Source organism: Chiloscyllium plagiosum, unplaced genomic scaffold (assembly GCF_037043375.1).
Source record: "Chiloscyllium plagiosum isolate Xiang-an unplaced genomic scaffold, Cpla_swu_hap1 HiC_scaffold_36, whole genome shotgun sequence".
NCBI classification, from domain to species: Eukaryota; Metazoa; Chordata; class Chondrichthyes; order Orectolobiformes; family Hemiscylliidae; genus Chiloscyllium; species Chiloscyllium plagiosum.
Genome location: NW_028270174.1, coordinates 16,876,058 through 16,935,995, shown reverse-complemented (window position 1 = coordinate 16,935,995; position 59,938 = coordinate 16,876,058). Strand labels below are relative to the sequence as shown.

The following is a 59,938-nucleotide window of genomic DNA, read 5'->3' as shown; positions in this document are numbered from 1 at the left end:
TTATTCTCAGTAGGTTTGTGGAGTACTTCTCTAGGGAATTTCGGGCATTCCGAGACATCAACATAGGTTCGGTTGATAGCTCATCTGTTCTCTGGGAAACTGCCAAAGCTTATGCCAGAAGGTTAGTTATATTCCACCAGTAGGAAGTGGCAGAAGGGTGAGCAACAACGTCTCCTTGAAGCATAGTTGAAGGCAGCCGAGAAGGCCTATTTTGACAGACCCTCGTTGGTCAAACTACAGAGGATTACGGCACTGCAATCTGCACTAAATTCCGTGCTCACGCAGACGGCAAAGAAGGAGCTGGCTTTTGCAAAGCAAAAGTTATACGAGCATGGTGACAAGCCAGGCAAATACTTAGCATAGCTTGCCAGAAAGAGGAGTGCCCCACAAACCATTACAGCGATTAGGGAGGGGTCTGGGAACCTAACATGTGATTCTAATGTGGCGTTCCAGAGATTCTGCTCTAAGTTATATCAATCTGAGAATTGTAAGGAGGGGCAGGCCAATATGGAATCCTTTTTTAGAGACCTGAAGCTCCCGGGTGTGACTCCGAACAACAGTCCTTTCTCAATGCCCCATTATCAGAGCAAGAAGTGCAGGAAGCTGTGAGGCAGCTTCAGAGTGGAAAGGCACCCGATCCTGATGGATTTCCCAGTGAATTCTATAAGGAATTTATATGTATACTGTCAGGCCCGATGCTGAATATGTATAATGATTCATACAATCATGATTATCGCCCATGTCTGAGAGAGGCTAATATTTCACATCCTTAAAAAAAGGAAGGATCTGGAAGACTATGCTTCATACAGGCCCATCTCGCTCTTAAATGTGGACTTTAAGATCCTCTCTAAGGCTCTCGCGTTAAGGCTGGAGACTGTATTACCCACTATTATTAAAGAGGATCAGATGGTCTTCATAAAGGGTCGCAGATCCTCCAATAATGTTAGGAGGCTGCTTAACATAATTCAAGCAGTCAATACAGGGATTGGTGATTTCTTTAGATGCAGAGAAGGCATTTGACCGAGTTGAGTGGCCATACCTTTTCTATACTCTAGATTGGTTGGGTCTGGGTGAAGTTTTCATAAGATGGGTCAAGGTTCTCTACAGTGTACCTCTCGCTGCGGACATTACCAACGAGGTACAATCAAGCAATTTTAATATTTCTAGGGGCAGCCGGCAGGGCTGTCCCCTTTCACCATTACTTTTTATGTTGGCGATTGAACCGTTGGCAGGGGCCATTCGTGGGGATCCCAATATATCAGCTCCAGAAATGGGGTCAAAATTACATAAAATCTCGTTGTATGCAGACGCCGTTCTAATTTTCTTGACAAATCCAGCAGTTTCAGTGCCTCGCCTGATACAATGCATTCACGCGTTTGGCACTTTTTCAGGGTATAAGATTAATTTTGCTAGATCAGAGGCTATGCCTATGGGTGGTCTTACGAAAGAGTTGGCTCTTGAGAGTGACTATAGATTCCCATTTAGGTGGTCACAGGGGGGTTTTGTGTATTTGGGCATATTCATTACTCCAGTTCTGGATTGGCTGTTCAAAGCCAATTTTACTCAATCATGTGGAAAAATTAACAAGATCTTCAAAGATGGGAAGCACTTCCAGTCTCGTGGTTGGGTCGGATAGCGCTTATTAAGATGAATATTCTCCATCGTTTGCTATACCCTATATGGATGCTCCCCCTGATTCTCAATAGACAGTCGAGATTGAACGGCTGTTCAGCTCCTTTATCTGGCACCGTAAACGGCCCCTCATTAAATTAGCCAAATTGCAGTTGCCTCACAGATTGGGGGGGTGGGAGTAGTAGACCTTCTGGCCATTAAAAATTACCAATTAAGCTCACTTTTGATTGGGTGAAAGAGGTGGGGACCCTCTTTCAATATGGCTAGATATCAAAGCCTCCCAGGCAAGGTGCCTTCTTATAAGTTTGCTGCTTTTGGACAAAGTGAGGACAGTTAGGGAATATTGCCATAACCCAATAGTCATCAATACTGTTAAAGCATGGAGGGCAATTCAGCAGAGGGAAGTTAATATTGGCAAAACATCTTTGTTTACACCTTTGTGCCACCTCAGAGGAGTCTGATCGACTCTGCAAGATGTGGGAAAGAGAGCTGGGTGTTGAAGTTTCTTCAGAGGCATGGGAGGATATTTGGGAGAATGCAAGGAAGATATCAATTTGCAATAGGACCCATGCTTTACAGTTGACAATTCTCCACAGGGTCCACTTGGCCCCAGACTATTTGTCAAAATTTAAACCAAGGGTATCTTCAGCATGTCCCAAGTGCAAGGTCTGCATGAGCACTCTTACCCATTGTCTTTGGTCTTGCGATAGGCTTCAAATATATTGGAGTGCTGTGGCAGGTGCAATGGAGAGGATTTTGGGCGTAGGGGTGGAGAAGGAGCCTATTTCTCTCCTTTTAGGCCCACCCATTGTATTTCCCGCAGACGCGCATAAGAAAAAAAACTTTTCAATATTCTTACGTTCTGTGCGAGGAAGAATATCTTGCTAGGTTGGATATCCGAAAACTCCCCAGGCCTGTCGGGTTGGCGGAAGATTGTTATAGAACATATTCCCCTGGATTTTCTCACAAATATGGTACACCACAAAATTGAGAATATTTACAAGACATGGCAACCCTTGTTGAAATACCACACAGATTTATCTGCCACACTAACAAGGGCTTTTATATAGCCGTAACGATTGTGTTTCATGAGTCGAATATCCAGGGAGGAGGAACTGTGAACGTATGAGTGTTTTGTTTGGCTGCGCTGAGTTATTACTATTTATTTGTTTGTTGTTATTTATTTAGTTAAATAGCTAGTTTAGGTTTTTTTAAATTTTATATTTCTCTATATATGTTTATACATTTGTACAGGAGGGTGGGTTGGGGAATTTTTTTATTATTTGGGTTTATTTTTGTACTATTCTTGTACTGTTTTGAATTGCATTGTTTTGTATTTGTAATATTTAAAAATCTATTTTTCTTAATAAAAATATATTTTAAAAAAAGATTAGTGCACAAAAAATTTCAAAAAACAAGTTTGTTTTTTTTGAAGAATATCTACAGCCTTGAAGTTAAGTGACCAGCACCCAGCTTAACCATCTGAAAGAACTAAATCTGTCAAGCAAGTTTTTATTCTGAGATTACCATCAGTTTGGAGCAGTTGAACCATGTTTTCCCCTAGTTTAAAGGAGAAAAAACAAATTCCAGAAACAGAACAAAGTTGTATTTGGCTCATTTATAAAACAAGTGTAGAAATAATCCATGGATTTTAATGGAAGCCATTTTATTACATGGTAGAAAAAAATATTCAGCACAGCTGTTTAAAATTCAATAAACTCTAGACTACATTAATTCCTACTATTCCAGTGGGAATGATGCTGTAATACCACATACGAGATTGCTATCAAAGCTTTATACATCCTCAGTAGAACTGAAATACATTAACTATGCAGACATGATGAGCATAGACAATTCAAAGTTTTAGCTTCTTTTTTCGGCCACGCCCATCCGGTGCTCCATCCGATTTACGTTTCTGTGCCTGAAACAAAGGCATTAAAACAGCTCTGAATATTCGAAGTTGTATGCTTAATTGTATGTATATAACACATTTAGTTTAAAATATTTAAGTGATAAACAATAGATATGAAAATAGGGACAAAAAAATCACGACCCTGTGTATTGGACACCCTAGGTTTCAGAAGGACATGGTATTGCAATCATATTACAGAAATTGGAGTACAGACACTTGTGCTAACACTCTAGGCACTCAAAGTTTAAAATCTTGACATACTTTGAGAATTTAAAAACAAAACATACAAATCAACCAATAATATAAAATTCTCGGAATGTGGTCAAAAGCATGACAGGCTTAATCTTAACGGAAGGAAACCTACCTCATTCTCACATCATTGTGGTCATGATGAGGCATCACTGCCATCACTGCTTTCTGTACTCAGGCAATTATATCAAAGAGTAAAGATGGACAAAAACCAAGCATATAGTTTTATTTTTATAATTTAAAAGTTGAGAATTTTCCTCAATTAAGGATGATACTCTTTACATGATATCAAAGTCACTCTTCTATTGCTAATTGGATATGGTAGTGCACCAACAGATCAATTAGGGCTGAATCAGGTCATACAAAGCCACGCTTAATAAAGCTAAGACAAAAACTGTCTTGCAGAACTACTGTCAACCAGTAACTTCATTTTATTCTTGCATTTAGACTAATCAGTCTAACCAGTCCAAGCCAGCATTTTCTCACCATACAGCCCTGTAAACAGGTTTACCAACACCTTTCCTACATCCCTTTTCAAAGCCTGTTCAATTTTACTAGCTGATTTTGGGAAAAAAAGAATTGAGTCAGATGTCATTTTAGCAACATAGTAGGCCATCAGCCCTTCAAGCCTACTCTACCATTCAATGAGATCAAGCCTGATCTGTTGCCCAACTCCATACACCTGCCTTTGGCCCATATCCCTTAAAAGAAAATCTCATTTAAACTTAACTGAGGCATCACTGCCATTTGTGGAATACTTCGAAACATCTTGCAGGTAGAAGTGCTTCCTGTTATCTCTCCTGAACAGCCCAAACCCTAATTCTCAGACTGCCTCTTATTTTTAGAATCTCCAACTGATGGGAAGAGTTTATCTTTATCCACCCTGTCTTTCCCAGTTAATATCTTGGAAGACTTTGATCAAAACATATCTTAACCTTCTAAATGCTAAAGAAAACAAGCCTAATTTGTACAATCTCTCCATATAACTCCTGACGTCCAAGTATAAATCTTCGAAACCTTCATTTTATTCTCTCCAAGGCCAATATATCCTTTGTAAGGTATGGTACCCAGAACTGCTCACAGTGGGATAACTAATGAGCTTTGTATAATTGCAGAATAGTTTTTGCGTCTTTGTACTATTGGGAGGCAATTATCACTAGACTTATCAATCGAGAAAACTCAGCCCACTTTCTGGGGACCAGAGTTCAAATCCTGCCATGGCAGAAGGAGGAATTTGAATTCAAATAAATGAAAGTAAAAATCTGGAATTAAGAATCTACTGATGACTAGGAAGCCATTGCCAATTGTTGGGAAAACTCCACATGGCTCATTAATGTTCCTTGGGAGTGGGGGTGTGTGGAATCTGCCACCTTCGCCTGGTTTGGCCTATATGTGACTCCAGATCCACAGCAATATGGTTGATTCTCAACTGCCCTCTGAAATAGCTTAGTAAAGCCACTCAATTCAAGGGCAGCTAGGGATGGGTAATATATGCTGGCCAGCCAGCAATGCCCACAAGTACATATATATTTTTTCAAAAGTCCTCTAGGTATAAAGGTCAGCATTGAATTCATTTTTTTGACTGAAGAGTCCCTACAGTATTGGAGCAGACCATTCAGCCCATCAAGTCCACACTGACACCCCCCCAAAAGACCATTCCATCCAGACCCATTCCCCTACATTCTTCCTGCAAGCCTGCATTTCCCATGGCTAATCCATCTAGCCTGCACAGCTTGATCTCTGGGAGGAAACTGGAGCGTCCAGAGGAACAACATGCAGAAATGAGGAGAATGTGCAAATTCCATACAGTCAGGCACTGCGCCAATCCTGTTCTGTTTCAGTTAATGACATTTTAAAGATCTATACACCTATATATGCACAAATATTCAACCTAATGTTGCCCCTTCTGAAGGAGAGTACGCAATACCACCAGAGCAAAGCAAAGCAATCTCTGCAAGATAGCCCTGCTGCAACTTCAGAGAGAGAGTGTGGGGGGAGAGAAAAAGTACAACTGAAGACTATATCTCATAGTATAAATGAAGAATATTACCGATGTAGTTTTTGGTCCACGCTTTTTCCTTTCTGCTTTCTCTTTTTCTTCAAGTTCCAAGTTTTCTCTTTCTATTAGAGTGATTAAAGTATTACATCGTCTTTGCAACTCCTAAAAGTAAAGCAACAAATGCAGGTAGTTCTTTTTAATGCGACAGAATGTTGATCGAATATTTAGATATAAACAAACTATGACTTTGACTAGAAGTTGGAGCAAATTTTTTAATAGGAAAATCTAGTTAGCCAAGTTGCAAGCTAGTTACCATAGCAGTTCTTGATTTAAGGAACCAGTCAAATCTGAATTGTGGAGAGTTTCGAATGCATTGTCTAAGCTCATCGTAAACATTTTCTTTGTCGAACCCCAGCTTGTGTAACATGCAGATCAGAAATCTGTCTTCTTCTTCTGTATAATTCTTCCCTTTATTTGTACCATATGCTATTCTCAGTTGGTGGAAAGGTGCTTTGTAACGTCCAATCTATTGAAGGACAGAGGAGTATTACTGTAGTAAAACAGCACAGCTACACAGCAAATGTGTGAAATTGTTAATATGCATAATGTTTGACTATTAATTCCATTAAGTGTACTTCTATTTCTATAAATGGAAACTGAAACATAACTGAACATTACCTTTGTGTCCAGTGCTTTCTTAATACTGATCCTCCTTTGGATTCTAGCTTCTCCCCTTTCTATTTGTGCCATAATCTTCTCAATGTCTTGGAGCTCATTGCATCTTTCCCAGAACACAGCTTAAAGAAACAGTAGTCAGTAAGTCAATCTATAGTAACAGGGCCATCCATAATAAAGTGGTGCAGGTGATAAGAACAACCAGAATAAAACAAATGGATACTTTGCAAAACAAGGTGATCAGAAAATGGCAGGCATAATCTTTCAATTGAAAGCTGAAAATCTTACCAGAATATTCAATCACTTCTTCAGGAACTTTCCCCTCTACTTCACGGGCAATATTTTCAATGTCATCACGACCCCACTTCTCATTTGCTTTGATGAACTGATTAAAGTCTCTTTTTGTCCAGCTGGTAAATCCCTGTCAAACATTACATTTGCTGTAAAATAGACAACTGCACAACACAGCAGCAACCAAAAGAAGATGGCAGAAAACTGTATATTCTACACAACTTAGTAAAAGAGCACACAGAGTTTGTTTCTTTTTAAAAATTAATCTTTTTTGTGATGGATATGAAAATTGCATTTCTGAAGCACTGGTATCCTCTAGTTATCCAAGAACAGCTTCAACAAATTTGAAAGAAATTATGTAGAATCTGTTTTACTGATGTTAACTAAAGAATAAATACTGGCAAGGTACCAGAAGAACTCCTCTTCTCCTTAAATATTGCCAAGGGATCACTGACTTCTGACAGGGTGGCATGGTGGCTCAGTGGTTAGCACTGCTGCCTCACAGCACCAGGGCCTCAAGCGACTGTCTGTGTGGAGTTTGTACATTCTCTCTATGTCTGCGTGGGTTCCGTCCAGGTGCTCCAGTTTCCTCCCACAGTCCAAAGATGTGCAGGTTTGGTGAACTGGCCATGCTAAATTGCCCATAGTGTTCAAGGATGTGTAGATTAGGTGCATTAATTAGGGGTAAATGTAGCGTAATAGGCTAGGGGAATGGGGTTCTGGGTGGTTACTCTGGGAGGGAGGGGCGTTGTGGTTTTGGGCCAAATAGCCTGTTTCGACACTGTAGGGATCTATGATTCTATGAGGAGTCTATTTAGCATCTTAACCACAAGATAGCACCTCCAATAAACTGGATTCTCTACTCAAGCAAAGTTAACTCAGGAGCAAAATACATCAAGGATACCCTCCTTCCATAATGAAAAAGTGTCAAATTCTTACTTTTACAATTAAACAGAATTGAAACGCAGAGATGAATATACATGCGAATATTGTCACAATGGGCATGTACTAAAACATTAATTTTTAAAAATATCCAGAGAAGTAATACATAATCACTGCTTTGGAGTTTCACCAAACAGGAAACCATTAACTTGAAATGGAGTGAAGCCTCACTTCCATAAAAACCAGGTAAAATTATCAGATACTAATGAATTCTAACAAAAGCCAAACTGACCTGAAATATTAAACTTATTTTTCTCACTGACACTGTCTGACCATCTGATGTGCTTCCCACATTCTCAATTTCTATTTCTGTATCTGATATATTTGATATGGTTAAAGCAAATGATCCCATATTTACCAAGATTTTGTTAATATCACATAGAATGTACAGCGCAAAATAGGTCATTCCAACCCTTCTCCACCAGCATTACAATCTGCTACAGAGGAACTTCGATTATCCGAATATCGGATTATCTGGCAAGATTGTAAGGTCCCGATACTTGGCTAAACAACGTTATCCGGCATTCGATTATCCGGAATTTAATTAACCAAACAAAGTACACCCAGTCTGTGCCCTTTGGACAATCAAGGTTCTTCTGTACTTCTTTCTTCCACATGGGTTTATCCAGCCTAAACACATTAGTACCAAAACTGCGCCTGTAGTACAGTGCCATGTAGTAACACAAAAATGCTTCTTCTGAACTTTCTACTGAAATTAACATCTCATAATTGTGGCCCCTCCCAAAGGTGGAATTCTAATCCATTTTATCAAATCCTCTCAGATTGTGAAAGGCCTCCAGCATTTTCAGTTTACTTTCATCAAAGAAGAAACAAGTTCTAAACCTGTTCAATCATACTTGATAAAATACAAGAACTGAGAACTCCTGTGGCTTCATAAACTTCTTATAGTAACACAGGCCATAACCATACAGTTGTATTGTTAGGCTTCATTTGCAAAGTTCTGCTGGAGATTGCACAACACTCAGAAATAGCAATGTTACCTGCGTTAACAGTTTCTCCTTTTCTTCAAGCTCATCATCATTCAGAGGTTCAGCCTCATCAATTTTGCACTGTTCTCCTTTCTGTACTTGAGCTGAGTTTGGTAGATCAGGATTACGTGGCACCTAGAGTGAAATTCATACTTTTTATTTGATGCACTGCTTCAATGTTGCCTCATCCTTAGCTAACAAGTCAATTCAATAACATTAAGACGACACTGTTGGATATTCACTAGATAAAGACCAAATAACTACCAGTGGTCAATGTTTCAACATCAAATTCATCTCGCCTCTTAAAATGTGCACTGTTGACTAGAAAATTCAGAAATGCAACACTGAAATAGGCCATGCAGCATTTACATTTTTGCAAACCGCTCCAAATGCATTCGCCCATCATGTTCTTATCCCTTATCTTAAATCTAGCTATCCAATCTAGCGTTCAATATTCACATTTCCTGTCTCAACCATTTACCCCAGAAGTAAATGTCATAGCTTCAAATCCTTCTTTCCCCCAAATCTCATGAAAACTATTACAGCTGAATATCTTTTATTATTGTTATTATATTCTTCACAAATAAACAATCAGCACACAAAGTGCTTGGGGGGGGGGGGGGGGGAAATTAGAGGAAACAATGTGGAAGAGGAGAGGGAGCCAAAAAGATCAGACACATCAGCTCAATATCATGCACCTCCCAGTGGCCCTTTATAGAAATGCAGTGGATATTATTGGTTCAAAAACACACATGCAAATAAAAACAGATAGTTTTTCAGTAGCTAGTGTCTTGGTGTTAGAGGTCAATGACTACTATCTTCACTCTTAAGTTTGGGTGTTATTATTAGTACAAAATCTGGAGACTTAGTTCTAGCTAGTTCACAAATACAGACTTTCAGACAACGAACACTTCACCTTGTAACCAATGGTTTTTCTGTAATACAGGATTTCTTTCTCTAGTAGTTCAAACAGCCGAGGGGGAAAGAATTGGAAGTCCTGAATATTGGGCTGTTTTGGTGGACGAGGAGCCTAGGAAAATATAAAGCACAAAGCTAAACATTTACAAGCAAGAAAATATCAGATCCACATGAGAACATAAAATATGCAATAGGTTTCTGTTCACCTTCATTCATGGCTCAGTGGCTAGCTCTGCTGCCTCACAGTGCCAGGGACCCAGTTTTGATTCTACCCTCGCGCAACTGTCTGTATGGATTTTGCGCACTCTCCCCATGTCTGTGGCGTTTCCTCCGGATGCTCTGGCTTCCCCCCGCAGACCAAAGACATGCAGGTTAGGTGCATTGGCAATGTTAAATTGCCCAGCGTCCAGGGATCTATTGGCTAGGTGGGTTAGCCATGGGAAATGCAGGGTACAGTGGAGAGGGCGGATCTGGGTAGGGTGCTCTTCAGGAGGGTTGACGTGGACTTTATGAGCTATATGGCCTGCTTACACACTAAGGATTCTATAATTCTTAATTTAACCAACCTGCATCTGAATTTGAAGAATGCTTTAGATGTTACTTCTTTCAAATAAAAACTTTAATAAGTCCAGTTGATTTTCCCTTAATGTTTTAAAGCTCAGAATCTGATTATAGAATATACAATATTCCCTCAGGTGGGGGTGATGGCCTAGTGGTATTATCACTAAACTATTAATCCAGTGACCCTGCTATTGATCAGGGGACCCAGGTTCAAATTCCACCATGGCAGCTGGATGAGTTTGGATTCAATTAAAAATCTGGAATTGAGATTCTAATGGTGATCATGAAACCAATGTCAATTGTCAGAAAACCTCACCTGGTTCACTAATGTTTTTCAGGGAAGGAAATCTACCATCATTAACTGTTCTGGACTACAGCAATGTGGTTGACTCTTAACTGCCCTCTGGGCATTTAGGGATTGCAGCAGGTGCTGGCCTAGCCAGCAATGACCATATCTCATGAATCATTTTTCTTTTAAAAATTCAGGTCAAGATTTTGAAAAGCCTGTGTACTTTGTTCAACAGCATGCTAGTATAAGATAGTGTACACACTGATTCTTCTGAATAACCTTCAACAATTGCCAAAATACAAGTATTGTAAAATTCTTTTAGTTGAGATGGTATTAAAGTCCCACCTGGTTACTAAATGTTGAGAGAATGAAAGCATCTCATTGGAAAGACTTGATCCAAAACTTACTTTAGGCGCTTTGGGCTCACTGACACGAAGAGCCTCTCGAAAATAGGCATCAACTGCGTAGTTTGCTTTACGTTCTCGTTTGGGGGGTTCAATCCATTCAGTTAGAGCCAACTGTGGATAAAGCAATAATTTAGTAATCTGGTTTTAGAAATTAGGAAGTATATGCATCAATGTAAATATCCAGCTGCAACCAAACTTACCTTTTGCTTCTCTCTATAGTCCTCGCCCTCAAAGTTGTACACACTGACCTCTGTCTCCATAGTGAAGTTTCTAAGTGAACCTTCACCCATATGTGAAAGCTTTTCAGTCAGCTCAGCTGTCTGTAGATAAAACAGAAAAACGTGGATGAGAATTTGAATGGTGACTGTTAATTGGTACAACTTCACAAGATATTGTCCTTGTACATTTCAGGGAGGGGGGGGGTGCTAATGAAAATCCAACATCCAGAAGAACTCATGCATTTAAAATTCATAAGTTTACAATGTTGGAACAATGAGCATTAATAGCTCCAGTGGGCGTACGAGTCGAGTCTCAGCTTGTGTTTCATACATGGCATTGAATCATAACCAACACGAAGGTGGGAATAGCATCATATTTAGATTGTCTAAATAATATAATTTTAATTTGGCTTTTAGCAGACTATTACATTGAAAGCTATTTCCAAGAAATGTGATTATAAAAACTACAAAATTATTTGCTGAGTAGAAAATACATTAATGTAAAAGGTCCATGATAACCATTTCAAACTATACATTTGTACTTTAGTAGCTGCCAGCTAAAAATTTTGCATTAGCGTAGAAAAACTGATGTAAAGCTCCCAACTTCACTGAGATTTGTGAATTAATTAGATTTACTTTGCAAAAAAAAAAAATTGTTTTTAAACAACTTACCACAAACGTAACAACTAAGACAATCACCTTGCTAAAACACATCAAACTTAAGGTGAATTTAAAAGTCTCTCCAAATGCTTAAACTCAAGTTCACCTCTGTTGACCCAACATCAATGGTACAAATGGTGAATAAGACTGCGCAAAACTGTCACACTACAATCCCTTCAATGTAATTAACTTTTGATACTAAGTTTGAAGAAATTTATCAAGTTCCAGATTAAGGGATACCTACTGTACTCATACCACCAGCTTTGTAACAGCAGTAGTGAACAAGTGACCAGGAAATAGCAGCACTGAATGAGCTAAACAAGGCGTTTTGCCCGCTCTGGTATTGTTATTTTTACCTTTCTTTCTCCCCTTTCTAATATAGCATCAATATCTTCATCTGTAATGTCGCTCTCTTTAGAAGCGAACACATGGGTAGCACCGTGACGAATCATCTGCAGCATTTCATCTTTCCCCAGTTTGTTGAGATTCTGATCGACCAACCTTCCTAAAAGAATTCAGTTCCACAATTAAAACAGATACAAGGATATAAAAATAAAGCAGAAACTACTGAATTCAGCTGTGGGATATATATGAATTGACCATTCATACTCTATTGCATAGTAAAGAAGTTTCATGCATATTTTTGTTTAGGAGATTGTGAAATTGAATTAAGACTATTTCACAAAAAAGTAGGAACTTGTGCCAGATGGCTACTTCAGTTTCCTTTGGGTGGTAGGTAGGTCAGTCATTATTTGTATAAAAAAAAGAACAAAATGGAGCGTAAATCTTCTCATAACGCAAGTTCGACTTTGAAATGTTTTGAACAGCAGTGACATAATATCCAATCACAAATTTTCTATCAGTGCTATACCTCTGAGAATCAGAGCGCGAGATGAAATTGCAGAGAGCAAGCCATGGTTGATTTGCATTTCATCTAAATGCAGTATCTCTAAGCATTGAAATATATAACTGGACAAGTGTTCGACCCTTCCCTGTTCAATTTTCGTCCCAAAATACTCACCTTGCTGAATTACAATAGAGTCCAGTCTAAGTTTCATTTCAGCACGTTCTACTATCCTTTCCTCTACAGTGTTGTCTGTTATAAATCTGAAGACTCTGACTACTTTTGTTTGACCAATTCTGTGGGCTCGATCCTTATAAAGAAAGGTTACATGTTAGCAGAGTCACAGAACCATTCAATAACTCTATTTCTATGTATACAGTTGTAAAAATATCAATGTACTTTATGGCAGACAGCCTCTTATTATAGAAACTAACAAAAACCCAACAATCTGAATAAACAAATTCTCTTAGTAGGGGTAGTAGATAAAACAAATTTTCCAGAATATTCCTTGATCGTTAAAAAAAAGTACATTTCCTACAATTTTTAATTCTCTCCATTTACCCAGTTATCATTAGGAATTGATTTGCAGAGGAAAGCCAGGTCAAAATTTTCACTTATTAAAGCATCTGATAGGTAGGTCTCAAGCCAAAAGGAGCATTTAGTAGTTTGTCAGATCATTTCAGACCGTAAGAAGAGTCAGCCACTATGCTTATGTAGTGTGAAAGGACATTGGTGAATCATTTGGACAACTGGCGGCCAAGTCCCCTTACTGTTGCTGCCAGCCAGGAATTTTTAATTAATTTAAACTTCATAATTTGAATGGGACTGAAATGCCCCAAACAGACTTTTTCCGCACAAGGAGAACCCAAAGCACTCAAATGAAATCTGTGGATTACTTGTTCTATGGAAAACAGAACACATATTATTGCAATTACATCAAGACAGTACCATAACCTAAAATGCTACTTTATTAGTATACTCAGATGTAAAATGGAAACATGTAAGTTACATACGATATCCAGATCAACAGCATGACTTTCAGTATATAAATTTTGCTCAGTAACCTACCATAGCTTGCAGGTCAACCTGAGGATTCCAGTCAGAATCATACAGAATTACTACATCTGCTGTAGCTAGATTTATACCAAGACCACCAGCACGTGTACTTAACATGAAGATAAACTTTGAGCTCCCAGGAGTATTAAAAGCAGAAATAGAATCCTGAAGGAAATAAAGACAAAGTTTAAAGCAGAAATGTACAAATGATCAAGACCAAATTGTTCTGCAAGCTGCTGTAAATTTCCATTTTCAAAAAAGCTAGATTCAAAGTGAAAACTCATGCTCCTTGTCTGAAAAGCTAGTCAGTTTTGAAATCCAAACATGGAATAATTACATTAGACAATGCAACTCTGATTAACAGACTCCATCCCCACCCACTCCAATTTAGAAGTGGGAACTTTCTGAACATCAAAATTGGTTCAATTTTAAAAGCACAGGGTAAGAAACATACTTGTCTCTCCTCATGTGGAGTTTGTCCATCTAGTCTACAATACTCATAGTTTCTCCACATACAATAATCTTCCAAGATATCCAGCACCCTGGTCATTTGGCTGAAAATCAACACACGAGAACCTATGAAATTGAAGATCATATGTCAGAGTAATATACTGATCAATAGTTAAGATGGCAATGCAGGTATGAAACGCTTCAAAATTGTACTTTTTCTAAAGTGCAAAATGAAAATCAAATCTCTTCAACAGTGAGAAAATGCACAGGTTAATTTAGTAAGTCAGTCACAAACAGGAATCAAATTAACACAGATATCAGTTTATAATTCACGCAACGTGAACTACCCATGATCTTTGACCTCAAATCAGAAGGGGTTTAAATTCTAGCTGGATTTTAGATGCTGCAGTTTGAGCATCAAAAACAAAGCCCAATTTAAGAAAAACACATAATTACTTTATTCACCAATATGTTAATCCCATATTTAATGGCATTAGATCAGTCAGCTTTTTAGGAAACCTCCAGGCCTCAATGACGCGCAACAGGACAATCATCCCAAGCTTACAAAATTTCCTAATTTCATTCTCTGGTTAAATGTTTACTTCTAAATTAAACAGATTGCTTACTTAAATCTCACCTACATTTTTCATCATTTTAAATCTGTTTTCTTCTTAAACCTCTGTTCCTCCAGCAAATAAAACCATGCCGCTACTCAAACCTTCTTGAACAGTTTCTTTTGAACTATTTTCAATGCATTTAAATTTGTTGCAAAAAAAGTGACTAAAACTGGATGCAATTCACAAAGTTTTTAAACCTGTACAAACACACAGTGGATGCTGGAAATCTGAAATAGAAATGAATACTGCAAATACTCAGCAAATCTAGCAACGTGGAGAGAGGTTTAAAGTCATACAGGTCTTTCTACTATAGCAACATTTTATTAACACGCATTCGCTGTAACATGGCTGATGAGTTGGGGACACTGTTTCTAAAGCGCAAACTTTTAAAATGTGTGTTGGCTGTAATGCTATTACATCTCAAACACTTTAAGCACTGTTTCTAAAGCACAATTTTTCTACAATGAGGTATTGCACAAAAACGCAACATTGCGTTATAGAAGAACTACCCGTTTCTTCTGTTTCTCTCTTCTACAAATATTGCAAGACCAACAGATTATTTCCAGCCCTGTTTTCACTTCATTACAATCTGTGGTGATTTTTAATCCAAAACATCAGTGTGCAATTTGCCACCACAGTAATCGTTCACAAATGATTTGCAGTCATTGCCTGCTTTTATCCTCTCAGACTAACAACAATAGGCCCCTTTTCATTTCTTGCAATTCATCCCAGAACGGTTCATTTTTGAACTTGCAGTCTGCATCACTGGTGTTCCGAAGCCTGACAAAAATGTTGTCATATAATTTGGAATACACAAAATGACCAGGGTAGACAGGTGATCCCAAGTAGTTTACACTACACTGGGTGTCTTGATAAATGGAGCTACTTTTTTCTCCTGACCTCAAGAGCCTAAATTAATTTGGTCTTTCATTCAAGTTTGGGTGATCCACATGCACTTCGAGTGATCAATTAAACTTGAATCCAATCACAAAGCCTTGCAAAATTGTCACCTTTAATGCCAATCCAATTCTCAAATCATTCAGATTTACACTCCATATCTTTATTACTACATTAACGTGAATTTTATTGAATACATTTTCAAAATTCAATTAACAGCTGAGGTATCCTTGCATTTTAGTTTAGCCAACTCAAGCAACCTTCTTTTCAGGTGCTATTGAGTCTAAAATCATCTTCAATAAATACCTGCATTGGTAATTAATTTGTAATCCTTTTCTGTTAATTTCTGTTCCATAATGCTTTGTCAATTGTAAATTTTTGCTTTATGCCTCTGGCATATTGGAACCGTATTTGTCACCTCCAGTCCCAAAACTCTATAGTACCTTAGCCTGAATGGCTCTTTGCTAGACAGTTTTACCACTGCAGAAAGATGGAAAGACAAAGGGAAACAGAAGCCTTGAACGGAGCTGCAGCTGACCTTGTTCCTTCACTTTTGGCAGCAGTTTGTCCAATACCACCATTTTTCCACTGTTAACTACTAAGTGAGTGTCAGTAGTGTAAGGTGGGCCAGGCTCAGCTCCATCAAACAGATAGGGGTGGTTGCAGCACTTGCGTAGTTGCATCAGTATATTCAATAAACGCATTTTGTCCATTTTCCCTGAGGAATTCAGGATGTCAATATCCTTCATTAATATCCTGGTGTACCTGTGAGCAAGCCAGAATTAAAACTTGTTAGACATACTTGGAGATAAACTACTTTGTGTAACTTAGCAGAAACCGTGATTATAATCAAACACTATTGCATTATTCTAAAGAAAAAAGCCTAGAAACATCACCTCACTGGCATTTAAAGAGGATGCGCCATCTGGACTCACAAGTAAACCCATATCCAGCGACTAATACCCATTCAATGCAAAAGGTCTTTGCTCTTTGACAGGAAGTACGATCCATTAACCACTGGTGATAGAGGAATCTGATGGCCAGGGTCTTACATGAGTAAGAAAATCTCTCTTTACATGCCAGGAAAGGTGCATTTTTTAGATTTTTTTTAGATTACTTACAGTGTGGAAACAGGCCCTTCAGCCCAACAAGTCCACACCGACCCGCCGAAGCGCAACCCACCCAGACCCATTCCCCAACATTTTACCCCTTCACCTAACACTACGGGCAATTTAGCATGGCCAATTCATCTAACCTGCATGTTTTTGGACTGTGGGAGGAAACCGGAGCACCCGGAGGAAACCCACGCAGATACGGGAATAATGTGCAAACTCCACACAGTCAGTCGCCAGAGGCGGGAATTGAACCCAGGTCTCTGGCACTGTGAGGCAGCAGTGCTAACCACTGTGTCGCCCACCATTTAAGAGATAGATACAGCAAAAAAAGCCAGTGTGAAATACCTTGAGACAAAGTAGCATAGAAACAAGCCCTCTGGATTAATAATTCAATGCCTGGGTATGACACACAATCATCCCTCCACCTTTACGTAACCCAAATTAACATATCCTTTTATTCCTCTCCCTTGTGTTTAAATGACCTTCCCTAAAATGCATCCATACTATCCATCTCAACTGCTCCCTGCAATATACAAATCACTTTCCCACTTTTTGAAGTTTTTTCTAAATTTCTATTAGTTTTTTGGCAGCTCTCTAGTGAGCCATGTAAACAGTCTATTTTTAAAGAGCATTACTGACTTCTTGATCTATTAGACAGATATTGTTAATATGAATTTTGAGCAAATACCCCAGTGGTATTTCATCAGGTTTCAGGAGATTTATACTCAGCCAAGAGGATATCCTTTCTTTCAAAAATAAAAAATTAGGTACAAAATAAAAGATGTGAAAAAAACCTAATGAGACTAACAAAGTTTTAAAGTACTGCAATAGCAACACATGAACAGCAACAGTCCAGTAGAGATTTGGTGAAAATCCAATTTTCTTTGAATTATATCAATACGCATTCAAGCGACTGAGACATGTTAGATTGTCAAGCACAAAGCCATACAGGTCAGAAGGAAGCAAGCATTCATGGCAGCAAGTCAACATTTGATAGCATAGTGCCTTGGGTAAATCAATTTTTTTTAAATTCTTCAAATGCTCTAACTGATGTTAGAGTGCAGTCCAAGTTCATTAAACTATTGCAAGATTACACCTCACTAAACAATGTGACATACTAATATTCACATATGGTATACTCACCACTCCCTCTGCATTTTGCTAAGGCCTACATACATTTTGACCTCCTTTTTTGGTGGTAGGCTCTTCTCTACCTCAGCTTTAATACGTCGGAGGAGGAAAGGCCGCAATACCTAAATCAGGTTAGAATACACGCTGCTTACACACTGGTGGTGCTCATGGAAGTTAAGCAAAAGAATGCAGCCATCAAAAGATATATTTTGTGGACTGAAGCAGAGGTTAAAAAATCCAAGTACTGAACATCTACAGAGACACAGCAAAATTCATATTAAACATACTAATACACAGGTTAGATATGATTACCATTCCTGTGAGATCACAGGATCTGAAGCAGAGCAAATCCATATTCTCTGATGCGCAGACTTGATGTCAATAACAGTTGGAATTAAATAAATCTTAAATTGTTAAGTCACAAAATCAGATTGTTAACAGCTTTATTTTGTTGCATAATTGACCTCAAATCCCACATCAAAAGAATCAAGTAAACTCAAATAGATATTCTTCATTCTTAAACAACTTGCATCTTTTAAAAGCAGCAAAATGTCTACAGGTTCAACACATGAGCTAACAAAACCTGGTGCCAAATACCCAAAGAGACAGTTGATCAACATCTTGATCAAAAGAGTTTTTATGCAGGTGTCTTAAAAGAGGGCAGAGGTAAAGTGATTGAAGAGAGATCCCCTTTCAAGGGTACAGAGATTAGAGAGTTATAAGGACTTAAGGATAAGGGAGGGTTAAGGTTACTGAAGGATTTGAAAAATGAGAATATTAATTAAGATATTACCAAGCAAAAAGGAGGTCAGTGAGCATGGGGCAGGCGGAGCTTGATGCACACTAACAGTTTTCAATGAGATCAAGCTTATCTGGTGCAAAATGGAAGTAGAGTTTTGTGACAAACAGTAATGGGTAAAAAGAAAGTAGTGGCTTTGGTAGACAAGAGAACATGATTTTGTAATTCCGCTCACAATCAATTAGGATGTGATGGTTAGAATCGGTCTGGTTAAGCCTCAAAGTGACCAGACCCGGGAGCAACTGAATGGTTAGAGAATAAAATTTGCAGTGTCAACAGAAAACAAGGCAAATGTAAGCAACTTTGAACCCCTTTCCCAAATCCCACATTTTGGCTACTGAAAGAGTAAATACAGCATGCAGAGAAGCATTCACAATAGTCACCAATCAAGTTATTTTATTTTCCTTGTATCTCCACAGAAGAGAAAATAAATCCTGACATCTGAAACTAGATATTTTCAAATCAACCTATTCAGAGATGTTGTTACACACCTTTGGAGCAGGTGAGTCTTGAAGCTGGGCCTCTGTCTCAGGAGTTAAGGACACTATTACTGACCATTTGAAACTAAGTACAGGTCATTCTGCTATAATGCACATTTTGTTAAACATTAATTTTGGTGTAACATGATTGATAAATTGGGATACTTTCTAAAATGCAAACTATTAAAATTTGTGTTGGCTGTAACATGATTACATCGCCAACATGAAGTGCTGCTTCAAAAGTTTGATTTTTCTACAATGTGGGTTGCACAAGAATGCAACCATTGAGTTATAGAAGAACTACCTGTATCCTTCCTGATTAGTAATCAATTCTGGAAATCTAACAATTAAAATGCACTTATTTGGGTAATTCTGTCAAGATCAGAAATCAAACTAGGCCATGGAGATGATAATGGGTCTCATTATGAAGTTTGGTTGAGGGGTTCAATAGATGGAGACTGAACAAAATAGATTGATCAGTAAATGAAATAATAAAAAAAAAATTTCCTTTACCACATTTAATCCTGAAGTGATTCAGATCTGGGTAGAATGTCTACTCCACCCTTAACATCCATAAAAACAGCATATATCAGCCAAAAAGCAATTATCTATTTGCACTTACACCAATTTTGAAATTGCCTATTATGACACTTTAAATGCCATTCTTATTTCGGGCACTGGTTAACGTGTACTGAACAAAAGAACAAGTATGTAACACCTTGCTAATGTTAGTGAGCTTCAAATCAGAATCATATAGAATAGAAATAGACCCTTCAATCGAACCATGACTTAAACACTTCTTATCCCCTCCAAGTAGTTGGACTGAAATGGGAAAGCATCAGGAAGAAGATCCAAGACTCAAAACCCATTCTTGCTGCTTTTTAATAAAGCCAATTCATTGTAACAATATACAGATTATGGATAAATTGCATTTGCATGATTGTGCTAGCAAGTTGCGTTGACTGTATTAATTTTATTCTTCTATTAAATTCATTAGGCAAATTAATTTGCATTCTGTACAATAATTCCATTTAACAATGCAAGGATCAGATATCACATTTTGTTGAATAAATTAATTCTAAAATCTTACTGTTACTTAAAAATAGCCTTATTCCCATTCATAGTACACTACATAAATTATAGAGTCGGAGACGTACAGCACGGAAACAGACCCTTTGGTCCAACCCGTCCAAGCTGACCAGATATCCTAAATTAATCTAGTCCCATTTGCAGCACTTGGCCCATATCACTCCAAACCCTTCCTATTCATATACCCATCCAGATGCCTTTTATATGTTGCAATTGTACCAGCCTCCACCACTTCTTCTGGCAGCTCATTCCATGCATGCACCACCCTCTGCGTGAATAAGTTGCCCCTTAAGTCCCTTTTAAATTTTTCCCCCTCACATTAAACCTATGCCCTCTAATTCTGGACTTCCCCAGGGAAAATACCTTGTCTATCCATGCCCCTCATGGATTTTATAAATCTCTATAAGGTCACCTGTCAGCCTCCGATGCCCATTAGAATAATTATTTTGAAAATAATGAAAATGGGGCTTAAATAATACTCACTCTTTAATATTCACCAGCAACAAACTGAAGGAATAGACTTACCATATGCAACCTTTCAACGAGCTTTTGATCTCCAAAACAATTATTTGTGTCAAACCAAGAATCAAAGTCCTGCAAAAAACAAAGAGCAAGCTTTGGTGCTTCTAATCTGTTAAACTTTATTATGCTTGTTGATTCAATTAATCTCAAAATGCAATAATCTCAAACATAAAATTGGTTATTATTAATACGAGAATAGCAACAAATAAAAGTAGCATCCAAATTAGGTTGTTCAACTTTTACAGTTCACTTAGTTCTGGTAGGCAGGCAAGTGTTCTGACAAGGAAAGCATTCAAACTTTATTCCTTAGATTGTCTGTTATCTCTGGATGCGACAATTCCGATGCTCTCAGTGTGTGTCTCCCAAGTTCCATAAACAAGCTAATTTAAAACTCTGCTACTCGTACCCTAACTTGCACCAAGACTGGTCTACCAACCACCCCTATGAGCACTGATCTAAATTGGCACCCATCTGGCAACACCCCAGGTTCAAAATTCTCAACTTGTTTTTCTAAATCTTTCACAGTCTCTTAGAGACTCTCCTCATGGCAAGCCTCCTCAATCCCTACAGCACTGCCTCCATTTGCCAAGATCTGTGCTACTCCAGTTTTGATCTCTTGAACTGATTTTAGTTGCTCCATTATTAATAGTGCATCTCCAAACTCAGAAATCCCTTCCTAAACTGCTCCGTGCTCAAATATCTATCACTGACCGAGCCTTTACTAAAGGATTTCAACAGTTCTACATAATTCAGAATCAAAATTTTGCACGATAACACCAGTAAAATGGTTTAGGACATTTTAGTAGAATAACAATGCTATATATTCTTGCAAAACGTAAGAGTGAATGGCAACACTGTGCTCCTGTGACAATGTGACTTTCCAGTGAACAATGGAGACATGGAGAGAAGGAAAGGAAGTAAAGAGGGCATTTTCCTAATACTGCTTATTCCTCAGGTCCTTGCAGAGCTGCAAGAAGAAAAGATCAAGGTAGATGAAATACTCTGAACAGCCACAGCAAGATTCAAACAAGTAAAATGGTCACTTAGGCATGGACTGAGGTTCAAATGTAACTTTATTACAATACCAATTTTACAATAAGGTTAATTATTTAAGACAGGAATAAGACAGGTAGCTGTTGAAAGGTTAATTAAACCTGGTTTTATTTAACCAACTTGCTCTTAATGTAATTTTTATTCATGACACAAGATGGCAGAGTAGTTCAAGTGGTCAACCGAGGAAACACAAAACAGATTCAACATGCTTCGATGTTGCTGAAATACGGACTGTTAAAAAATATAACAGCAGAGTCTGGCAAGGACCAGATACTACCAGTTTGACTTTATACCTATTTTTTTCTGTAGTGGTGAATATGATCCTCTGGGAATTTGGAACTGGTTATCTAGCTTTGTGCAATGCAAGGTATCCCATCTCTCAATACCTCTCAATTGAGACAGAGAGCTTAACCTTACATTAAAAGGGGAAAAAAAACTGTAGAATTCCTTGTACAAAATCGTTCCAGTTAGAGTCCTGACCCTTAAATTAATATAGCAGTCACTTAAATTTACTTTCCTTGTACTTACAGCAGATGAATTGAAGACATCTGGGAGAAGGAAATTAAGAAGAGCCCAAAGTTCATGTAGATTATTCTGAAGTGGTGTACCCGTGAGTAACAGTCTATTTGTTGTTTTGAATTCTCTCACTATCTCAGACAGCTGCAAATTTAGCATATTAAAAACATTACTGTAAAAGCTAACTACAAATTTAAATAATACCATCATGCTGATTCAAAATAAGTTCAAAATACCATTGAACTATTTGGATGAGTTCATGAACTAACATACTGAAAATCAAATGCCATGCCTTTGGAAGTTGAAATAAATTACAATTAGCTTTATTGTCACATGTACTCAAATGAGTACAGTGAAAAGTTTATATGCCGCTATTTAATGTGTCATCTTAGGTACAAAGGTACCTAGATACAATTTCTTTAGTTAGAAATTGAAATAGAAAATAGAAATAAAAATAAATCCAGTGATACTACAGCAATACTGCAAATGGTCATCGAAACCTTGAAAACAGAAAGCACAGTATAGGCATTTCTTAAGAAAAAAAATCAGTGGAGGATCTACTTCAAATCACAGTAACAATGAGCACGGAAATGAAAGGTGGTTAAAACATCTACAAAAAAAAGAAACGCCATGAACACAAGAAGAATGATGGTGCAGTGGTACTTTACATAACAACTAAACCAGAGGCCCAGGTTAATGATATGGGGTCAAGGGTTCAAACCTCAGGCTGGAAAATGATGCAATTTAAATACAATCAATAGATCTAGAAAGAAAGAAAGCCAGTCACAGTAATAGTGACATGAAACAATCAATGACTGTTGCAAAAATCTTACCATGAAAGAATCAAGAAAAATTAAAGTTTGAAAAAGCAGGACTAATCTTTGATTTGAAATTCAAAGATTGCCACTCCTCCCTTTACTCGTTTCATAGCTCAGGGAACACTCAGCAAATTTTGGAGTCCAACAATAATTCATTGAGCGATATTGTTCCCAGAAACCCAGGAGGAGGGACGAAAGATAAAAAGTGAGCAAGCACGTGAGAGCGCAAAAAAGCAACATTGATGGAGGAAAGATAAACTTACCTTAGACTTTTCATTTTTGATCCTGTGGGCTTCATCTATAACCAAATACCTCCAATTAAACTTTTTGAAAACAGATTTCTCCCGGATCAGCATTTCATAAGATGTCACACAAACATCCCATTCTCCAGGGAGGAGGACATCTCTGATGAAGGCAGCCTGATAATGTAAAAGTGAGTCAGGGTTCAACTGCCTGAACATCAGGTAGTTATTTTTCAGCAACACAAATACAGTGAAAACCACTCTTGTGGAAATTAATTAGCCAAATTTAATGGTAACAAAATATCACGTTATTAAAAAATAGTATTATAGTCCCTTAATATGACAGGGAGAATAAATTACAATGTATTTGGGCATATTTTCTCTCAAGATTGAGGCGAATTTATGATTTTATATATGCGAAAAAGCAGGTTACCATAGCTAGTCAGAACTGCGAGCGCTAACAATGGTAACAGATTAACTTTTGTTGGGCAAACACATTTTGAGGGACGCAAACACAAGTAAATGCAATACAGTATCAAAAAAACAAAAGATATAATCAATGTTGAAGAATAATATCCCTAAGCAAGATTTCAATGGAAGTTTTCAAATTTTGTATTAAAATTATGATCCAGATTTAAATGTCCTTCAGTTCTTGAAGTTTTATTACAGAGTGTTTGGTTAGACGTAACAAAAAAGTGTTTAGCTACTTATTTGGGGATTCAAGAAAAAATGTAAAGTATGCTGAAAATGGCCTGTATTGAATTTAAAAAAAAGACTGGAAAAATCTTTTCCCTGCTCAAATGTACTGACTTTCTTGCTATTGTCTGACAGATACTTCATAACTTTCAATTCCTTGCCCAAGTAGTTATCCTTTTCTGGTCTTCAAAGGTTCTAGCAGGCCATCTAATTTACATTCAACAAGTGTGGCAGGATAGGAGAATAGTAACCAGCTCTATGAATCCTGGGTATTTTTTTCTAATGTGGTGCTGGAAAAACACAGCAGGCGAGGCAGCATCTGAGGAGCAGGAGAATCGACGTTTCGGGCATAAACCCTTCTTCAGATTCCTGAAGGGCTTATGCCCAAAACGTCGATTCTCCTGCTCCTCTGATGTTGCCTAGCCTGCTGTGTTTTTCCAGCACTACATTTTTCAACTCTGGTACTCCAGCATCTGCAGTCCTCAGTTTCTCCTATTTTTTTCTAATGCAGGGCACCAAGGTATTTGCACATTAAGGTCTTCAAAAACACACCAGCTGATCCATCTGCCATTGCACAACATATTTCCACAATGGGCAATGCACTCAACAATTAAACTCCAGGCATTTGTTGTATTTTCCAGAATGTAAATCTCATTTCTTACCCTTTGATCCTTGTCACCTATTAGACAAATGGCACGAAGAGTCGGTATCCACCTCTTGAATTCAAGCATCCAGTTGTGCAGTGTAGATTTAGGGACTAGAACCATGTGAGGTCCAGGAATGTTTCTGTAATGTTTCATGTACCCAAGAAGAGCAATAGTTTGCAAAGTCTTCCCAAGACCCTGTTGAATGAAGTACAGAATTAAGCCTGTTGTAAGCCATCAGTGCTTTTCAATCAGAGTTGCCCTGAAGTGTTTCTGAACATCATACTGAAATTAAGCATTCGGCCCATCAAGCATATTGTGTCTTTTATAAGATCCTGATTAATCTTAACTTCTTTTCCTGGCCTTGGCTTTACATCTCTTAGCAATCAGATGCCCCCCTTAATCTCAAACACCTAAAATGACCAACTTATTTTCCTACAATCCAATATATACATACCATCTCATCTGCCAAGATTCCATTGATGCCATTCTCATATAGAGAAATCAACCAATTCAGGCCACGTATCTGGTAGTCTCTGAGCTTTCCTCCTTTAATATCTGTGGAAGAGATCCCAAACATTTAGAGCCTGAAACTAATGTAAAGGTTTGTAGAGAACATATCTTAAGTGGATATGAAGCCATTGCATGACCAAAAAGAAAAGTAGTTTGTATCTGGAACCATTTAACTAAAAGCACCGTGACAGTTTGAGACAACAAAAAACAAGCAGCTCAATCAAACTGGTTACAGGGTCTCAATGTTTGCATTCAGACACAGACTCCAAATCAAAGATGGCATATTCACAGACTACAAGTGCTCTACAGCAGCCAATTAAACAAGGCCAAATAATATAGAGACAAACAGTCAAACAAAGTACAAAACTTCATTTAGATAGGTAAATTTAGGATTGGGGGTTAATAACGGTGGCCAGGGAGGGGATGATGTTAAGGAAAATCTGTTTACTGAACTATGGGTAGTAGTAAACAATTATTTATTGTTACTGCAGGGATTTTTTTCGATAATTATGCTCGCCATTTCATAGGATAAAGGAAGTGATCATATCTGATGCTCACAGAAAGCAGTGCAAGTTAAAATGCCTGCAATCAGTATAATTATTTGATTTTCTTCATGAACACAATAGTGCATTTCAACATGGCCTGGACTTAGATAAAGACTTCATCCTTTTATTGGCTGTTAGGTCCCATGAAAAATAAATGGAAGCTGTTTCAACTTGGCTCCCTGTGAGCACTGGTTTAGAGCACAGAGCTATACAACATGTCAAAGGACAATGTAATGATGCAGCTATTTTATACCTGCATCAAGACAGTCTTTCAGCATACCTAGCATTTCAACTGTGCTGAACTTGACACCAAAATGCACAAAACTGACAACATCCAGTTGAGATTTAGAAGACATTAAAACATAAGTTAGGCTAAACTGAGACAGCGTACCCATTGTCATTCACACTGTTCTATTTTAGGCTATTAAGTACAGCAAATTAAGTTGGGAGATCAAGAGATGTTGTTTATAAAACCTAAATAACAGCAGTCCCAAATGATCGACAAGTATAGATTTGATTATTTTAATAAATTGAATACTGTAAATCAATGAATGGTGACTAAAAGTATGAAAGCAATTGGAAAAACGTAGTGAAAAGTCTGAACTACATTAACTCATGTATGAAATAATGAATAAAATGGCTTTACATACATGATGGGGATTCTTCAAACCTTGTGCAGACATTGGTTGTCTTGCTGTTTTCTGACAGTAATTCTTCATCCTCTTCCTGTTCTGTACGGCGATGCCGATAGCTAAGGATTAAAAGTGAATTGTTTTGTGCAATGAGCTACTATTATTTGCCAACATGATCTAAGTATTACGATAGCTAATTTCAAAACCAGTCAGAATAAACAACAGAGTTGTGCATTAACTCTGTAATTAGGTTTAGCACATGTGATGTGTTACAGAACTAAAACTCAAAACCTGCAATTGCAGGTGGCCAGTTTTAATTTAAAGCCAACCTCAAATCTCCGTTCTAAATCTATTATTCAAATACTTGTATCCTTCCAAGGCCATTATGTACAGGGTATATTAGCACTTCTATTTTTAAAATGTTAAATACAGTGGATCATTCAACTCGCACTTGTGACAAATTTAAGAAAGCGAAAGTGAGGACTGCAGATGCTGGAGATCAGAGTCAAGATTAGAGTGGCGCTGGAAAAACACAGCAGGTCAGACAGCATCAGAGGAGCAGGAAAATCGACATTTCGGGCAGGAGCCCTTCATCAGGAGGGCGCCTGCCCGAAACATCAATTTTCCTGCTCTTCCGATGCTGCCTGACTTGTTGCGCCTTTCCAGCACCACTCTAATCTTGAAAAATTTAAGAACCCTAGGTTTTCAATGCAAAGTTAGCAGAAACTCAATCAATGCTTAAAATTACATGATGTTATATATTAGTGACAATGATATTATTTCAATCCCACAGAGTATCTGGTACCTATTCAGACATTCAGTTAGATCATACTTAATCTAGACCACAACTCTCTTTATTTGCTATTGCTTCGCATCACTTGATACCATAGCCAAATACAACTATTGATCTCAGTTCAGAAAATTGAAGGGCTATGGTGGAATTCCATAATCCCATCCATAAAATGAAACCCCTCGGTCTGAATTCACCCAGAAGAAATTGTTCTCCATACTGAACATACTAAATTCCCCAGACATATTAAATGCCTCAAATAGGTCACCCTGCAACCCTTTAAATGCAAAGGGATGTAAAACAAATCTATGGAACCTGTTTCTACAGCTTAACACGAAGCCCAGGTAAAATCACGATGCATCTGTACAGTAACCCTTCACAAGGCCAATATAACTTTTTTTTTTAGTCTGGTGCACAGAAATAAACAGCATTCTATGGGGGCTTGACGAAGGCTCTTTTCAATTTCAAACCTTTTGAGGTAAGTTCAGCTTTCTTTTACGCCACAATTTGTATACATACAGAGCTAAATTCTATTTGCTCTTGCAGAAAATGCTCTCCATGCAGCCAGAGTATCACTTGAGAGGTGAAATGTTGGAAGTTGTTGACAAAGCCAAACTTGTCCCAGCATTTCTCATTTTTATCAAATAGTATTGGTAGAAGGCCATAAAGGTGGCATGGTGGCTCAGTGGTTAGCACTGCTGCCTCACAGCACTAGGGTCCCAGGTTCGATTCCAGCTTCGGCGACTGTCTGTATGGAGTTTGCACATTGTCTGTGTGGGTTTCCTCTGGGTGCTCCAGTTTCCTCCCACAGTCCAAAGGTGTGCAGTTCAGGTGAATTGGCCATGCTAAATTGCCCATTGTGTTAGGTGCAGTAGTCAGAGGGTAATGGGTCTGGGTGGGTTACTCTTCAGAGGTCGGTGTTGACTGGTTGGGCCTGTTTGCACACTGTAGGGAATCTAATCTAAAAAAAAGCTTGCACACATTTACCATGAGGATGATGAACTTTTAAATGATCAGCCACCTCCATCAAAATGGGATTTTGGAATCTCTGGTGTCGGGAACCTAGAGTGTTTAGGTTAGACCAAGCAAAAGCAGATTTATCGTAAGTGCATTTCAGAGCTGATGTGCCCTTTGGATATGGTCCCAACAGTGGTGAGGGTCAGGGATTTTGCCTGAGATTTGGCCATGGTGGATGCCAAGTGAATTGTCATGGACAGAGATGGTGGGTGGGGTTGGCATAGCTTACATGGTTACCAGTTGGCACAGAAGTAGTAAAGGGCCATGGGAATGATTTGTGGCACATGAGGTAACAATAAATGAGGGGCTGCAGGATATGGACAGAGGCATGCACAGGGCCACCTGCTGAGATATTTGTATCATCCATACTCACAGGTGAGATGCCGGAAGACTGGAAGTTGGCTAAAGTGGTGCCACTATTTAATAAATGTGGTAAGGACAAGCCAGGGAACTATAGACGAGCGAGCCTGCCATCAGCAGTGGGCAAGTTGTTGGGGGGAGTCCTGAGGGACAGGATGTACATGTATTTGGAAAGGACCGATTAGGGATAGTCAACATGGCTTTGTGCGTAGGAAATCATGTCTCATAAACTTGATTGAGTTTTTTGGAAAAGTAACAGAGGATTGATGAGAGCAGAGCAGTAGACATGATCTTTATGGACTTCAGCAAGATATTTGACAAGGTTCCCCATGGGAGACTGGTTAACAAGATTAGATCTCATGGAATACATGGAAACTAGCCATTTGGATATAGAACTGGATCGAAAGTAGAAGTCAGAGGGTGGTGGTGGAGGGTTGTTTTTTCAGAATAGAGGCCTGTGACCAGTGGATTGCCGCAAGGATTGATGTGTGTGTGTGTTGGGGGGGGGCTCCAGAATTCGAGGGCATAGGTTTAGGGTGAGAGAGAAAAGATATAAAACAGAACTAAGGGGTAACTTTTTCACGCAGAGGGCAGTACGTGTATGGAATGTGTTGCCAAAGGACTTCGTGGAGGCGAGTACAATTGCAACATTTAAAACACATCTGGATGGGTATATGAATAGGGAGGGTTTGGAGGGATATGGTCCGGATGCTGGCAGGTAGAACTAGACTGGGTTGGGATATCTGGTTGGCATGGACGAATTGGACTGAAGGGTCTGTTTCTGTGCTATACATCTCTATGACAAGCCGTAAGAATGGGTAATGGCATAAGGTACTATCGATAGCATATGGAGTGTGCAAGAGTGAAGGGAAGTGAGTAGAAGAAATGTTTTATTTGTTTCTTGAACCTTCATCAGTGCTAGAGCTTTGAGACAGGTTTTCCACCGAGGTCATTTGAGAAACTGGAAGCATCTTAGGATGTAATTGGGCATCTGGTCCAATGCAACAGCAGATCCACAATCACAACTAAAGTTGAAGATCAGTGACCATTTTTAAAAGGTCAGGTTCACAGAGCTGAACTTCCCCCACTTATGTGCACCTAACAAGGGAACAAAAAAATCAGGAGCTCAAACTTGTCTTATTTAGAGCCAAAGTCTCTCAGTTCCCCAAATCGTCTATGTCACTTTACAACTTCAGTATACAATTCCCACAGTTTACCGTAGCTCCTAAGTTTGTCTCACATGAAAACGTTGACCAAGAAATAGAGTTGCATCCAAGGTGTTGAAAGGCCCCAAATTCTCAGGAAGAAATAAAAAACTGTCATGAACTATTAACACTCCTTTGGCTTTGTAACACGAGGAATGTGAAATCACACATCAAGAATTCAAAAGCACATTGCCTGTAATATATCTTACTCTCCAACCGACAGAAGTGTCTGTTTCTCATCTTTCTTTATGCGAGGACGCCCAGGTTTCATCTTTAAAGGTGAGGTCGGAGTCTTCTGTGCAGCAGGTTGGATAAAGTGGGCAAAAAGCTCAGTCTGTTGCAGCAGATAATCAAATCTATTTGCCCTATCTGCTTTCTGTAAAGCAAAAAAATGGTCGAGTGAGGAATAATGAAAAGTAACATCACTGTGAACAAGCGTTTTTCAATTTATCTACAGTGAATAGAAAGTTTTCCTTAAAAGGGAGGCGCAGAGTTAATATTAATATAAGCTAATAGATGTTTTTGGAAAGTTCAGCTTTTCTTAGTAAAATGATTTGCATTCTCCTAGGTTTGTTTTTGCAAACTGGACCATCATATAACATTTGAGCAAAGGGGAGGCACGGAAAGAAGAAAAAAAATAGTTTTCTATTGCGTTATTTAATAATTCGGATCATAATCATCAAGTCTGCATTGTGATATTAAATTCAACAATGTTCTCTTCAAACATGATCTACGTTCCGAAAAGCCAAAAGTCTGTATAAATTATATTTAGTTTGTCTTTACTTAAAAAAGCTGCATAGAATCATATTTTAAATCTGTATTATGGCCATTGCCCTTCACTGAACACAACATATGCCTAACAGATATGTTTCTTTTGAACCACAACAGTATTACCGACAAGCTCAATACACACAGCAACTTTTAAATAGGTCAGCCTTGAATTTAGCAGGTTTCTCACTATGGAACGGTTGAAAGTACAGGTTAGTGCAATGTTTTGCAAAGTGAAACTAGAAGCTACTAGAGAAAAATAAAGAGCTCAGTGGTTAACGTCTGATAGCGAATACTAATCATTTAACCTCTACTGTCCCAAAAATAGTTGCTTAATCATTAATAAGTTCTATTCGATATCATTTCTAAAGGTTTGCTGACATTACCATTCTCCTAAACTTGCCCACTATTTGCTCAGAGGATACAGCAATACAAAACCAAGAGTGTGTTGAAGATTATGGCGGCTTCAAAGACAAAATCAAATGCAACTGCGGAACTGAAAAAATAAAAGAGTGGATTGCTTCTTCCATGAACCACAAGCCCTAGGGAATATGTATACAGTTGAACAACATTAAAAGATGATCACTGGTTCGAACAGGTAGAAACTCTGCTTACCTCACAAAAACAAGGATCAGTTTTGTTATGTTCATAGGATGGTGGTGGTGTTTACATACATCTACTGCCCATATTCTTTCAGATATTTCAGGTCAGTGCTATTAAAGGAGGTTTAGCAACTTACTGCAATGCATCATGAAAATGCTTTACATTGTAGCATCTGTGCATTGGTGGTGATTGAAACAATAATCAAGCGGGCAGCAGTGCACTTGGTGATGTTGAGCTCCTTGAGTGTTATTGGAGCTGTGTTCATTCTGGCAAGTGGAAGCATTCTATCATCACTCCTGATTTGTGTCTTGCAAATGATAGAAAAGGCTTTGGGGAGTTTGGAGGCAAGTTACTCACTGTAGGATCCCCGATCTCTGACTTGCTGTAACCGTTATTGTAATTATATATCCAATTAAGTTTCTGGTCAATTGTAACCATCATCTACACAAGTTAATCAAGGTGTCTTTCCATGTGTGATGGTTCTGCAATTAATTCCTGAAGAAGGGCCTATGCCCGCAACGTCGATTCTCCTGTTCCCTGGATGCTGCCTGACCTGCTGCGCTTTTCCAGCAACACATTTTCAGCTCTGCAATTAATGTGGACAAATAAAAGTAATTAAACAAATATTTCCTTTATTGTATTTACCATTTTCTCTTCATAGGCAGGATCCTCCTCTTTAACTTCAGGTTTAGGCATTTTGAATATAAATGCTGCATCACCACTATCCATCTAGTAGCAGGGAAAACAAAAAGATAAAAAGGTTTAAAAGAAAATGAAACTTGAAACATACAGAATTATTCAACCTAAACACTACATTCTGAATGTCAACCCTCATGATATTTTAGGAATAATAAGTAAAACAAAAGGCACCACCGAAGCAGATGTGGAAGCAGAGTTGTATTAAACATTTTAGAAACATTTCTAAAGTAATTTGGGAGCATACATACATTTTAAAATTGAAAACGTAGCTGACAGGTTTGAAAATAAATGTCAAGATAAAGCAGTGTTTTGCCATTGATAACTCAATACTCTATCTTGCCAAATTCTTGATGCCACATTTTTGAGTTAAAGGAAAAAAAGCAACAACTTTCACAAGCATAGCTCATTTTGTAATCACGGGTTGTCACAAATGACATTACAACCAAAAACATTCTATTCCCTACAGTGTGGAAACAGGCCCTTCAGCCCAATAAGTCCACACCGACCCTCTGAAGAATAACCCACCCAGACCCATTTCCCTCCGACTAATGCACCTAACACTATAGGCAATTTAGAATGGCCGATTCAACTGACTTGCACATCTTTGGACTGTGGGAGGAAACCCACGCAGACACGGGGAGATTGTGCAAACTCCACACAGTCATCCAAGGTTGAAATTGAACCTTGGTGCCTGATGCTGTGAGACAGCAGTGCTAACCGCTGAGCCACTGTGCTGCCCCACATAAATTTTGTGCATATAAATTCTTGCATAAACAGCAAAGCAATTATTGACTCCATTTTAATGGTGTTAATAGAGAGGCAAACATTGGCCATGACACCCGTGCTTCTTCAAAATACTTAGCTGGGACCATCTAATGTCAACACAGAGGCAGCGTCATACAGAATGGACTCCTCTGTCCAACCAGTCCATGCTGACCATGTTCCCAAACTAAACTGGTCCCATCTGCCCGCCACTTTCTCTGACAGTTCATTCCACACACAAACCACTGTAAAAAAAAAACTGCCTCATGTGTTTTTTAAATCTTAAACCTGAAAAACACACCCCTAGTTTTGAACTCCCCCACCTTAGGGAAAAGACCCTTGTCATTTACTTTATCCATACCCCTCATGATTTATTAACCGCAATCAAGTCACTCCTCAACCTCCTATGCTTCAGTGGAAAAGTTCCACCCTACTGTTAAATCTCAAACCCTCCATTCCTGGCAGCATCCTTTCTGAACCTCTCCAGTTTAATATCAGCCTTCCTATCCAGCTTGCTTGAAAGGTAGCAAATTTGACGATGCAATATTAGGGATGATTTCTGTTGTCAATGCTCTGTGCTAATTGAACCACTTTCTGACTTAGAACCAAGAATACCAAGTTATGGCTCACGTGAAATAGGAAATTAATAACAGCTCATAAGGGCTCAACTTATCTTTCTGGATAACTGCTATAGCTAGTTAGGTCCAAAATTACATATGTAAGTCATACATGGAAGCACAGAGATGACAAATGTAGTGCAACTTGCTCAGGCCTGCATACATGTTATGCCATGCATCAGCCCCTCTTGAGACTAAATAGCTCCAGCCATTTCCTCATACAGAGCAGCCTCTCATGATACCATCCTTGTGGGTTTTTTTTCAATCATCACTTCCAGTGCCTACATTGCTTTTCATAAAACAGAGGCCAGAATTGTATCGCGTATTGAGAGGTAGATTAATCATCAATTTTTAATTTGACATGATAACATAAAACTTCCAAAGCACTTCACAGGAACGTTATCATATACTGCTGACAATGAGCCACAAATAGAAATATTAGGATCAATGCAATCTACAGGTGAGTTTAAAGGGTGTAAAATTTTTAGGGAGAATATTTCAGAGGCTCCTGTTTAGGCAGCATAATTAAAATGAGAAATGTGCAAGAAGCCAGAAATGGAGGAGCAAAGTGACCTGGCAGGATTGCAGGCAATTACAAAGAAAGGATTGGGTGAAGTAATGATGGATTTATAAACAAAGATGAAGATATTAAAATAGACATGTTGCTAGATTAGGGTTCAGCAAACACAGAGTGACAGGTAGCTAGATTGGTGCCAATACAGATAGAATTTTGAATAATCTTAAGTTTATGAAGTTTGGATAATGAGAGAGTGCCCATAACATTGGAATAGTTATAACATCAACGAAGGATTCAGCAACACATGAGCAAGTCAGGGTGAAAGATGGCCAATCCTACTGAAATGGAAGTGGAATACTTTAGTGATGGCATGAATGCGCAGTCAGAGGGTCAAAAGGTTGTAAATCCTCTGGTTCACTCTCAGAAAGCGACCATGAAAAGGAAGCATCAGGTGGCTAGGGAACAGAATTCACAATGGGGTCTAAATACCATTGCTTTCAGTCTTTCAAGTCTTGAGATGGGGAGAAATGTATGCTCAGCCAGTATGAAATGTCAGGTAAGCCATCAAGAAATTGATCAAAGTGCGAAGTTTACAATTTTAAAATGGTCTCACTAATGTGCACTTTTATTTATAATGATGGATCCCAGAGATCCCTTTATTGCATATTTTGTTCGAGAATTGAAAGAAAATTTAAAAGGTTGCACAAAGAGCAACTCCTCATATTTGAAATTCACATGCCAATAAGCAAATTTGCCAGTATATTAAGGTAGTTGTGTATTTTGTCATCATACAAAGCACTAATTTTAGACTGGCCGAGGCACCAACGTCTCTTTAATGGGACAGCACCAGGTTATAATCCAACAGGTTTATTTGGAAATACTTGCTTTCGGAGCACTGCTCCTTCATCAACTACAATAACCTGGCGTTGTGCGATTTTTAACTTTATCCACTCCAATCCAACACCGGCACCTCCACATCATGTCTTTCATGGGAGGTGGAGGTTTGAGGGTGGGCTAATACTGGATAAGGCCAACGAGGGACAGAAAGGATTATGCTGACAAACGCATGTGAAAGGACAGTGGGATAGGTGCAAAGGGCATGTCTGAAAAAGAGAGAAAAACAGGGGTTAAACAAAGATGGGGTTTGGACGAGGTGTGTGAGAGTGTAGGGTTAAACAGGACACGGGGGGGGGGGGGGGGGTTGGAGTGTGTGTTGGGGGAGGGTATGCGTTGGGTTGGGTGGAAGATGTCAGCGCGGGGTAGGGGTGCCTGGAGGGTGTATGCTTGAGAGGAAGTGAAGCGAATGAATGGAGGAGGACCATTAAGATTCACTGATCCTTTCCTCCCAACCCCACACCACCCGCGTTTCCAGAGACCCTCAAGAGTTTCTCCTGTGTGTTCGAGTCGAGGATGCTGGAGTGGGGGGTTTCCTCCCGAGAGTATCTGGAAAAGGTGGGGGAAGAGAATCAGACAAAGAGAGAGAGAGAGGGGATAGTGAGGCGGACTGAGCATGCGCGGGTGCCGTCAGCGCCGGCCAGAGTCTGCTCCATCCCCCTCCCACCGAAGTTACCGGCGACCGGGGGGGAAGGAGATACCACATACTCGCCATCACCACCCGTTACCGGGGTCAGATAGGAGCACGGCGGTGAACCGGGACGGAGCGAGGTTGTTTACACGACGGGGAGTTGATGAAGCCGAACACGAGGCGGGTAACCGGCCGCCCTCGCGGTGGGGTAAACCGCTCTGTGTGTGTGTGTCTCTCTCTCTCCTCACTCACCTGTCCCGGGCCCGGAGCCTGCATCTGGGGTTCGGCCGCCATCGCCCCCGGCTTCGCGCTCGCCTCGTCCGTCTGCCCCTCGGCCGGGTTCAGGTTCAAGTTGGCGCTCGGCCTCTCCTCGGTCTCCGACATGTTTCCCTTTTCCCCCCCCCCGCGGAATGAATTGATAACGCCTCACCGGAGCCGACCCCCTCCACCCTCACGCCGCTTCCCCTCCCTTACTCCTCCGGCTTTTCTTCACTCCCCCCTCAGCCGGCTCCGATCTTCCGCTCAACCGCCTCCTCCTCCGCCGCCGCCGCCGCCCGGCTCTCGCGAGAACTCCCCGGCCAAATCCCGCCAGGCCTGGCCCCGCCTCCCCCCAGGCTCCGCACGCGCGAGAATTTACCCGGATTGTTACTTTTGGTTTGAAACTGTTGCTAAGTAACAATCCGGCGGCGGGGAATGGAGTGAGCAGGACGCTGGATGTAGGGAGGGAGGAGTCTGCAGGGCAGTGAAGAGGGTGCAGAGAGAGAGAGAGAGGGAGGGAGGAAAGAAAGAAAGTAGGAAGGGTCCAGGGAAGAGAGGGAGGGTTCGGGAAGACAGGAGGGTCCTGGGGAGGGTTCGGGGTGCAGGAAGGCGAGGGAGGGTTCCCGGAAGCAGGAGGGTTCAGGGAGGCAGGGCAGTGCAGGGAGGGAGGGTTCGGGGAGGCAGGAGGATGCAGGGTGGTGAGGAAGGGTGCAGGTAGTCAGAAAGGTGCAGGATGGTGAGGAAGGATGCAGAGCAGAGAGGGGGCAGGATGGGGGTTGCAGGACAAGGTGCAGACATGGAGTAGGGAGCAGGATAATGAGTGAGCAGGGCAGGGTGGAAGGTCTAGCATAGTGAAGGGTCAAAGAACTGGAAGAGAATGAGGTGTCTCCAGGGGGCAGGGTGGAGGTGGCCAGGCAGTATGGAAAGTGTAGGGTAGTGAAAAAGCAGGGAAGTAGGAGGGTTTGAGGAGTATTCAGGGAGATGGCAAGGCAGGTTGGAAGGTGTAGGTTGGTGAGGAGGCAGGGTGGAGGGAATAGAAGAAAAATGAAAGGTATTATGAAGTTGTAGGTTTATTGTACCTTTAAGTGAGAGAGAAACCTGACAATGAATTAACAAGCACAGAGGTGTGCTGAAAAATTAAAAAATGTAACATTTGGCTGTGAAACAAATAGCTGAGCTGAGTTATTATGGTACGCAACAAATTCAAATTTAGCCAATCAGTTTAAATTATGCCCCAAGATACCAAAATCCAATCAAATTTGAATTTTATTGTTTTGATTACATCAAAATGAGACAATCTGATGTTTTGGGGTATACAAATCGGGCATTTTGAACAGTTAGCCACAGCGGCAAAGAGCACCAACAAACACAGACTGCCTGCAGAATCCCTTTGTGAAATGTGCCTGTTCATATGAAATCTGTGCAGTAGAAGACCACAGAAGAGACTCAGAAAAGACTCCTCTACAGAGGAGATACACAGCTGCCTGGTTTTGAAATTTGAAATATTTTGTAAAACTTAATTGGGGGGTTGGGGTGGGGTTGGGGTTGGGGTTGGGGTTGGGGTGGGGGTGTGGGTTTGTCAGATCAGTATAGTGTTGTGGTGTGGGAGGTAGATAAATTGATCAGACAAAGGAGGTTTACGGCGTAGATAGTTGTTGTCTGATGTTTTTTCTTGGAGTCAAAGAATACATTGTTAATTTTTTTCTTTAAATACTGGGATTTGGTAGTTCCTTGTCACTCATTCGTACAGATTACGAGGTGAGGTGAGTTTTTCTGTGTGTCTAGATTAAATTAGCAGGAGGGTTTACCCCATGTCGTAACAAAGGTATAAGGAAAAGCTATGGTCTGAGCCCTCCTTTGACCCTCCTTTCTGAAGATAATTCCTTGTGTTTGCAGTTTTCCAATCCACTGGGACCTTTCCAGAATCTATGGAATTTTGGAAGATTACAAGCAATGCAATCACTTTCTCTGTAACTACTTTAAGATGCTGGTCAACAAGTCCTAGAGATTTATCAACCTTTAGTCCTGTGAGTTTTGCTAATATGTTAGCCCTTTTGATCTATCATATTATGATTATTCTTACTTAGTAGATCCTTTACAATGAAGTCATTAATTAATTCTATCTTATATACTACAAAGTCTCAAATAGCTTATTCCCTGGTTGGTTTCAGAAAGTACTGTTGTAACTGTCCATTATCTAGCAGTCACTAATTCTCATTATAATCTGTTATTTTTGAGATAGAAAGAGTGCAATGTTTTTCTCTGGTCCTGCTACATCAAACATAAGTTTAATTGTTTCCTGCTTTCCTAAATGATGAGTCGTGTGCTTTCTCTACATTAGACTTAAAATAAAATCAAGCTGGCTTCCTTAATCAACACAATATTATTGATTTTTATAGACAAGCTTATTAAGGATGTTGCTACTCTGGTTACCACACTTAGTTTGCAAAAGAAAATATAAGTATTCACCTCTCAAATGATGAAACGCATATACAGGCAAATGCTTATGTATATGCTGGGTAAAGGGAAAAGAATCGGATTGCTCTGCAGAGATGGCATTTTGGGGAAACAAAGGAGCTTTGGCCAATAAGTCTTAGTTCTTTAGGGCAACAAAAAAGGATAATGTTGGACTGACATTCTGGTATACAGAGGTCACCGAACCCCAGCCATTGTCTCTGGTTTCATTGCCAATGCAGCTTGGTCAGAAAACACAGTATCACAGTTCAGGTGCAAAATCAGTGTTAAGACAGGATCAGGGTTCCACGTACCACAATCAATCCACAATAAAATGTTACTTCAGAAACATGAGAGCTGGGCTAATTTTTTTTTCTTCCCTATATAGGCTGGCGACCAACAAAAAAAATCTATTTAATCCCCAAAGCAGACTCTATAACATAACAGTTGTAAACACAGGCAGAAGGTTTGCAGTAAACAAGTAGTGGCTTTCAGGAGATATTTTTTGGAAAAAAAATAACTTTTATTGACCTCTTTTAAAAATCCAAGTACTGATAAAGTCCACAAAAATGAAGCATCCATAACACTTCCACTCTTGAAAAGTGAAAAGTAATTTTTAAATGTGTTTCATTACGAAGTGTAGAAAAGAATAAATTGTACAAAAAATTAAGATAGATTTACACATATTCTCACACTTTTTTTCCTGCATCTTGTACAGTTATACAGGTACCTTCTTGTTACTTAGATAATTTGAATAAAGTTGCATTCTTGACAAGAACATTGGAAATTGCGTTATTTCTCTCTGCAGTTGAAATGACTTTAAATGATAAGGCTGTAATAACAAACTTCATTGAAACAGTCTGACATTTTGTTTCTTGAAATTTTCCATAAATGCTAACAGACCATGATTACCAGTGTTTCCCTGTAGCCATGATGAACATTTACCTTAAAATGTTTGAAGGCCAGTAGTAATCCTAGTTTTTTTTTCTGCTGTAGAGTATCTCCATTGATGTGGATTTAACTTTTGGGAACGTGTTCCATTGGCTTCTCTAAACCCAGCTCCTCTTATAATAGGACTTCACCTATTCCCAAATCACTGGTATCAATTGCAACCTGACGTTTTTAGTGAAATTAGGAGCAGCCAACGCTAGTTCATTGATCAAAATTGCTTTCAGCCTCAAAAGCCACTTGTATCTTATGTAACAAGACTACCTTAGCTCTCTTTACAGTAAATCATTCAGTGGGGCAATGATAGTGCCAAAGCTTTGTACAATAAATGTTCTGAACAACCTTGTTAAGTCTTTCTCATTGTTCTAGCTCTACATGGTGTCTAACGTCCTTTGTAGTTTCTGTGTTAGCAAACCAGATAGAAAATAGTTCATTTTAGGAATTGTCTCGGCATTGTTCTGCCTTATTCTCACTATCTCTTGTATACTCTACCGTCCTTACGACCTGACATGCCTTTGCTAGCTTATAATCCTTATAGTGTTGGTATTCATTTGCTCTTTTTCTTTTTATCCAGAAGAGATTTTATATATGTAATTGAAAGTTATTTAATCAAATCATCATGGTATTTTTTGTGCAGGTTTTTTTTCACCTATTAACCACCACCTTAATCGCCCATATTGCAATTGATTACTTTTACGCTATGATATTGCTTTGACATATAGCTATGACACAACTGAACCAATGTACTTTACCAATGTTTTTGACTATAGTATAAGGACATCTGAACATCATTTAAATGATTTATTTTTTGAAGACAGAAATACAAACATCCCTTGTTGAATTGTTCACGATTTGACCTAATTATTGGTTCATTTACTCATGGTTGTTCACTTCATTTGTCTGATGAATTTTAGAGAATCAGTTATCTCACGCCCATGCACTAATACAAATGTACTAAAACCAGCAGACTTGTTAGATGATCCTCAAGTGGAAAACAAAAGAAATTCCAATTCATTGTCCTAATCACGGTAATTTCATGACAATTTAACCTGGTAATCATGATTTGGAGATGCCGGTTTTGGACTGGGGTATACAAAGCTAAATATCACAGACCAGGTTAGAGTCCAACAGATTTAATTGGAAGCACTAGCTTTCGGAGCTGGTAATCTTTTTGTAGGTTTGATGGCGTCTTTCTAAAGCTCCTTGTGTATGGAAAGGTTATGCATTATATCCAGAATATATTCATAACTTCCTGCAAATGTTTGAGCATAAAATTGAATCCTTGATCTGACTAGATTTCTATAGGTAATCTGAATCAAGTGAAGAACTTGGTTAGCTTTTCTATCACTATCTTAGCAGTAATTATTCTGAAGGTTATTGCCTCTGGGAATTAAGAAAATACCACAACAAATATCCATAATAGTTTGGGTATACTACTGTCCTATTTTCATTTTCGATAAGGGTCTCTGTTATGATGTCAGATCATAAACCCAGACTACCTATCGACAAATCAAATTATAATTCAAACATAGACTGATACAACTGAAATTATTATGGACCCAATTTCAGTCGCTATCTGGAGAGAGAGCGAGAGACTATGCAAAGTCACAAGGTGTCAAGGAAACTTCAAAGGGAGAAAAAGCAGAACTATCAAATTGTAAGCTCCTTGGTGTTATCTCACATTGTAAACAGACAGCAGTCTGGACAAGAGACATGTTTTGTGTCTTCCCTTTCATGAGTACACAAGAACAGGAATTGAAAGTCAATTCAACCCTGCCTGTGTGTGCTAGTGGAAGAAGCTATACTCATGAACTGAGATATTTGTGCATACTAGATTAGTTTGAGTGCTAGTGTGCTGTGAAATTCACATTGAAGAGCCACCCATTAGCGCACGAATCACAGAAAGATAGTATGCAGATAATAAGGAAAGCAAATGCAATCTTGGTATTTATTGCTAAAGGAACAGAGTATAAATATAGGGAGCATTGCTTAACTGTACAAGACATTAGTCAGACTGTACCTGCAGTATTGTAGACAGTTATGATCCCCTTACTTAAAAGGGAATGTAGTTGCACTGAAGACAGTTCAGAGGAGATTCAGTCGATTGATTCCAGAGGTGAAGGGTTTGTCTTACAAAGAGAAATTGAGCAGCTTAGGCCAATACTCTCTGGAGTTTACAAGAATGAGAGGAGATCTGACTGAGATATAGATGATGCTAAAGGGAATTGACAAAATAGGCATAGAGAAGATGTTTCCTTTTTGGGGCAATCTAGAACAAGAGGTCAGATTTAAAACAAAGATGAAGAGAAATGACTTCACCCAAAGGATCATGAATGTGTGGAATTCACTACTGTAGAGTGTGGTGGATGCTAGGACATTGAGTACATTTCAGGAGGAGGTAGACATTTTAAATTTATAATGGGTTGGATTGGTTATGGAGAGTGGGCCAAAAAGTGGAGTTGAGGCCGAGATGAGATTGGCCATTATCGTATTGAATGGCAGAGCAGGCTCGAGGGAATGAATTGCCTATTCCTCCTCCTAGTTTTTATGTTAGCTGTCACAGTATTGCAGGTGAACTACACTCTCACAATTTGGAGATGCCAGTGTTGGATTGGGGTGTACAAAGTTAAAAATCACACAACACCAGGTTATAGTCCAACAGGTTTAATTGGAAGCACACTAGCTTTCGGAGCGACGCTCCTTCATCACACAATCACCTGATGAAGGAGCGTCGCTCCGAAAGCTAGTGTGCTTCCAATTAAACCTGTTGGACTATAACCTGGTGTTGTGTGATTTTTAACTTTGTACTCTCTCACACTAAGAGTTAGAAGCCAACTTACGAGCTACCCAGTCAGTCAGAATGAAACAGGACAAGAAGAGGACTTTCTTACTCCGAGTGCAGCCAAACAAACGCCATCAAAAGAAAACACAACAAAAGGACTTCAAATTCGTGCAACACCAAGAATCCACTGACTATTCTTCACAAATGGTCCATAGATATTGACAGACTTAGAGGCAGAGGCAACTTAGTTTTCTCATTTAATCTCTATGGTTGCTGAAGCAAAAGTGGAAGCCTTCTTTATCTCTTTCAAGCACACAACACAGCAATTAAAGTGGACAGTCCAACATTGATCCTTATAATGACAGAGTAAGCTTCAGGGAAAGCTTGTGAAATGTATTCTGTCTTGCCCAAGTAAAGTGCCACTGATTACTAGGCATTAAAAGAGATGTTGAGAGGCATAGATAGAGTGGATAGCCAGAGACTTTTTCACATGGTGGAAATGTCTATCACAAGGGGGCATATTTTCATGATAATTGGAGGAAGGTTTAGGGGCGATGTCAGAGATAGGTTCTTTATTGAGAGAGTGGTGGGTGCATGGAATGCACTGCCAGCAATAGTAGTAGAGTCAGATATGATAGGGCTGAAAATGTGTTGCTGGAAAAGCGCAGTAGGCCAGGCAGCATCCAAGGAACAGGAGAAGGGCTTATGCCCGAAACGTCGATTCTCCTGTTCCTTGGATGCTGCCTGACCTGCTGCGCTTTTCCAGCAACACATTTTCAGCTCTGATCTCCAGCATCTGCAGTCCTCACTTTCTCCTCTCAGATATGTTAGGGACATTTTAGCGACCCTTTGATAAGCACATGGAAGTTAGTACAATGAAGGGTATGTAGGTTACTTTGATTTTAGAATAGGATAGAAGGCCGGCACAACATTGAGGGATGAAGGGCCTGTACTGTGCTGTACTGTTCTGTGTTCTATGTCTTTTAAGTGCATATCAGTTAGTGCCAGAGGCATACTGTCAAAAATTCCATATCCTTAGGAAACTGGTGTAACTGGAATTTAAAAGGCTTAAGCAGCCTTTTTTTAATTAGTGGGGTGTAGGGAAACTTAAACCAGAAGCCACTCAGGATAATCTCCATGAAATAATTCAGCTTGAGTTTAAAAACTTCATTCCCTTCCTAATAAGAATGCACTTTGAGGAAGAGAGAGTCACAAGGGCCAGAGAGACCACTGATGATTAAAAGTTGATCCAGAAGGCACTATTCCCGAAGAACCCCTTCCATAATCAGCCCGAACCAACTGGTGACAATCGAGGTGGCAAGATTGATTGGCAACTGAGCACTCATGGGAGAGAAAAAAATGCTGGGGAGCACTCCTCAAGATAGAAAGGATGTCGCTGAGATGGAAAGTGAGGCCAAGAAACCTTGTATTTTTACTGCTGAAAGGTAGGGCATGTCTGGATCAACATTGGAGGCTGTGGGATTTACCGTGGCACATACAGCACACGCAGAGAATGGGAGTCAGTCAGAGAGCATAGCTGACCAAGCTATGGCTCTGACTGTGCCTGCAGATACCTCATAGAGTCATAGAGATGTACAGCATGGAAACAGGCCCTTCAGTTCAACTTGTTCATGCCGACCAGATATCCCAACCTAATCTAGTCCCACCTGCCAGCACCAAGCCCATATCCCTCCAAACTTCCTATTCATATACCCATCCAGATGCCTTTTAAATGTTGCAATTGTACCTGCTTCCACCACTTCCTCTGGCAGCTTATTCCATACACGTAGCACCCTCTGCGTGAAAAAGTTGCCCCTTATGCCTCTTTTATAGCTTTCCCCATCACCCTAAACCTATGCCATCTAGTTCTGGACTCCCCCACCCCAGGGAAAAGACTTTGTCTATTTATCCTATCCATGACTCTCATAATACCTGTAGAAGTACTCTAGAGATTGTGGATCAGATAAAACAAACTCTGAGAGTTACTGGGATTTCACAATTACACAGGGTGAGGTGATGAATCCTGTAGTGATACTGAGGGATACCAGGGGCATTTAATCTCAAATGCTGAGAAAAGGTATGACATTCCCATAGCGATGAAGAGTTGCATTGGACTCAAAACATTAACTCTGGGTCTTCCTCTTTACAGATAGAGCCAGACTTGCTGAATTTCTGAGGCATTTTCCATTCAGATCTGCCCAACAAGTCCACACTGACCCTCCGAAGAGTAACCCACACAGACCCATTCCCCTAACACTACGGGCAATTTATCATGGCCAATTCACCTAGCCTGCACATCTTTGGATTGTGTGAGGAAATCGGAGCACCTGGAGGAAACCCATGCAAACTCCACACAGACAGTTGCCCAAGGCAGGAATCAAACCCAGGTCCCTGGCACTGTGAGGCAGCAGTGCTAACGACTGAACCACCGTGCCACCCTGGTGTCAAATATTATGCTATTACCTCAGTTATGTCTGCACTCTGAACCCTTTATTTTAATTCTAACTTCAAACTTGTCCACCAATTCTAATAACTTATTGATTTTTTTCTTTTGCAAATCACTCAGGGGTAAATCTTCCACCTCCAGAAAAGTCTCAACAACTATCAATGCCATTTTGATTCCATAAGAAACAAGGTTCTGAGGAAGGGTCACTGGCCCTGAAACACTAACTCTGATTTCTCTTGACAGAGGCTGCCAGACCTGCTGAGCTTATCTAGCAACTTTTGTTTCCATGTTGTAGAAACTGGAGGAGATTCCTTATAGCGCTCTCCTTACAGCTCAATTTCTCCATCACAGGTAACGTCCTGGTGAACCCCTTCAAGACCTATCACATCCTTCCTGTAGTGAGGTAACCAGAAGAGCACACAATACTCCACTTGACCATTAGAGTGGAATAGCACAGGCTTAGACAATTAATATGTTCACCAATTAAGAACAACAGAGATCTCTTCTATCTTATGATCCGATTGATGAAACAGAATGTGCTAGTGCCCCAGTTTTGTTCACCTTCTGGCTTGTTGGCTCTGGATATTAGATTTATCACAGAGATGATTTGATCAGAATTGTAATTTACACAAGACTGAAATTCAAAGGAATACAAAAGTATCATAAGTCTGTGTTATGTAAGCAACAAAAGAAATGCTGATTAGGAACAACTTTCTCCAGACAAACTCAAGTGTCATGACATGCTGTTTTCTGCCCTTGTTACATTTGTAATGGAGATTATGGGTTCTATAAGTCTCAGTGCACATGGCTGGAGCGTGAATTCGAGGTCTACTCTAGGATGGGTGAGTGGGAATAAGAGGAAATGGAAAATGCATAATCTTATCCTCAATAATGGGAAATAAAAAAAGAGTTCATGCATGACTAATTGGAAACTAATTGAGGAGCAAAGTTGGATGCTGTACATGCACAAAATATTTATGACAAACAGGAACCTGCTCATGTAAGTGACACTTCATGATGATTAATGTGAGCCACCTTATTACAAGCAGGCAACTCTATCATCTGCATTATTAGAAAGGAGAGTTGGGGTGGGGAAGAATTGTGACAAATTTGCTCTTGCATTTGAAAGCACACTAATGAGGCACAGAATGTTGCACAGGGTTTTGTAATGTAGCCATGAAATTATAGATTGTGAAAATGGATAATATTTACCTCTTAATTCTCCAAATTTATTCGAAACACAGGAGATTAGGTTGTTACTAACATCAGTAATAAATGCTTTGTGCAAGTATGGCACTCACCCGTGCTCTTTGTTAGGCTTACACATCAGTCACACAGTCAGTATTCTGGGATGCAGAACTGCAGTCTCATTTACACAAAGTCAAACCCCTTGCATGCTGCTCAATATTCACTAAAGTGCATACATTGAGAAAATGGGGCTTTTGGTTTTGTTGCTGCACCTGGATCAGCAGCATTAAAGGCATAGAAATACAAGTTGCTGTATCTTTTTATTTAAATGGCCAACCTTGTCCTTTCTGTCCTTTTGTTCTATCAATAACTTCCTCCTTTAATACTACTTTTCCCTCACAACTGTCTCATGTTTTCTAAAATACAATTTGCTCCCTTTCTCTTTTGTTGTGTCTTTATCCCTCTTGTTTGCACTCTGCCTCTTTTAATATGTATCCCTATATATCCAAATTTCTTCCTCTTTTACTTTCTCTTTGTTCTGGTCTCTTGGTCTGCATGTTTGTTTATTCTTCTGTCTCTCTCTGTCCCTCTTCTTTACAGTGTTTGATTCCCTTCCTGTGTATTCTCTTCTCTGTCATTTTCTCTCTTTCATTGCCAACTTAACTTTCTCTCAGTTTCCTATCGTCTGTACCTCTTTTGGACTTTCTATTTCTTCCTTCTTTCTCTCTTCCTCTTTCCTTCTCTCAGTTTTTCATACTTAGACATGAGAGATCTGGATGAGAGATTATTTGACACTATTTATGACAAACTGGACATTTCCAATAATGAAGATACAAGAAGACAGCAAAGAGACGATTTCTTTTGTAACAATTTGGCATGTTTGCTCTTTAGTGAAGTAGTGACCTGTTCCTAGAGTAATGTGGTGAATGTCATTCCTGAGCATTTTGCAATCCATGATTTCATAAAGGGTTTATGTTTTATTTCAGCTTCCAACATTTGAACAAAATCTTCACTAAGAACAGACCAGGCTAGAAACAAAGTACTGTAAAGACATTCATATTGATACATGACATATGTGCCTCATGTTGATGCAACATTTAAAAAAAATGCTTGAAACCTTTCCACAGCTTTGGAAATTACACTAAGTCCATCTTGTATTTGACAGCCTACGTTGTTTCCCTGTTCAATAAGACCGTAATTCTAAAATTTTCATCCTTGATTCAAATGTATCCCTCACCTTAAACTCCTCAAGCCTTATAAAGCTCTGATATTCCTGTACGTCTCTAGTGATCTTTTGTGTACTCTTGATTTTGATTCGTGGTTGGTCACCACATGTTCAGCTGCATAGCACCTAAGGTCTGGAATTTCCTCCTCAAACCTCTCCACCCCACTCTTTCTAGACACTCAGTAAAACTTATTTATTTGATTTAGATTGTGATCATCTTTCTTCCTCAATGACTTTGTGTCAAATCGTCTGTGACAACACTCCTGCAAAGGGTATTTTACTCTGTTAAAGATGCTATGTAAATACAATTTGCTTTGTAATTAGCATCTTAGGATCCATATGGTGGAGACTAGGACAATTGCAACATTTAAAAGGCATTTGGATGGGTATATGAATAGGAAGGGTTTGGAGGGATATGGGCCAGGTGCTGGTAAGTGGGACTGGATTGGATTGGGATATCTGGTCAGCATGGACAGGTTGGATCGAGGGGTCTGTTTCTGTGCTGTACGTCCCTATGACTCTATAATTAATTTAAGCTGTAGGGAATGCCTCAGCAACGTGTAGCTGTTTTAATCAATAAAGGCCAGCAGAGGGTGTGCTTGATCAGTGTATAGAGAGAGGAGGAGAAAGTGAGGTCTGCAGATGCTGGAGATCAAAGTTGAAACTTTATTGCTGGAACAGCACAGCAGGTCAGGCAGCATCCAGGGAACAGGAGATTCGACGTTTCGGGCACAGGCCCTTCTTCACGAATGACTGTCATTTCTGAAGAAGGGCCTGTGCCCGAAACGTCGAATCTCCTGTTCCCTGGATGCTGCCTGACCTGCTGTGCTGTTCCAGCAATAAAGTATAGAGAGAGGATTCAGTTTGAGCCTGCCAGAGGTTTCATGGTGATCTTGAAAGCTGGAAAACGCCTGTGAAAAAAAATCATTTTTCCGAATTTTGAAAGTGACATTCACCTGTAATGCATCACATTTTTGGTGTTTGGCACCAGTGCAAAGCATTTATGCAGTTACTACGTGTACACCCACCCTGTGCAATGGCATAACCTGGCTGAAGTGAGCAGAGAGACTCTGTGCTCCTCGAGGAAAATCACTCTGCACTCACTACACACACACACACACACACACTTTCTCACACTCACAACCCCCACCCCAGACAGACACACGCACACAGACCCACATGCATGCATATATTTTGTGGGGTGAATTTGTACTTGTAGAACTCTGAGCTCAAAAACTGCATGAATTTATGTAAAACTCTGTTAACTCACTTTTTAGATTAGAATCAATCTAAACATCATGGCATAGACAGAGAACACAGGGGGCTAACACCTTCAACATATTGTCTAGCTATCACCATTGTTAACAGCTAACCCGAGAATGCAACTTTAAAAAAAAGGGTTTTGTGATTTACACATGAAAGAAGTGAAACCATCACTGTATTCTAACAGATGAAAGGCTTAACAGACAATCAATTTTTCAATGTATAATTTCAGTTACATCAGACTGTAAATTTTTGCTATAAATTCTGTGTTACGATCGAGCCCTCCACTATCACCTGATGAAGGAGCGTCGCTCCGAAAGCGAGTGTGCTTCCAATTAAACCTGTTGGACTATAACCTGGTGTTGTGTGATTTTTAACTTTGTACACCCCAGTCCAACACCAGCATCTCCAAATCAAGGAAAATCATTAGGAATGAATTCCAGAGCTTAGGGTTTGGGTACAGTGGGCACATTCAGTTCTGTTGTCAGCGTGGGTCCCAATATTAAGTCTCCCTCCTATCGGAAGGATGTTGTGAAACTTGAAAGGGTTCAGAAAAGATTTCCAAGGATGTTGCCAGGTTTGGAGGATTTGAGCAATAGGGAGAGGCTGAACAGGCTGGGGCTCTTTTCCCCGGTGGGTCGGAGGCTGAGGGGTGACCTTATAGAGGTTTACAAAATTATGAGGGGCATGGATAGGGCAAATAGACAAGGTCTTTTCCCCGGTTTGGGAGAGTCCAGGACTAGAGGGCATAGGTTTAGGGTGAGAGGGGAAAGATATGAAAGGGACCTAAGGGGCAACTTTTTCATGCAGAGGGTGATGCATGAATGGAATGACCTGCCAGAGGAAGTGGTGGAAGCTGGTACAATTACAGCATTTAAAAGGCATCTGGATGGGTATAATAATAGGAAGGGTTTGGAGGGATGGGGGCCAAGTGCTGGCAAATGGGACTCGATTAGGTTGGGATATCTGGTCAGCATAGACGAGTTGGACCGAAGGGTCTGTTTCTGTGCTGTACATCTCTATGACTCCTCAGAGACTCTCAAGAAGTGACAGCTCCAGTGAACTATGGTCACGCTCTGACACAGAGTATCTCTTCTCAAATTTAGCATGAAAGGTGACTCACTAAACTGAGAGCTGCAGGAATTCAAAGGCACTTTTGGAATGGATAAGAAGCTGGCTGAAGGACTGGAAACAATGAGTGGTGGTTGGTGGACTCAGGTCAGGATGGAGACCGGTACTGACCGACAAGGCTTGGTTCTGGGTCCTGGTCTTAAAATGGAGAGCCATCCAAATTGGGCGCGAAACTGGAATTGAGGAGGCAGCTGAGGAAAGAGAGAAAAAGATGGGGCAAGTTTGTGAAACAGTTAGGGGCAAGGTGCAGGCTTTGGCAAAGCACCAGAAGCAGTTTACTCAGATTGCCCAGATGGATGCAGCTCCAACAACACTTGAGAAGCTTGACACCATCCAGAACAAAGTAGCCCACTCAATTGGAACCACATCCACAAACATCTACACTCTCTGTCACTAAAACAAGGAACAGCGGATGCTGGAGATCTGAACCAAAAACATAAATTGCTGGAGAAATTCAGCAGATCTGTCAGCACTTATGAGCATAAAGCAGAATTAATGTTTCGAGTCCAGTGTCACTTCATCAGAACTATTAGTAGTTTAGAGAAAGTGGTATTTGCTTTGAATAAATACTGAATGTACTGCAGATGCTGTAAATCAGAAACGAAAAACAGAAATTGCTGGAAAAGCGCAGCAGGTCTAGTAGCTGCTGTGAAGAGAAATCAGAGTTAACGTTTCTGGTCTGGTGACCCAAAATTCTTAGGACCCAAAACATTAACTCTGATTTCTATTCACAGATGCTGCCAGATCTACTGAACTTTTCCAGCAACTTCTGTAGTTGTTTGGGAAATTGTTGAAAACAGCATCATGCAAATGGGGTTCAGAATAGTGATTTTTGAGAAGATTTTTAGCTCAGGTTGATGATAAGTATGTAAGTTAGCTCGCTGAGCTTAAAGGTTTGTTTTCAGATGTTTTGTCACCATACTTGTAACATCATCATCGAGAGTCTCTGGTGAAGCGCGGGTAACATGTCCCACCGCTCTATTTATAGGTTTTGGTTTCTTAAGGTGGGTGATGTCACTTATGGTTCTTTTTCTCACGGGAAGGTAGATATGGTCGAAATTGATATGTTTATTGATGGAGTTCTGGTCAGAATGCCATGCCTCTAAGAATTCTCATGCATGTCTTTGTTTCGCCTGTCCGAGGATGTAGGTGTTCTCTCAGTCAAAGTGGTGTCCTTCTTTGTCTGTATGTGTGGAAATTAGTGATAATGAGTCGTGTCTTTTGGTGGCCAGTTGGTGTGCATGTATCTTGGTGGCAAGTTTCCTGCATCAGACAAACTAGCACACTGGACATAACATCACACTTCGAGCAGAATTGCTCACCTGCAAATCTTTGATTTAGCTCTTGAAATTGATATTTTGCAAGGGCAACAATTCAAAGCTGTACTTGAATATTGTGGATGAAGAACACAAGGACCCACCCTTATTTGTTATGAACCAGACCAAACCCCCTCAAAATATTCAAAAGATAGTCAGGACCCTAACTTTTTCTTATTTTAAAGGTAAGTGCCAGCTATTACATTCTGGTTGCGATTTGATTGGAAAATCTACCAGATTTGAAGCAAAATAAATTTTATTTATAAACTATGTTAAATACAACAATAGAAAGAAGAAATTGGAATAACTTAACTCTACTGGAAAACTTAAGAGAGTAATAGATTATTAACTACTAAACAGTAACTGTTCCAAGATAGTAACATCCCACAAACACATCCTTGACAATGGCAAGTTCAGTAAAGGTAGATTTAATAAAACAGATTATCTCATGTGCAGCTCCAGGAAGAGAATCCCAGCTGCAACCCAGAGAGGAAAAGTAGCTTCCACATCCAGCTTCAGGACCCCAGCAGCAACTGCTACTGAAAGACTAAAGCTAAAAACCCTGGTTCTGTGGGAGCTTGACCCACTCATTCAGGTTGCTTCCATTGTTCCAACTTACAAGATAACGCACGGCCTCAGAATCTATTTACTTTATGGGCTTTCAATAGCTCTATATTTCTTACTTAAAACTCTCTTCCAAAGAAACCAGGACAAAATACACTTCTTAAACCCACAGTATTGTCATATCTTTAACATGTATATAGCAGATTTGACACACTGTAACTTTTGTGAGCTTCGGGGTGTGTTGACTTTGCATTGGTCGGTGCTTGGACATGTTAGCACAGTTAAATCTGTTGACAATTTCTTTGCCTCAATGAGTTTTAAATGTAAGGCTAAACCTTTACTTGTTAACTTATGCAACCTGGCTTGCTTATTTCTAACACCAAGCTAAACACAGTGAAATATATAATAATTGAAAGAACTGCGGATGCTGTAAATCAGAAACTAAAACAGAAGTTGCTAGAAAAGCTGAGCAGGTCTGGCAGCATCTGTGTGGAAAAATCAGAGTTAACATTTTGGGTCGTATGACCCTTCCACAGAATTTGATTGCTCTTCACAGATAGCACCAGACCTGCTGAGCTTTTCCAAAAACCTCTGTTTTTGACAGTGAAGTATATATTGAGTTCACAATATCACCTGTCTTTTAAATTCAAAGTATGCTATAATCGAGAGCAAGACATAGAGTGGAGGCAGCTCATATCTGCTGACTTGGTTGTAACAACACAATGACTGACTAGTAAATTCCGAACTCCACCAGCTGAGATGGTGATAGTATCAGATTGCATAGGAATCTTTAATAAAATACTTGATAATGTAGTGGAAGAGAATTAATGTTCAGTTTAATGGTAAAAAAAGGCTAAAAATTTGAATTGATTGACTAAAGATGAAAAAAGCTAGCTGATAGACTGAGTGCCTTCCTTATGAACTGTAATGTTGATTGGATATTCTCAATCTAAGAAGATCATATGCATTTGAATCAGTTGTTCAATCTTCAACAGCTGTGTTAGGTACACTTTCCTAAAGAGTTGCACTGATTTTGGTGCCTTCATGATTACATTTTTGGCAAATGGTTAGCTCAGTTGGCTGGATAGCTGTTTTCTGGTGGAGAATAACACAAGCAGTGCAGATTCAATTCCTGCACTGGTTGAAATTACAATGATGGGTTCTGCCTTCTCAAACTAACCCCCTGCCTGAGGTGTGGTGACCCTCAGGTTAAGCTCACCCTCTAAAGACAGAATAGTCCTTTGGTCTTCTGCAACTATGGCAACTCTGGGCCTCATATCAAAGGAAGGATGTGCTGGCATTGAAGGGGGTCCAGAGGAGGCTTATAAGACTGTTGTTGAGTGTTATGGACTAGGCAAAACCCTCTCAAAATATATTAAGAAGGTAGTTTAAACCCTAACTTTTTTTATTTTAAAGGCAAGTGACAGGCATGTTCTGGATGCAGTTCGATTGATCTAACTACCAGATAGGATAGTGAAGAAGGCGTTTGGTATGCTTTCCTTTATTGATCAGAGTTTTGAGTACAGGAGTTGGGAAGTCATGCTGCAGCTGTACAGGTAATAGGTTAGGCCACTGTTGAAATATTGCGTGCAATTCTGGTCTCCTTCCTATCGGAAAGATGTTGTGAAACTTGAAAAGGTTCAGAAAAGATTTACAAGGGTTGGAGGATTTGAGCTACAGGGAGAAGTTGAACAGGCTGGGGCTATTTTCCCTGGAGCGTCGGAGGCTGAGGGGTGACCTTGTTGAGGTTTACAAAATTATGAGGGGCATGGATAGGATAAATAGACAAAGTCTTTTCCCTGAGGTGGGGGAGTCCAGAACTAGAGGGCATAGGTTTAGGGTGAGAGGGGAAAGATGTGAAAGAGACTTAAGGGCAACTTTTTCTCTCAGAGGGTGGTATGTGTATGGAATGAGCTGCCAGAGGAAGTGGTGGAGGCTGGTACAATTGCAACATTTAAAAGGCATCTGAATGGGTATATGCATAGGAAGGGTTTGGAGGGATATGGACCAGGTGCTGGCAGGTGGGACTAGATTGGGTTGGGATATCTGGTCAGCGATGACAAGTTGGACCGAAGGGTCTGTTTCCATGCTGTACATCTCTATGACTCTATTTGAAGCAAAACACACTTCATTCATACACTATAGTTAAAATACAACAAAAGAAAGAAGAAATTGGAATAACAACTCTACTGGAAAACTTAACAGTATAATAGATTATTAACTATTAATTAACTGTTCCAATATAGTAACATCCCATAAACACACCCTTGGCAAAAGGTAAGTTCAGAAAAAAAAGATTGTGTCACAGGCAATTCTTGAGTCTAGGAGGAAAACATCAAGAAAATACTCTGAGAGAGACAGTAGCAGGGAGAGAAATACCTCTGCTTCCAAACCCGGCTTCAAGACCCCAGCAACTGCTGCTGAAAATCTAAACTTGAAAATCCTGTTCTGTGGGAGTTTGCCCCACCCATTCAGAATACTTCTACTGTTCCTAGTTTTAAAAAAAAATGGCAACGTCTCACAAATTGTCTACTCCAATGTCTCTGAGTAGACTGCTTGCCACCCTTTGCCTTAAAACCTCTCTTTAAAAAAAAATACATTTCTTAAAGCCATAGTATCATCACTCAGGGAATGAAGGGCCTGTCATATGAGGGGTGGTTGGGGACTCTGGGTCTGTGCTCGATGGAGTTGAGAAGGGTGAGGGGGGATCTCATTGAAACTTACAAAATACTTAGAGACCTGGATAGATTGGAAGTGGAGAAGATGTTCCCAGAAGTGACTAAGAGAGACTAAGACCCGAGGGCACTGCCTCAGAGTGATGGGACAACGCTTTAGACCGAGTTGAGGATTCAGCCAGAGGGTGGTGAATCATTGGAACTTAATGCCATAGAAGGCTGTGGAGGCCAAGCGATTGAGTGTACTTAAAACAGAGGTGGGTTCTTGATTGGAAAGGAGATCAAAATTATGGGGAGAAGGCAGCTAAATGGGGTTGATAAACATATCAGTCATGATCAAATGGTGGATCAGACTTGATAGACTAAATGGCCTGATTCTGATCCTATATCTTAATGGTCTTATGATCTAACTTCACCTTTACATTGCTCAATGAAAAGTGATAAGAACACACCTCTAATATATCCTATCTTCCAAAGTTGAAGAGAATGATATAGAGAATGAGGGGTGGTGAAATTTGAGGATGAGATGTCTTAAGCATAAGAAAAGGGGAAATCTACGTCAGAGAGCAATCGATATCTGTGGGCATTTTTCATAGGATTTTTGAGGCCTTCTTCATAGTCAGGATTAAGTGCTACTTTGATGCCATTGACAGCAAAGTCTGATCAGTTGAGGGGGTAACACTGGATAATGACCATGGATTGTTGGAACTGGTTCACTAATGTCCTTCAGGTGAGAGAACCAATGGGATTACACATTTCCCAATCCAATGGGTTATCTCTTGTTGCCCTCATAACAAACAACATGGAGCATAAACCCAATTGTCACTATTAGCCACATCCTTGGGACTGCTGGTGGGAAAGGTATCATCAGTTTGTAGCCATCGATGCATCTTATCCTGTAACTCTTTGTCCACTTGATTACCTACAGTTCAAGGCAGGTTATTCCATCTGAGGCTGCGATTTATTTAGATGACATGATAAGGTGGAGTCTATGAAAATATAAACTGTAAAATGAAAGCATTGCTAAGAGTACAGTCTCTCTTAAGCTAAAGCCATTTTATTTATCTGACTGTTAAAAATTTTATGCAGCTAACTCTTTGTTGAGTCATTCAATTTGTTCAATTCTAATAATTGGATCATTTCCATTTTGCTTAGGAACACAGTAGAAAAGAACTCTCTTGCTGACTTCTTCCACTTTGGAGATGGATAGAAGGTTTTTCATAATGTGTGTGTATATATTCTTTTTAATCTGATCAGGATGTTATCACACACCTCCAGAGCTGTTGATATTTGAACCTGGACCTTCTGGCCTGAGGTAGGAATACTATCACTGTGCCTCTAAACCCTATGGTTTCATGTTATACAGTTAGAGATACACAACAGAAATATTGTAGATCACTTTTCAATTGATTTTAAGGGTGGCAAAAAATGAAAAATATAAGCAAGGGAGTAAGAAAGCAGTGTGATTCTCATTAAACTTCAGTGTGAATGGGGTTAATGTAATGGCTAAGATGGCAGGAGGGATGAAGTTGTGTTAAACATATTTGCTCCAATAATTCCTTTCAGTTTGATGTCCTATATAGGTGTTATCTAATTCATTTGGTTGGGGAGTCAGTGATAAGGAGGTCCTCAGTTCAATGTATTATTGTGATGAGGGGGTTTAAAACAAAATCTTTACACAAGGAATTGTGGAACATTTTTGCTACATGGAACCATTCAAGCTCAAAGAAGTATAAATAAATACTTGAAGCAGAAAACGGTGGAACTTTAATGGAGATTAGTTCCAGACTTTTATTCTGAAAGGCTGGCACAGACACAGGGGGGTGGATGGCCTACTCTGTGATGTAAGTTCTCTCTCGTTCTGGAATTGTATTAGAGTTGTGGATAATAAAGTGTGGAGCTGGAAAAGGCACGGCAGGTCAAGCAGCATCAAAGGGCAGGGAAGTCAATATTTCCGGCCGGAACCTTTCATCAGGACTGGGGGAGGGGAAAGGGGACTGTAAAATAAATAGAGGGGTGGGGCTGGGGGAAAGGTAAGTGGGATGGCAACAGGTGGATGCAGGTAGGAGGTGTTTGTGTTTGGTCAGTGGGAAAGGTGGAGCGGATAGATGGGATGGATGATTGACAAGTTCGGTCAGGTCAACGGGGCAGGGTGGAGAGAGAGGGCTGAATCTGGGATGAGGTATGGGGGTGAGGGAGATTTGGAAGCTGGTAAACTCTATGTTAAGGTCTTATGGTTTTAAGCTTCTGAGGCGAAAGGTGAAGCGTTCTTCCTTCAGTTTGTGTGTGGCCATATTTTGATGGTGAAGGAGGTCCAGCATGGACTTGTCTTTGGGGAGTGGAAGAGGGAGTTGAAATGGCTGGCAACCAGAAAGTGGGATTGAATAGAGCGTACAGTGTCTGGAGACAAGCAGTCTGGAAGGCTGGGGAAAGCAGAGGCAATTTGAAATGACCAGATGGCAGAAAGAGAGACAACAGAAGGACCTTGGTACAACACTTAAATTCTTAAATGTCCTTACCTCTTTAGATGCTGGGCTAGTTTTGAAATGGATCAGTTTAGAGGGGGAGGCAATTGTAAGATGCTCTTTGGTAATACATTGTTCTTTTAGTTTTGAAATCCTATCTGTGGAATGAAAATCTATCATCATTAATGGGTGTTGAGAATCCTAAATTAAGTTAGTTTATTGATTTTTCTGGTCAGCTTTCAATGGACATGGCACTGTCGCTAAATACATAGTCAATTTCTAATGCTATTTGTAGAGTCCACAATGATTAATGCATTGTAAGTAGAAACATCGCACTTGTGATGATGGGATGAACTTCTCAGAGGGAAGGGCGAATAATATTTCAAGTAAGGCAGAGAGGAGAAAGCTGCATAAACCTATTGTCTAGCTGATTCGGAAATGCTGGACACTGCGACTATCTGTCTAATGCGTATTGCTGAATACCAATGTCCCTAGTCTTGAACATATCAGTTTAAAAGAAAGAAACATTGTATTTATGCAACATTTGTAAGACCTTTGGACATGATCCCATGTTCAAACTTAGAGGCAAGACTGTCATAAGAAAATTTATATCAGTGAGGAAATACGTAACTCAAAGGTGTTGATAATTTCTCATTCATGCATTGTACGAAGTTAAAAAAAAATTATCAGTTGGCATAAAAAAGTAGACGATCAGACTGTGAGCAAACTATAAGTTTCCTTTCCTTGGCACACGGTAGATCAGTTTTTGGAAATAATCTGCAAGCCTCATCCCACTTTGGCAACTTCAAAACGTAGCAACTGATTTCTGTGAGAAAATATTCCAGAAGAATACTCTATAAGGTCCATTACTCTCCAGCATTTAGCTCCATTGTCCTGTAATTTTTGGGGTTCTGTTTGTAGGATTCTTGTCTATTACTGTCATTGTGCTTTCAGAGTTGAATGCAAACGTTTAGTATGCTTGTCTTCCGTGCTCAGTTCTTTGTGAATAGGAGTTGGGATGTGATGTTGAGGTTGTGCAGGACGTTGGTGAGGTCTTTTCTGGAGTACTGTGTGCAGTTCTGGTTGCCCCGCTTTAGGAAAGATGTTATTAAATTGAGGTGGGTTCAGAAAAGACTTACCAGGGTGTTGTCAGGAATGGAAGGTTCAAGTTATAAAAATAGGCTGGATAGGTTGGGACATTTTCACTGGAATGTAGGAGATTGAGGGGTGACCTTATAGAGGTTTATAAAATGAGGGGCATAGATATGGTGAATAGCAAGGGTCTTTTCCCTAGGGTGAGGGACTTCAAAACTAGGAGGCATATTTTCAAGTTGAAGGGAGAAAGACATAAGAAGGACATCAGGGGCAAGCTTAGTTTTCACAGATAGTGGTTCGTGTGTGGTATGAACTGCCAGGCGAAGTGATGGATGCCGGTATAGTTACAGTATTTAAAAGACATTTGGATAAGTGCATGAATAGGAAAGGTTTGGAGAGATATGGGCCAAATATAGGCAAGTGGGGCTAATTTAGTTTGGGAAGATGGTCGATGTGGACCATTTGGATAAAAGGGTCTGTTTCCTTGCTATATGACTCTTTGACTCTAAATATAATCAAGTTATCACTTGATTTTAGATGCCAGCTTCATTGTTCATCCTTTAAACTTGAGCTAAAGAGATGTTGGGATCATGTCGTGAGACAGGATGACAATGTGCACAATGACAATGACTGCCATTTCTAAGGTGAGCTGAATAAAATAAAAACTTAGCTGCTTATTTTTTCAATATATTGTAGTCAATATTGTGTATTGCACCACGACTAACACATGGTCAGCTACTAGCAATCATTATCAAATTAAATTTATTTGGATCTCCCTCACAGAGGCAAATGTAACCAAATGCTCATATCTTGCATTGTCATGAGTGATGAGTATAATAACCACATAGTTGTAATCACCTGAAGGTTCAGATTCCACCAAGGTCAGTTGTGAAATTGAAATAATTAAACTGTTTATTTCTGGACCAAAAGCAGAAAAAATGACAGTGATACCTTCACAAATGTTCTCCCACTTCAGTCGTATATGTACATTGCTTTTAAGAGTTTTCACCTTTAAAACCTCAAAGAAGCAAACATTTACAATGTTGTGCCTCTTCCTGGCAATCAAGCTACCTGCGCAGAAACCTACTTCTTGAGGGCAACTAGGGACAAGCAATAAATGTTGGCCAGTTGGCGATGTCCATATCAAAGGAGAGAATGAAAAGAGATGCCTCAAATTCATACTGTGAGACAACTGAAGAAAAAAAAATGGGAAAATGAGATGAACAAAAAGGCAGTGGTTAACTGATGTCAGTCGTGGGCATTAAGATACACTGATTTGTAAGAGGAATAGAGTGGTGGGAAAGCCAAGAGTTTGACAACTTTGAGATTCTGAGACAGAATAGGTGGAAGTAGGAAATAGAACATTGAGTTTTAATTTCACTGTGAGGATATGTGGGAATGGTAGTGATAATTATAAGAAGGGACAGGACAGGAAAGTTCAGAGAGGTGTTGGGACTTTTGAGTTCTCAATCCAAAGGTAGGCTTGACCCATGCCCCAGGAACTCCAACACAGTTAGGGCAAGGGGGTACCTCTTGGATCCACTTCAGCTGGAACAAAGATTGAACCCAATAGCTAGCACCATTCTGGTCATTGAGTCAACTGATCCAACTAATATCTGAGGAGTCTGGGGCAACATATACTTTTACATGTATTTTGTAGCATGGAGCTATGGATAGTGATGGAGGAGGCTCCAATTTCTTTCTATCACATTGGCGACTAGATATATCTCCTGTGGTTATCTCCTGCCATCGGCATGTTTTCAAAGGACTTTCAAATTAATTCTCAATCTGTTTGCCCCCTTTATGAATGCACCTTCCTTAGCCATCAAGTCCTGAAGTGAGACTTGATCTTAAACCTTCTGTCTGAGAAACTGGGACTAACCATTGGACCACAAGACCTCCTGTTTTTCTGAATTATTATTCGTTCATGCATTTTGGTGTTACTGACCAGACCAGCACTTATTGCCCATCTCTAATTGCCCTGAGAAGGGATTGGTGAGCTGCCTTCTTGAACCGACACAGTCCTTGAGGTGTAAGAGCACCCATCCTAGAAACAGTACAAACATTTATAAAGTGAAGAGAGTTAAAGAACAAATTGGACCAAGACAAAGGTGAGCGGATTTCTTAGGAGTGTTGAGGATTTTCTTGTATCCAGACCTATAAAAATGGGAGAAATACTTTCCTGCAACATGGGAGAAGGGTCCAAATCACATGCATTAAGACATTATAGATCATTGAGGAAGTAATTAAGTCTTTGACATAAAAGAAGAAATCAAGCCTCTTCCAGAAAAGATGCACAGTGTCCTCTTGGATATTAAAGGAGATTGTAGGGCTGAGAACATCGGTAGATGAAGAAAGTCTGAAAGTAGAGTAATCAAATATAAAACATAATAGCTGCTATTTGGGAGCACATAGAAATTTCATGAAGATTATGGTCAATGGAGAGACTAGATAAACTAACAGCTGGGAGCAAATTACACAACCATGAAGAGAGTGTTGAGAAAGCATCACATAATGAGTGTGTATAGTGTCAGACCCTATCAATTGTTTTGAGATACTGAGTATTTAATTGTTAGTCACCTAATTTGTCTTTGTGCAGAGTCGTAACAAATTATTGCTCAGGTAAACAGATTGCTTTGAGTCTGATCCTATTGATTATTGATTAGGTCAGAACTTACAAGAAGTTATATAATTGCAGAATTTGTAGAAAGTTATTTAACTTTAGAAAATCATTCATGCAACTGTTTAAGGGTCAGCCTCTTTTCCCAATACCACCTCAGTGCTGTATGTTTGGATATATTTGCAAGTCCGTGAACTTGTTTGATGTTATGATCTGCTTTTGGAAATATCTCCAAAATTTTAGTC

General features: G+C 39.7%; 1 protein-coding gene and 1 long non-coding RNA gene across 2 annotated transcripts; one reads left to right on the top strand and one right to left on the bottom strand.

Annotated features, from left to right (window-relative positions):
• Nucleotides 1-3,231: 3,231 nt before the first annotated feature.
• Nucleotides 3,232-35,670, bottom strand: smarca5 (SNF2 related chromatin remodeling ATPase 5). Its single transcript, XM_043674301.2, has 24 exons — nucleotides 35,516-35,670; nucleotides 31,789-31,872; nucleotides 29,982-30,148; nucleotides 26,419-26,519; nucleotides 25,168-25,268; nucleotides 24,729-24,908; nucleotides 23,392-23,547; nucleotides 22,323-22,454; nucleotides 20,745-20,813; nucleotides 17,865-17,974; nucleotides 16,145-16,371; nucleotides 14,097-14,218; nucleotides 13,655-13,807; nucleotides 12,764-12,896; nucleotides 12,099-12,247; nucleotides 11,065-11,184; nucleotides 10,865-10,975; nucleotides 9,606-9,719; nucleotides 8,702-8,824; nucleotides 6,756-6,888; nucleotides 6,471-6,589; nucleotides 6,106-6,318; nucleotides 5,844-5,954; nucleotides 3,232-3,553 (listed from the first exon to the last, which is right to left on the bottom strand). Exons 1-24 carry the CDS (start codon nucleotides 35,645-35,647, stop codon nucleotides 3,488-3,490), a joined length of 3,126 nt encoding a protein of 1,041 aa, XP_043530236.1. The 5' UTR covers nucleotides 35,648-35,670; the 3' UTR covers nucleotides 3,232-3,487.
• Nucleotides 35,671-37,199: 1,529 nt separating this feature from the next.
• On the top strand, nucleotides 37,200-46,596 carry LOC148139905 (uncharacterized). Its single transcript, XR_015753228.1, has 3 exons — nucleotides 37,200-37,548; nucleotides 44,395-44,502; nucleotides 46,326-46,596. It is a non-coding gene; the product is annotated as an uncharacterized LOC148139905 (long non-coding RNA).
• Nucleotides 46,597-59,938: the final 13,342 nt, after the last annotated feature.

Coding starts and splice junctions, on each gene's coding strand:
- smarca5 (XM_043674301.2), bottom strand. CDS start 35,647: ATGTCGGAGACCGAGGAGAGGCCGAGCGCCAACTTGAACCTGAACCCG. Junction 12,897..13,654: donor AGGTTGACCTGCAAGCTATG/GTAGGTTACTGA, acceptor TTTCTTTATAAG/GATCGAGCCCACAGAATTGG. Junction 3,554..5,843: donor GTGGACCAAAAACTACATCG/GTAATATTCTTC, acceptor CCTTTGTTTCAG/GCACAGAAACGTAAATCGGA.